The sequence below is a fragment of the Hemitrygon akajei genome, chromosome 4 (genome assembly GCF_048418815.1).
Source record: "Hemitrygon akajei chromosome 4, sHemAka1.3, whole genome shotgun sequence".
In the NCBI taxonomy this organism is placed as follows: domain Eukaryota; kingdom Metazoa; phylum Chordata; class Chondrichthyes; order Myliobatiformes; family Dasyatidae; genus Hemitrygon; species Hemitrygon akajei.
Genome location: NC_133127.1, coordinates 21,478,241 through 21,550,329, shown reverse-complemented (window position 1 = coordinate 21,550,329; position 72,089 = coordinate 21,478,241). Strand labels below are relative to the sequence as shown.

The 72,089-nt window shown below is 43.2% G+C and overlaps 1 protein-coding gene across 1 annotated transcript; it reads right to left on the bottom strand.

The window, feature by feature from the left end:
• Positions 1 to 29,829: 29,829 nt before the first annotated feature.
• LOC140726158 (histamine H2 receptor-like) lies at positions 29,830 to 68,845 on the bottom strand. Its single transcript, XM_073042144.1, has 4 exons — positions 68,651 to 68,845; positions 62,375 to 62,654; positions 37,727 to 37,903; positions 29,830 to 34,451 (listed from the first exon to the last, which is right to left on the bottom strand). Exons 2-4 carry the CDS (start codon positions 62,644 to 62,646, stop codon positions 33,770 to 33,772), a joined length of 1,131 nt encoding a protein of 376 aa, XP_072898245.1. The 5' UTR covers positions 62,647 to 62,654; positions 68,651 to 68,845; the 3' UTR covers positions 29,830 to 33,769.
• Between the last annotated feature and the right edge of the window lie 3,244 nt (positions 68,846 to 72,089).

Genomic DNA, 72,089 nt, shown 5'->3' with positions numbered 1-72,089 from the left:
CTCCCACAAGGTCATACTTATCCTTATCTAAAGCTGTTCTAAAACTTAAGAAGTTGTGGTCACTGTTCCCTAACTTCCCTGACCCATTGAAAGGTCAGTCACCTGGTCAGGCCCGTTACTCAACACTTGGTCCAGTACATTCCCACAGTCCAAAAACGGTACTGCGTAGGTTAATTGGTCATTGCAAAATTGTCCCGTGAATAGGTTAGGGTTAATCAGGGATGTGGGGTTCTAGAGCAGTGTGGCTCAAAGGGCCAGAAGGCCTACTCTGCACTGTACCTCAACACATAAAATAAAATAAAGAATTAAATCAAATCAAGTTTAATTATCATTGAAACCATACACAGATACAACCAAACGAGACAGCATTCCTCTGGGGCCAAGGTGCAAAAGATTCAAAATAACAAGCAATCATTCAAAAATAGTGAGTTTCATAATTCAAAATAGCAAGCAAAGAAACATATTCACTTTAAAAAAAACATATGTATAGTCCAAGACCCTGAACAACAATGTCCAGTAATCAATGGTTTAGTCTCCCGGCTGTGTGCAGACACATGCAATCCAATCTGTCATTCCAAATAAGTAATACACCTGGAACTGAAGTGAGCACACTTCGAACTGTCTATACTGTTGTCTCTATTACTTTGCTCCTGCTTGCTTTTAGTGACCTTGATATCTACTTTCCTCTCCCTCCCTCTACTTTCTGGCCTGGTGGTCTGCTCACATCCCCCTGCCAAATTAGTTTAAGCCCTCCCAAGCAGCACCAGTGACCCTCCCAGCCTGAATATTGGTTCCCCTCTAGTTTAGGTGCAACCTGTTCCTCTTTTGCAGGTCACCCCTGCCTCAGAGAAGGATCCAATAATCCAAGAGCCTGAAACCCTGCCCCTTGCATCAGTTCCTCAGCCACTCATTCATCTGTACTATCATCCTATTCCTGCCCTGACCAGCACATGGCACCAGGAGTAATCCAGAGATTACTACATTGGACACCCCACTCTTCAGCTTCTTTCCTAACTCCCTATACTCTCTGTGCAGGACCACTTACCCTTTCTACCTACAGTGCCTATAAAAAGTATTCACCTACACCTTGGAAGTTTTCATGTTATATTGTTTTACATCATTGAATCACAGTGGATTTAATTTGGCTTTTTTGACAGTGATCAACAGAACAAAACTCTTTCATGTCAAAGTGAAAACAGATCTCTACAAAGTGATCTAAACTAATTACAAATATAAAACACAAAATAAATATTCACCCCCTTTACTATGACACACCAAATCATTACTGGTGCAGCCAATTGGCTTCAGAAGTCATGTAATTAGTTAAATAGAGACCACCATGTGCAGTCAAGGTGTTTCAACTAATTCTATTAAAAATACACCTGCATCTGGAAGTTCCTACTGCTGGTGAGTCAGTCCTGGTGAAAACTACTCCATGAAGACAAAAGAACACTCCAAGCAACTGTGCAAAAAGTTATTGAAAAGCACAAGTCAGGAGATGGATACAACAAAATTTCCAAGTCACTGAGTACAGTTAAGTCAATCATCCAGAAATGGAAAGAATATGGTGCAGCTGTAAATCTGCCGAGAGCAGGCTGTCCTCAAAAACTGAGTGGCCGTGCAAAAAGGGGACGAGTGAGAGAGGACACCAAGTGACCGATGACAACTCTGGAAGAGTTATAAGCTAGTGGCTGAGGTGGGAGAGACTGCACTAACAACTGTTGCCTGGGTGCTTCTTCAGTCGCAGCTTTATGGCAGAGTGGCAAAGAGAAAGCTACTGTTGGGAAAAAAGCACACATGTATTCTTGGCTAGAGTTTTCCAGAGGCATGTAAGAAACTCTGAAGTCAGCTGGAAGAAGATTCTATAGTCTGACAAAACCAAAATTGAGCTTTTTAGCCATCAGACTAAATGCTATGTTTGGCGTAAGCCAAAAACCACACATCATTAAAAACACACCATCCCTACCGTGAAGATTGCTGGTGGCTGCATCATGGCATGGGGTTGCTTTGCTGCAGCAGGCTCTGGAAAGCTTGTGAAGGTGGAGAGTAAATTGAATCCAGCACATTACAGTGAAATCCTGGAGGAAAACCTGATGCAGCCTGCAAGAGAACAGCGACTTGGGAGAGGATTTGTTTTCCAGCAAGACCATCACCTCAAGCATAAAGCCAAAGCTCCACAGGAATGGTCTAAAAACTACAAAAGTTAATATCCTGGAATGGCCAAGTCAGAGTGCAGACCTCAATCCAATTGAAAATTTGTGGCTGGACTTGAAAAGAGCTTTTCGTTCACTGCCCCCATGCAATATGACAGAGCTCGAGCAGTTTTGTAAGAAGAATGGGGAAAAATTGCAGTGTCCAGATGTGCAAAGCAGATAGAGACCTATCCACACAGACTCAAGGCTGTAACTGGTGCCAAAAGTGCATCTGACTTGAAGGAGGGAGTAATTATGCAATCAATTATTTTGTGTTTATTAATTGTAATAAATTTAGATCAATTTGTAGAAATTTGTTTTCACTTTGACATGAAAAAGTCTTTTCTGTTGATCAGTGTCAAAAAAGCCAAATTAAATCCACTTTGATTCAGTGTTGTATGAAGCATGGAAACTTCAAAGGGGGGGGGGAATACTTTTTATAGGCACTGTATGTTGACTTTGATAATAAATTTTTGACTTTAACTTTCTAGCTACCTCAAGATTCGGCACAAAAACAGAAAACACTGTAATCAGTCAACAGATCAGGAGGCACATGTGGAAGGAGAAACAGAACCCAAAATGTTCCCTCCCGATGAATAATAACAGAAGGAAGTAGAAGCAGGTGTAGGCCACTCAGCCCCTCTAGCCTGTCCAGTCTTTCATGGTCTGATCATGGCTGATCTGCTGCAGGTCAATACTCTTGCTCTGTGCTAGTTCCCAAGAGCCCTCTCTCCCCGATCCTTCAGCATTTTACCTACCATTTTAAATATTTATAATAAAACCTTATTGTATCAAAGGAGATAATGTAGCGAGTATGCATGCCACGGTGAATCGATTGAACCTCCTAATCGGGTGGCTCTCTCTTTTCGGATTGGCTTATGAGTGCGCACTTTTTATGTTTCGGCAGGCCTGGTTTGTCGTTCAGCAGGTTCCGTGACGAACACGACCCAGTAAAAACATTTAAACCTACTGCACCATCGGTGCTCTTGCTCATCACGTATGTAATAGTGATTTAGCTTCTACAACATTCCAGGGAAGAGAGTTCCAGAGATTCACTGCTCATTGTGAAAAGAATTACCTTCATATCTTGGTTTCAGTGTCCATCCTTCTCAGGAAACTGTATCTAATTTCACAGATGCTGCCTGAACAGTGACTTCATTGGTCTCTGTTTTTGATTCAGATTTCTAGCATCTGCAGTTTTTTTTTGATAGTTATAGAACACAGAATAATGTACAGCACTGTCCAAGGTCTATGGCCCATGATATGGTGCTGATCTTTTAACCTACTCCAAGATCAATCTAACCCTTCCCTCCCATGTAACCCTTCATTTTTCTTTCACGCACTTGCCTATCTAAGAGTCTCTTAAATGTCCCTAATGTATCTGCCTCTACCACCACCCCCATCGGTGCCTTCCAGGCACCCACCACTCTGTGCTCACCTCAAGGCGAGCTGCTGAGGGTTGTAGTAATTCTGCAACTTCTGTTTAATGTTGCAGAAGCCAACAGGATAAAGAGTGGGACGTGCCATAGGGCATCTTGCTAATTTCAAAATTCTGAACAAAGTAATAAGTGTGGGTGGAGGAAAACCAGAAACCAGAAAACTGTAGATGCTGGAAGTAAGAAGCATAATCTAAAAATGCTGGTAATGTCAGGCAAATGACAGAGTCCTAGAGTTACACAGCACAGAGATAATATTATATAGCATAGTCCTGAAGTCCATCTGTCTTTTAAAACTTGTGATTGTACTTGCCTCAACCACTTGCTCCAGCACCACATTCAACATAGTTATCATCTTTTATGTGTGAAAACCTTGACCCTCAAACTCCTATAACATCTTTCCCCTCTCACCTTATACCTATGTCCTCCAGTTCTTCATTCCCCAACTGTGGGTGAAAGACTGAGTGCATTCACTTTATCTATGCCTTTCATAACTTTATACACTATATAAAATTTTATACACTGTATAATCTGTATAAGTGTATTTTATGCCGTTTTAGAACATATGTTATAGAGACATAGAACACTATAGCAAAGAAACAGGCCTATTCTTCTGTGCCAAATTATTAATATGCCTAGTCCCATCAACCTGCCCCTCGGCCATACCCTTTCCATCTATGTACCTATAAAAATTTCTCTTAAATGTTGAAATTAACCCTGCATCCACCACGTCCACTGGTTGCTCAGTCCACACTCTCACTAACCTCTGAATGAAGAAGCTCCCTCTTATGTTACCCTTCAACACTTCACCTTTCACCCTTAACTCATGACCTCTTGTTGCAATGTCACCCAGCCTCAGAGGAAAAAGCCTGCTTACAATTACCCTATCTATGCCCCTCACAATTTTGTATACCTCTATCAAGTCTCCCCTTATTCTTCTATATTCTAGGGAAAAAATGATCCTAAGCTATTCAACCTTTCTTTACAGTTCAGGTCTACAAGTCCTGACAACATCCCTGTAAAGTTTCTCTGTACTCTTTCAATCTTATTTACATCTTTCATGTAGGTAGGTGACCAAAACTGCCCATACCAAGTTAGGCCTCACCAATGTCTTAAGCAATTTCAACATAACCTCCCAACTCCTGTACTCAATACTTTGATTTACGAAGGCCAATGTACCAAAAGCTTCCTTTACAACCCTATTAAACTGTGACACCACTTGCAAAGATTATGTATCTGTATTCACAGATCACTATGTTCTATCCTGCTCCTCAGTCCCCTACCACTTACCATGTAAAACCTACCTTGTTTGGTTCTCCCAAAATGCAACACCTCACACTTGTCTGCATTAAATTCCATCTGCCATTGTTTAGCCCATTTTTACAGCTGGTCCAGATCCTGCTGCAAGCTTTGTCAGTTTTTCTCACTGTCCATTATACCCCCGATCTTGGTGTCATTTGCAAATTTGCGGGTCCAGTTTACTACATTATCATCCAGATCATTGATACAAGTGACGAACAACAACAGACCTAGATCCCTGTGGCACTCCACTAGTCACAGGCCTCCATTTAGAGAGGCATCTGTACCACTCTCTGGCTTCTCCCGTGTAGCCAATGTCTAATCCAATTTATTACCTCATCCGGAATGCCAAACAACTGAAACTTCTTGACCACTCTCCCACATGGGACCTAGTCAAAGACCTTGCTAAAGTAGAATTGAGCATCATCTGTGAAAGAAATTAATGTCTTGTGTCAGAGACCATTCATCAGTACCGGAAAAGAGAGGAAGTAAGTTTTAATTTGCAGAAGGGGCAGGGAAAGGACAGTTGGACAAAGGGAATATCCTTGATAAGGTGAAGGGACGGTTAGGGTATAAGCTGTAAATGAGGTAATCCAGTAGTAGGTTAATAGGGGCAGTAAGAGAGAAGGAGAAAGACCCTTGAAGCACAGCATAACTAGGATAATGAGCAAAGGGCAGGCAGATCAGTGCAAATGTTAGGGCAAAGGGCTCTGGCTGACCTTAGCTCAATATCCTAGTTATGCTGTACTTCAAGGGTCAGCACAGTAACAGGGCCCCGCTGGCCCAACAAGCTTGCAGCCAGGTGACCAACTAAACTACTAACTCATACGTCTTTGGAAGATGGGAGGAATCTGGAACAGCAGAGGAAAACCACAGAGTCATGAGGGGAATGTCTGCCCTTACAGACAGCGGTAGGAATTGGTGCAGTAATAGCATAATGCCAAACATCTGCCCTGAGTGTTCTTCATATACACCCTCTATCTGAATTTTTGTAGGGCAATTGACCAGAGCCTGTGCAGAAGGGCATCTTCACTCTAATTGCCAGCTGCCATTGACAGAGCAGGATAAGACCACTTCGGCAAGAAGCTTCCAGGCTGGCTTTGGAGATACCTGCAACACTTCACAGGAGGAGAAGTCACTGGTGCCCTTTCTTTTACAAGGAGTGCTGGCTTTGATTCATATGTTCTTGCCAGAATGCAAAGGGAATGTGGCTTTGCAGTGATTGCAGGCATCTGCCTGGTGGGATCTATTGTTCTGGTGCATGTTAACTCTGCCTTGTACTGGAGATTTCATGCCTACAATGTCCAGGTGAACTATGATGCAAGCCAGTGCCCAGAACCTTTGGCTCTAGTTCCAGTCTCTTCATTTCATGGCAGTTGGATGCCACTGACTCATTTGAGTCTCAGAGTCCTATTCATTTACAATGTATTCAGAGATGCAGCAGAATAACAGGCCCTTCTGTACCAAGGGGGCTGTGCCACCCAATCACATCCATGTGTCTGACTAACCATGTACCCTCAGAACGCGGGGGAAACCCACATAGTCCTGGTGAGAATGTACAAAATTCTTACAGACAGTGGGGGAAGTGAACACGGTTTGACGGCACTGTAATAGCATTACACTAACCGTATGCTACCCACACTGCTCAGAAACTGAACCTTTGGCCTGCCCTGCCCATGCTCACCATCGAGGGCCTATCTAGACTAGGGCCACAAGAGACTGCAGATGCTGGGACCTGGAGTAACTGTAAAGCGGAACTCGATGGGTCGAGCAGCATCTGTGGCAGGAATGGAATTGGGTACATTTAAAGCGAGGTTGAAGGGTTTCTGATTAGTAAGGGCATTAAAGGTTAAGGGGAGAAGGCAGGGGAATAGGGTTGAGGGGGATAACAAATTAGCCATGATTGAATGGTGGAGCAGACTCAATGGGCCAAATGGCTTAATTCTGCTTCTATGTGTTATGGTCTTATAGACTTAACCAATACCTTAATGATGAGTGTGTGCAAACAACCAACCAAGCCGGGCATTCTCTTTTCTCCCCTCTTCCATCAGGCAGAAGAAGCAAAAGCCTGGAAGCACATCCCACCAAGTTCAAGGACAGTTTCTACTTCTATTATAAGGATATTAAATGTTAACCTCCCAATCTGCTTTGTTATGATCTTGGAGCTTATCGTTTCCCTGCTCTGTGCTTTCTCTGTAGCTGTTAACACTTCATTCTGCATTGTTACTGTTTTCCCTCGTTGTACCTCAATGTACTGTGTAATGATCTGATCTGTATGGCAAGCTTTTCTCTGTACCGCAACACATGACTATAATAAACCAATTCCATTTCCAGTTTCAACCCATGCACATCATGTACGGAATAGAAACTGCACCATCACAAGGGATTCGAGAGAAATCAAACCCGTCTCTGTTGCGTGGTATTGTAGAGTTACCAAGTCATACATCACAGAGGTAGACCCTTCAACACATTCAGTCCACGCTGATCATCAAGTACTCACCTACACTCACCCTGTTTACAAATACTTGTCTCTAGCTTCCTTTGCCTTGATGTTTCAGCTGCTTCTCCAGGTACTAGATAAGGTGACATGGTATGCAGTGGTTAACACAGTACCTCACAGCACCAGTGACCAGCGATCGGGGCTCAATTCTTGTTGCTGTCTGTAAAGAGTCGGCATATTCTCCCTGTTACCACTTGGGCTTCCTCCGCGTGCTCCGGTTTCCTCGCACATTCCAAAAAAAAAGATGTACAAGTGAGGGTTAGCAAGTTGTGGGCATGCTATGTTGCTGCTGAAAACACGGTGAGACTTCCGGGCTGTCCCCAGCACATCACAAACGGTGATCCATACCTACGCATTTCACTGTATGGTTAGATGTTTTGATGTACTGTACTTGTCACAAATAAAGCTAGTCTTAATCTTAAGCTTCCTGCGTGTTCTGAGAAGACTGTGGTTTGTTCTGGAGGAGTCCTGCACCAAGACTTGTGGCAGCCTGATTATCAAGAAGTGACAGACTTGGCCGTCAGCTAAATAGCAAACAGAGGAGGAACAGGAAGGGAAAGAGGAGGAAATGGATCCAACATCCAGGAGATATCCAAACTGCCCATGATGAAGGTAAACACAAGTAATTCTACAGATGCTGGAAATCCAGAGCAACACACTCAAAATGCTGGAGGAATTCAGCAGGTCAGGCAGCATCTATGGAAAGGAGTAAACAATTGACATTTCAGGCTGAGACCCTTTATCAGGACATTGTGATGAAGGTACCCACATTTCTCTACTTATTAGTACCACCCCCCCAACACTACACATCTCCCCCTGTCTGCCAGACCATTACACAGTCTGCTGGCTCACAATGCAAAAACGTACGCTTTAGATATAGCTTTTCTTAGAAACTAGATTGGATCCATTTGGGTGTACAGTCAGTGGCCACTTTATTAGGTAAATCCGTATACCTGCTCATTAATGCAAATATCTGATCAGCCAATCATATGGCATAAACTGTTCCTGAACTTGGTGGTGTGGGACCTAAAGCTCCTACATCTCCTTCTTGATGGCAGCAGTGGGAAGAGAGCATGGCCTGGCTGGTGGGGTTCTCAGTGATGGATGCTGCTTTCTTGTGGCAGCTCTCCTTATAGACATGCTCAGTAGTAGTGGGCTTTGCCTGCGATGGACTGGGCTGTATCTACCACTTTTTGTAGGCTTTCCTGTTCTTGAACATTGGTGTTCTCTTCTTGGGCTATTGGATGTTTCCAATAGAGAGTGAAAGCCTGGGACCAGAGAGCTCAGCTTCAGAATATGAGAGTGTCCCTTTAGAACAGAGATGAGGAGGAATTCCTTTAGCAAGAGGGTGAATCTGTGGAATTCATTGGCACAAATGGCTGTGGAGGCTAAGCCATTGGGTATGTTTAAAGCAGAGGTTGATTGATTAGTAAGGCTGTCAAAGGTTTATGAGGAGAAGGGTGTTGAGAGGGAAAATAAATCTGCCATTATTGAGTGACAGAGCACACCCAATGGGCTGAATGGCTTACATCTCCTCCTATATCTTATGTTTGTCTTGGTCTGATGAAATCAGGTGCTGAGTCACCTGCATACCACCATGAGTCACAAGATTGCTTAGTGAAGCAGAGACTGCCTGATGTGGCTTATTATAAAACCTGCAGTTGTTGGTGGACCGAACAGTAATGTATTTAAAAATATCCCAAGCAGTTCAGGATGAGTGGGGTAGAAATGTTGGTATTTTGTTTCTATCTTATTTGAGATCTAAGCATTACAAAAAACTGCAGAGTTATGGAGACAGCTCAGCATATTGCGGAAAATAGCCACCCCTCCACGGACCCTGTCCGTACTCCTCGATATCTCAGTAATGCAGCCAGCATAATCAAATACCCACCCACCACCTGACATTCTCTCTTCTTCCCCATTCCATCAAGCAGAAGATACAAAAGCCTGACAACACGCACCAAGGACAAGGACGGCTTCTGCCGCTGTTATAAGACCATTGGATGGTTCCTTAGTTTGACCTCACAATCTACCTTGTAATGATCTTGCATCTCACTGTCTACCTGAACTGCACTTTCTCTGTAACTGTAACACTATATTCTGTGGGTGGCGGGGTGGAGATGCGTCTTTACCAAAGAAGATATAGCCTGTAGGTGAGGCATCTGCTTAGCCCACACCAAACTCCCCCCGATCAGGGTCACATAAAGCCATGGGAGCAGGTGGTGGATGGTCGTATGAGCAGCTGGTGCAGATCACAAGTCCTGGTTACGCGACCACTGACGCCAGGCAGACAATCTCTGAAGAGTATTGATAATGGCTGGCGTCATTCGTCTTGTAAAGACACTGCCCAGAAGAAGGCAATGCCAAAACACTTCTGTAGAAAAACTTGCCAAGAACAATCATTGTCATGGGACCATAATCACTTGTGTCAGACATGGCAATAATGATGATGATATTCTGCATTCTGTTATTGTTTTGGTTTCTGCTGCTTCAATGCAATGTGCAATTAATTGATCTGCATAAACAGTATGCAAGACCTGTTTTTCATTCTGCCTCAGTGTATGTAGTGATAATTAGCCAATTCCAATTCTTCATTGTAACAGTTGTTCCCTCAATTTGTAGGGAATGAGAGGCCAGAAGCTTAACTTCTGGCAAATTACATATTTTTCTGGTGCTGTGTATGCCAGGCACAGTTGTATGTAGCTGGAACAACTACAGTCTAGCAGAGATTATGATTTCACCCAGAAATAATTGCTATTGCTACTAAATCCGGATAAAGTTGCAAGATGTTTAAAAAAAATAAACTACAGTACTGGAGATACTGATCTGAGGAGGGAAATAGACAGTCGCCGTTTCAGGCCGAGACCCTTCATCTGGACTGGAAGGCAAAGGGGAGACAGAAGGGGAAGGGGTGGAACAAGTGATAGGTAGATGCAGGTCAGGATGAGTGATAGGCTGAAGGAGGAAGGATCACAGAGGCTGGTTGGGGATGGTTGGAGGTGAGTACAGTACTGTGCAAAAGTCTTAGGCACGTATTTGTTGTGACCTCCATTTGCCTTTAAGACTGTATCAATTCTCTTAGGTACGCGATTGTGCAGTTTTATAGGAAAATCAGTTGGTAGGGTTTCCAAGCATCTTGGAGAACTTGCCACAGTTCTTCTGCAAACTTTGATGGTCTCACTTGCTTTTGTCTCTCCAGGTAATCCCAGACAGCCTTGATGATGTGATCAAGGCTCTATGGAAGCCATCCCATCTGAAGCCTTTTAAAAAATCTAGGGTGCTGAAGGCTTTTGCATGGGACTGTAGGTGCTGCAGAGGATGGAATCTGATAGGAGAGGAAGATGGAGCATGGGGTCAAGTGAGGAGGTGGGGAGGACAGGTGGGGCAGTGGGAGGAAGGGCCCCAATGTGAGGGGTGTGTAGATAATGGGCAGATGGAGTCAATGGAGGTGAGGAAAGAAACAATGTAAAGGGTGCAGAAGGTACAGGGTAGAACAGGAGGAGAGAGGAAAAGATAGGGAGGGAGCATTCTGCCAGAAATTGAAGACTTCAATGTTCATGCTGTTGGTTTGTAGAATATTATGTGCCTTTCTTTAGCCTATGTTCAGCTTCACCCCGGCAACGGAGAAAGGCAAGGGCAGACAGGTCGGTGTGAGAATGGAGAGGAGAATTTAAAAGGACGTTCTGGCTCCCCTCTTATCCCCTTCTCATCTCCTCATGTCTCTATCACCTCCCTCTACTGCCCCTCATCCTACTCTTTCTCTCATGGTCCACTCTCATCTCCTATCAGTTTTCTTCTTCTTCAGCCCTTTACCTTTTCCACCTATCACCTCCCAGCTTCTTACTTCATCGTCCTACCCCCTCCCATCCACCTTCCTCCTCACCAGGCTTTACCTAACCCCTTCTAGCTTGTACTCCTTCCTGCCCCCCTCCCTCCTCCACCTTCTAGTCTGGCTTCCTCCTCCTTCCTTTCCAGTCCTGATGAAGAGTCTTGGACCAAAATGTTGACTCTATTCCTTTGCTTAGATGCTGCCTCACTTGCTGAGTTCTTCCAGTATTTTCTTGGTGTTAAATGGCTGTCAACCAGTAGCTCCAGAAGACTATGGTGGACAGAGCATATGTACTTGGCAAAGAGCCTGCCCAACAAGTTAAAACACAACCCCAGGTTAAATTTGTGTATTGCGACTTATTCCATAAAGGACAAAATCTACTTTGTATTAACATATTTATTGCTAATATCATTTTTCAGTCTGGGTGTTTCGTGATATGTCTTAAAATCCATCAAAAATCCCCACTGTTTTCCCTTAAGTGCTTTGATATCAGCTTCTCAGACTGATGCGGAGGTGGGTGCTTCGAGTAATGCTTTTGGTGACAGGTGCCAGGAAGATTTCTGCATTTGATGGATCCAGAACATTAAATATATTACAGTGAATGACGGATGAACTTTAATTGACTCGGAAGATGTTTTGGAATGCGTGACAGTATTATGATGACACATTCTAGAACTACTTTGAAAGCCATTGCTTATATCTTTCACATGAAGGGGTTGCCACAAGCATATCCCGACGTCACTTGAAGTCTTACGATTGAGGATTGAGTACAGCTGATGTGGCTCCTGTTTGAGTTAAGAACAGGTTTGTACTAACATGTTTGGAAGATCTTTTGTGAAATGGAAGGATTTTATATTTTTATAACATTTTGCTGCTTTATGATTATAATATCATGATTTGCAGCATCTGAAAAGTGCAAGGCCTTTGGCTGTGTTGCAAATGCTTGTTTCTGGGCAGAGGTCCAGTGAAGAAAACAAACAAAATGCTGGAGGATCTCAGCAGGTTGGGCAGCATCTATGGAGGGAAATAAAAAAGTCAAAGTTTTTGGTTGAGAAACTTCATAAGGGCTGTTTCTACCCCCTTCCTCTAGTCCTGATTGTATCGAGAGGTTACAAAAAGCAATATAACATAATTCATGATTATGCCTCAATGACCCAGCGAGCTATGTTGGCTGAAGTCAGGCCTTGTGTTTTGGTTCTTGATTGGGTCACCCATGGCAAACAGGTCAAAGGGTAGAGGCCAGGCTAAGAGTGGTCCACCAGCCCTCCAGGTTCAGAGGTTCAGCTCAGGGCCAAAAACCCAGACTGATCAAGAAAATTGTTAAGGAAACAGTAATGAAAAATTCATCGTTGCCCTAAACACCAGTAGCGTAACCAGCAGTAAGTAAGCATAAGTAAAGGGAAACATTTCCACCCATCTCATAGTGTGTATTCAGCTCCCTGTTGCCAACTCCATTCATCAAACGTCACAGGCAGACTTCTCTTGAATAAAGTAATTATTGAAATATTCAATGAAAGAGATTTTCTTCCATGACAATCATTCATATTTTTGACAAATACTAATGATTCTACATTGCACTACTAGGCAGTGGGTGTTCTGAGGCAAAGCACAGAATAGTAATTCTGACCATCGAGCTGTCAGCAAACCCAAGTGGAACATGAGATGCTGTTCTTCCGTTTCTGCTTGGCCTCTCCGTAGCAATAGGGAAGGCTGAGGACAGACAGGTCAGTGATAGGAGTATGAAGGAGATTTAAAGTGACATGTTTGCGGAAAGCTTGAGTTAGCCATTGCGGACAGAGCATAAATGTTCTGCAAAGCCGTCATCTGGAGTCCCAGAGTCATACAGGATCTTTGGCTCAGCTCATCCAGACCGATCAAGAAAACCAGCTAAGTTCAAGGTTAATTGTCATTCAACCGTGCACACGTATACAGCTAAATGAAACATAGTTCTTCCAGAACCAAGGTGTAAATTGCAGTACATACAGTCACACACAGCTCACAGCACACAGTCACAAAATAATATTAGCACAAGTCTCTGAGTGGTCCCCGACATTGCCCTGGAGCCACGTTTCTGCAAGAACAAGCACGCAGCAGTCCCTCATCTCACACTGGGTCAGCCACAGACGAAGGCAAATTAGCTTGTCTCATGCTGGACCTATTTCCCCATTTTTCAAAGTCAAAGTAAATTTATTATCAAAGTACATACTGTGCATGTCACCACTTACAGCATGAGATTCATTTTCTGTCGGACAAACACAGTAAGCACACGAAAAACAATAGAATCTGTGAAAGACCACACACAACAAAATGAACAACAACTGATGCGCAAAAATAAAACTGTGCAAATACAAAAAGAAAGAGAAAATAAAAAAAGAATAATTATGAAGAAATAATAATAATTACATAACATGTCCCACAAATTATATTATGACCAATCTATTATTAGAGATAGGACAATCCATAACAGCATCTGGATATAATATTACAGGATACACAAGCAAGAACAATTTATTTAATAGACATAACATTTCAAATGCACACAACATATAGAAATCGCTAAGTAAAAAACACCAGAAATATGCTGAATTAAAAGAGGAAATTGAAAGACTGGAACATGAACAGGGTATACAATGTCCCAATATAATATCTACAACTAGTATCATCCCAAAGGCACTACACAATAGCATTAAAGAATTAGGCCTACACAACAATATTTATCTAAATCTTCAGAAAGCCACAATGCTAAACACCACTAGAATAGTTAGAAAGTTCCTAGCAATTGACAAATGTGCATGCTTGGTTATGTCTGTACCTCAGATTTTACCAGCCTGAGCGGAATAAATAAATAAATAAACAAACAAACAAATAAATAAGCAATAAATATCAAGAACGTGAGATGAAGAGTCTTTGAAAATTTGTCTAGTTCAGTGGGAACAGTTCAGTGATGGGGTGAGTGAAGGTATACCCTCTCATTCAAGGGCCTGATGGTTGAGGGTTAATAACTGTTCCTCAACCTGGCGGCATTGGTCCTGAAGCTCCTGTATCTTCTTTTGGTGGTAGCAGTGAGAAGAGAGCATGGCTTGGATGGTGGGGGCCCTTGACGATGGATGATGCTTTCCTGCGAGAGCACTCTGTGTAGATGTGCTCAGTACTGGGGAGAGATTTACCCTGATGGAGTGGGCCTATCCACTACATTTTGTAGGCTTTTCTGTTCAAGGGCATTGGTGTTTCCATACCAGGCCAGGATGCAAGCAGTCAATATATTCTCCACCACACATCTATAGCAGTTTGTCAAAATTTTAACTGTCATGCCAAATCTTTGCAAACTTCTAATAAAGTAGAGGTGCACCATGCTTTCTTTGAAAAGGAACTTTATCCAGGACGGATCCTCTGAAATGAGAACACTGAGCAATATAAAGTTGCTGACACTCTGGGCCCATATCCTTCTAAACCTTCTCTATTTATGTATCTTTTAAATGTTATTTGTGTACCTGCATCAACCACTTCCTCTAGCAGGTCATACCATATATGCACCATCCTTTGTATGAAAATGTTGCTCCTTAGGTTTCAGTTAAATCTTTTCCCTCTCATCTTAAACCCATGCTCTCTAGTTCGTGATTCCCAATCTTGGGAAAAATACTGTGGAAAGAGAAATGACATTAAAAGTTCATGTTGAAGACCCTTCATGATTTTCTACAGTTCCGTACATTATCTTACAATTGAATGAAAATAGACCCATTCTCAACCTTGCTCCATAACTCAGTCCCTTTAGTCCCAGTAGTATCCTTGTAATTCTCTTTTGCACTCTTTCTGGCTTAATGGCTACATTCCTATACCAGTGTGACCAAAACTAAATTCAAAATTCCAAATGTGTTCCCTCCAACATTTTGTACAACTGCAATATAACATCCAACATCCCAACTGCTGTATTCAAAGCCCTTCCTTTATTTGCCCTGCCCTGTGCATTCCCTCTCCTCACCTGGTTCGATTTGCCCACCGTCATCTCTGTCTGGCTACGGACTGTGATCCACCTACCTGCCCTGCTGTTACACAGGCAACACACACAAAATGCCGCAGGAACTTAGCTGGTCAGAAAGCATCCATGGAAATGAATAAACAGTTGACATTTCAGACCAAACCCCTTCATCAGAATCAAATGAATAGTCCTGATTAAGGATTTCAGCTCCATAGATGCTGCCTGACCTACTGAGTGACTCCAACATTTTGTGAGTGTTACTCTGGATTTCCAGCATCTTCAAAATCTCTTGTGTTTATATACAGGCGATCTTTCCTGTTACTTCTCAGTCCTGATGCCGAGACTCAACCCAAACCATAGACTTACATCTTTGACATCCACAGATACTGTTTGTCCCACTGAATTCCAGCATTTGAAGTCTATTTTCACTCACATTTATGTTTCTGTTTGTGTGTCATTATTGTTCAGACAATTTAGACAATGAATTGTTCACAGGTTCGTATCAACACAGGACAGTGAGACATTATCAAAATATTTTTTTCTCCATCAGTTACCTCAACACAAACTTCCTGACAACGAATCAGACTGAGCAAATGAAACGTCGCCGCCTGGAAGATTAATTGGTGATACATAGAGGCTTGGCCTGGAAAGGACGGCACTTTCATGGCATGAAGGGCATTAGTGAACCAGATGGTTTTAAATAACAAATCTCAGAATCAGAATCAAGTTTAATATCACTGGCATGTGTCATTTAATTTGTTGTTTTGCAGTGGCAACGCAGTGCAATACATAAAAACCTAATAAAGTACAGAAAATGTATTTCTTATTGTCATTTATATTGTTATGTACTGCATAATATATATATATATATATATATATATATATATATATATTTTCTATCTACACTACTTACTTAATTTAATTTATAATACAGTACTGTGCAAAAACCTTAAGCACATATATAACTAGCTAGGGTGCCTAAGACTTTTGCACAGCACTGTAGTAATTTTATGCATTGCATTGTACTGTTACTGCAAAAAAATCCAAATTTCATGACATCTGAGTGATGGCAGACCTGATTCTTATACGGGTCTGTATTATGGACTGAGAGTGGGAAGGGGGCAGGGAGAGGGGAATCATGGTTGGGAAAAGGGGAAGGGAGAGGACAGGAGTGGGAAGTACCAGAGAGACATTCTGTAATGATCAATAAACCAAATGGAATTAACTGACCTTGCCTGGTGTTTCAGGGCTGGGTGTGTCTGCACCCCTCACTCCCCACCACTACTGACACTGCTTCTCTGCCACCTATCTCACACCCCTCCTGCAGTACTCCTTCCTCACCATTCCATTATATATATGATTACATTTAAAAAGTAGTGCAATAAGTGCCAAAAATGGTGAGGAAAAGGAATAAATTCATCCATATCTTTGTTCTAAGGATATCCTTGTATTCTGAGATTATGCCCTCGTGTCCTAGACTATCTCACTATAGGAAACATCCTCTCCACATCTACTCTATCTAGGACTTTCAATATTTGATATGTTTCCTTGAGATCCCTCCTCATTCTTCTAAACTCCATCAAGTACTGGCCCAGAGCCATCAAACACTCCCTGTACATTAACCCTTTCATTACCAGTATCATTCTTGTAAACCTCCTTTGGCTCCTCTCCAATTCCAGCACATCCTTTTTTCAATATGGGTCTTAAAACTGCTCACAATACCTTCCAAATATGCTTTGACCAATGCCTTATAAAGCCTTGCTTTTCCTTGCAAGAGTAAAATATAGTTGTTCTATTGTAAAGCAGAAGTTCGATCTCATTTCACTCACAGAAATGCTGTCTATTTCTGTTTTTGTTTGGGATTTCTTGTCTTTCCATGACTTCACCCTTGTGAAACAAATTACAAACGTTTGTAGCTCCAGGTTGAAAAAAAAACAAGAAAAGAATTCTGCAGATGCTGGAATTCAGAAATAAAAACAGTAAATCATTCAGGAAGCTAGGCAGCATCTGTGGAGCAACAAATTGAGTTAAAAGTTCAGGGTGAAGGTGATTTCTCAATGAAAAGCCTTTAACCTGGGAAGCTAAATTAATGGCAGCCTTGTTGTGCAATATAAAGATTTTGTACTAATTGTTACAGCTTTTTCTGTTTTGGTAACTGGACAAAGAACCAACTGAGCCTCGTGGCACTGCATGTGTAACCAGCGTCTAATATGTCTTTTAATTATTTTTCACCAATTACCTGAGCTGAATGCAACACTTAAAAGCACTGAAGCCAACAATCTACTCAAGGAACTCTGTGGATTGAGGCACAAGGGGTGAGTGCCAATCCATTCAGGGCCCTAATGTAATCCAAAACATTGAAAACTCATTTGCCTCCACAGATACTCTTCAACCTGCTGACTTCATAGAACCTAGATCAGTACAGCACAGTACAGGGCTCTTCAGTCTTCAGTCCCACAAAGGGTACTGACCCTTTAACCTACTCTAAGATCAAGCTAACCCTTCTCTCCCACATAGTCCTTGATGTTTTTTCATCCATGTAGCTACCTAAGAATCATTTAAATACCTCCAATGTATCTGCCTCTACCACCACCCCTGGCAGGGTGTTCCATGCAACTACTACTCTCTATGTAAAAAAACTTATCTCTGACACCCCCTTATACGTTCTTCCAAACACCTTAAAGTTTTGTGTCTTCCCCATTCCTTTCCAGTCCCAAGGAAGAGTCACCATTCAAAATGTTGACTGTTTATCATCTCCATAGATGCGGTCTGACTTGCTGAGTTCCTCCAGCATTTTGTAGGCTCCCCTTGTATTAGTCACTTCTGCCCTGGAAAAAAAGGCGCTGGCTTTCTCCTCAATCTACCACTCTTATCACCTTTTACACCTCTGTCAAGTCACCTCTCACCCTCCTTCGCTCCAAAGAGAAAAGTCCTCGCTTGCTTATCCCATCCTCATAAGTCATACTCTCTAATCCAGGCAGCAAACATGTGAATCTCCTCTGCACTTTCTCTGAATCTTCCACATCCTTCCTATAATGAGGTGACCAGAACCAAGAGCAAAATTCCAGTGGATTGTTTGTTGATCCAGCTTGCAATATCTGCAGTTTCAAGTGTCTACATTTAAAGCGCCGAGATTCCTCATTTGAATTCTCAGCATGGATACAGGCTACTCAGCTTGACTCAAGTTTTTATTTAGAGAGAAATACTGCATGGTAACAGGCCTTTTTTTTGCGTGGGAGGGGTGGGTGATTGTATTGATGCTCTTTTTTGTGTGGGTGGGGGAGTGGGGTTAATGTTTTTCTTTGAATTAATTCTATGATTGTCTTTGCTTCATGGCTATCTGGAAAAGGTGAATCTCAGGGTTGTATGCTGCATACATACTTGGATAATACATGAACATTTGAACTTTTGAACTTTCTGGCCCAACGAACCTGCACTGCCCAATTACACCCATATGACCAAATTAACCTTCTAATCTGTATGTCTTTGGAATGTAGGAGGGAATGGAAACACCCAGAGGAAACCCACATGGTGAATGTACAAACCCCTTACAGACACCAGTGGGAATTGAACCTGGGATAGGGTGTCTGACACAAGCTTCATCCCATCCCTTTTCACACACCTCCATCAACAACTCTTTTTCTTCTGTACTCTGTCATGTACTTATCCTCTGTCCCCTTAAATGCAGCCATGCATTTTAATTTTGAGTTTATTATTATGACGCCGTTCCCAAAAGTCAATTTCACGGCTGAACTCAATCTGTAACAGCATCAGCGACCACGCTGCACAATGCTCTTTTACATAGGTCCCAACAGCAGAGTATAATGACTTCCCAAAGGGCTTCAGCTTGTTTTACTTTCCACACCATGTTTTTAATTAGCTCAAGTAACTGAGCTGACAGCTGGAAAGTAAAATTTCTTCCCTTGACTCTGAGACGTAGTGAGCTAAACAGTCGAGGAGGCAACAGTGTCAGTAATTATTCTGTTTGAAGACTGAATTCTGTAGCCATTGTTAAATTGTTGCATCCATTTTGTTCTCATAGGCACCCCAAATCTACTAGACCATTTCTGTAAAGTATTTCCCTATTAGATAGGTGGGTCTGCATACCACGATCCAGTGATTAAAAGAAACTAAATTCTCATGGGGGAGTTCATCAATGGTGCTAAATATGTGTTAATTATTCTTGAAAGCTTCATTTCTTGAGAGATGTGTGCAGGAATTTAAAAATGACTGCAGTGAAGGATCACATTAAACACATGTAAATGAATATGCACTCACACAAATCCTTCAGTTTGATCATTCTTGGGCAAACATGTTCCTGCTGGCCTAACCACCCTATAACACATGCTCCTGGGGGGAGAACAATAATCCCAGTACAGGAGAAACTTGAATTTCTAGGGATTTTGAAAAATTTGCAATAAAGAAAATGCTGGAAAATCATCAGCGTATCAAGCAGCATCTTTAGGGAAAGATATGGTTAATATTTCTAGTCAATAGCCTTTCACCTGGAACTTCAATTAGGTTTCTCTTGCCACAGATGCTGCCTGACCTGCTGAGTATATACAGCCTAATCTGTTGTTTCTGATCTCCAGCCAGTGAGTCATAGAGTCACAGAAACGGGCCCTTCAGCCCATCCAGTCTATGCCCAAACATCTAAACTGCATGCTCCCATCGACCTCCACAGGGACCATGGTCCTCCATACCCCTACCAACCATGTACCTAGCCAAACCTCCCTTAAATGTTGAAATTGAGCTCACATGCTGGCAGCTCATTCCAAACCCCCAAGACCCTCTGAGTGAAGGAAGTTTCTCCTCACCTTCCCCTTAAAAATGTCACTTTTCACCCTTAACCTCTGGTTCTAGTCCCACCCTACCTCAATGGAAAAAGCCTGGTTGCATTTACCCTATCTATACCCCTCATAATTCTGTATACTTCGATAAAATCTCCTCTCAATCTTCTACATTCTAAGAAATAAAGACCTAATCTATTCAATCTATTCAATGCATTGATCATATGGATAGTCAGAGGCCTTTCCCCAGGGCTGAATTGGCTAGCACAGGAGGGCACAGTTTTAAAGTGCTTGGAAGTATGCACAGAGGAGATGTCAGGGGTAAGTTTTTTTACACAGAGAGTGGTGAGTGCGTGGAATGGGCTGCCGGTGACAGCAGTGGAGCCGGATACGATAGGGTCTTTTAAGAGACTCCTGGATGGATACATGGAGCTCAGAAAAATAGAGGGCTATGGGCAGCCCTAGGTAGTTCTAAGGTAAGGACATGTTCGGCACAGCTTTGTGGGCCGAAGGGCCTGTATTGTGCTGTAGGTTTATCTATGTTTCCTTATAACTTTTATTGCCTTTTGACTGTAGTTTGTTCAATGCTCTGAAATAACTTGGATGGGGTAATTGATGGGACCTCTCAAAAAGTTAAACAAAGATCAGTAGATGTAATTTCTTTAACCACTTGATCATGGACACAAGGGACTCTGCAACACATACACACACACTGTTTGAGCAAATCAGCAGGTCAGGCAGCACTGACATTTCATGCCGAGGCTCTTCATCAGGACTGGAACAGGAAGGGGGCGGAAGCCAGAATAAGAAGGAGGGGGAAGGGAAGCAGCTCAAGCTGGCAGGTGGTAGGTGAAGCCAGGTGAGGGGGAAGGTAGGTGGGTGAGGGAGGGGGTGATGAAGTAGGAAGCTGGGAGGTGGTAGGTGAAGCCAGGTGAGGGGGAAGGTAGGTGGGTGAGGGAGGGGGTGATGAAGTAGGAAGCTGGCAGGTGGTAGGTGAAGCCAGGTGAGGGAGGGGGTGATGAAGTAGGAAGCTGGGAGGTGGTAGGTGAAGCCAGGTGAGGGAGGGGGTGATGAAGTAGGAAGCTGGCAGGTGGAAGAGGAAAAGGGACGAAGGAGGAGGAACCTGATTGGAGAGGAATGTGGAACATTGGAGAAAGGAAAGGAGGAGGGATACCTGAGGGAGGTGAGCACACTATACTTGATCATGGTATGGGGAACGCATAGAACAATTAGCATTTACTGCTCATCCCAAATTGCTCCTTGAATGGAATAGGCTGCTGGGCTTTTGCAGAGAACAATTAAGTGGCATCCACAAAGGAGGTTCTGAAGTCTCAGGAAGGTCAGACAAGGTGGACGTGGAGGCAGTGAGTGTAATTTGGGCGAGCTAATGTGACAGGTACTGAGGGTGCCATTCTAATTCAGATTAATTTATTTATCTCGTGTACATTGAACCATACAGGGAAATACATCATTTATGTTAACAACCAACATAACCTAAGGATGTGCTGGGGGTAGCCTGCAAGCATTGTCAGTGTAGCATGCCCATAATGTTCAGCAGAACAACACAGAACACAACAAACTAGAACACATCAAGCAACAAAACAACAGCAGCAAAATGGGCCCCCTTCCTCCCTCCCACCCACAGCCCTCCAACCCCAGGACAGGCCTCCAGCCTCCAGTAGACTCGTGGGCTCATAGACAAAGGGCCACCAGCTTCCAAGTGCAATCAGACTCGCATGCATGATTTGGAGAGAACTATTTAGCTCATCTTGTTTCAGATTTTCCACAACTATTCCATCTTTTCCACCTCCATCGTTGATGGAGAACCAGATTATGTTGACACTAGCTGAAGCTAGTATCCTGTCAGGATATGCAGGGGAGTATAAACTTTGGTTAGGCCATATTTGGAGCTTGCATCATCACTGTTATGTGTCGTGTTGGAAGATGTGGGTGATCATGGTTTTCCATCTGTCTTCAATCTGAGGAGTTCTAATAAGCACTTCAAGACTTTTGCCTGTTCTTCCCTTGATCTGACACATGAATATCATGTGCTGTTGACCGTGACCTTTTCTTCCATCAGCTTTTCCCGTCACTGCAAGATGTTCCAGCTTCTCTTTCCTCAGTACTTGTCCCAGACACTCCAGCTGCTGCTTCCTGATTGATGATATCAGCTCTCTTCTTATTCTGTTTTCTTTTTGCACATTTCTGGTCACCCGATTACAGGAAGGATGAGGAAGCTTTGGAACGGCTACAAAAGAAATTAACCAAGATGCTGCCTGTATTAGGGGGTATGAGCTATAAGCAGAGGTTGGCCAAACCTGGGCTGCCTTCTCTGCATTGTTGGAGGCTGAGCGGAGAGCTGATAGAAATTTATAATATAATGAGAGGCATGGGCAGTGTGGGGATAATCTGTTTCCCAGGTAGAAATGTCAAGTACTGGAAGAGACGCATTTAAAGTGAGAGGTGGAACATTAAAGGAGATGTGCATGGTAAGTTTTAGATGGAGAGCGGGTGCCTGGAATGCTGGGGGTGGATGGGCAAAGTGGGTGGGGGTTGTAGTGGTAGAAACCGATACGACAGAGGTCTAAGACTGACACATGAATATTCAGAGAATGGAGGGATACATATCAAATACAGGCAGGCAAGATCTAATTTAATCAGGCATCAGAATCAGGTTTAATATCACTGGCAAATGTTGTGAAATTTGCTGTAACAGGGCAGCAGTACATTACCTAATAGTAAAAACTATGAATTACAGTAAAAAAAATACATAAATAAAATAGTTAAATTAACTAAGTAGTGCAAAAGAAGTAGTGAGGTACTGTTCACGGGTTCATTGTCCATTCAGAACTCTGCTGGCAGAGGGGAGGTAGCTGTTCCTGATTGTTGAGTATGTCAGGCTTCTGTACTGCCCTTATTGGGAGCAATGAGAACAGGGCATGTCCCAGTTGTTGGGGTCTTTAACGACGGATGCCACCTTTTTGAGGCATTGCTCCTTCAAGTGTCCTGGTTGCTGGGGAGGCTTGTGCCCCTGATGGAGCTGACTAGGTCCTCAACTTTCTGCAGCTCCTTTTGAACCTGTGGATTACCCCTATTCCCATAGCAGACGGTGATGCAGTCAGTTAGGATGCTCTCCACGGTACATCTGTAGAAAGTGTCTTTGGTAACATGCCAAATCTCCTCAGACTCCCAATGAAATATAGCCACTGTTGTGCCTTCTTTGTAACTGCATTGACATGCTGGGTCCTGGATAGATCCTTAGAGATGTTGACAATCAGGAACTTGAAATTGCTCACTCAAATCCTGTTTGACACAGACATCGTGGGCTGAAGGCTCTGTTCCAATCTTGTATTGTTACGTGTTCTATGAGTACAAAATGTTTTGAAGCTCAAATGCCACACTTTTAAGAGCAGAGCTACACCCCCGTGAACCTCCTAGCGGATCCAGGGCAACGCAGCAGATCAGGCAGCGTCCGTGGAGCGGAATAAGCAGTCGCCGGTAACTTCATTTGTCACGCGCACATTGAAACATACGGTGAAATGCGTCATTTGTATCAGCGACCAACACAGACTAAACGTGTACTGAGAACAGCCCGTAACTGTCACCACCCTTCCAGCACCCGCATTGCATGAAACACAACTTATGAAACAAATACATACAATGTTATGTGGGGCTTTGTTCACTTGTCAGGCGAAAGCTGCTTCCATCGCACCGGTCATCAGTTGGCCCGTTTGAAGTATGGGGCAGCTCTTCCCCATTGGTTGCCTTGTGTGCCACGTCATCAGTGTTCAGCTTCAGGGAACTCAGGGGTATAAGTATAGCACTTCTGGGAGGCTTTTGCCTCCAGGGGCTCTTCACATTGAGGTTGTGACCAGTGCTGAATAATCATTGGGAACGTATTCTCCAGACTTATTCTCTTAGCGAAGTATCTGTTTGTTGAAAATTTAGTTTTGTAGTTTGTGTAACTTGGGGGGGACTTAACATGTTTGGTCAAATCGTTTACTGTTTGTAAGTAAATGAGTAATATGCTTATTTGTAGTCAGTGTCTTCTGTCTATCCCACCAAATCTGTGTACCTGCTTCCACGTTACTTTTGGCGCTGCGAGCAGGGTTTGGCCATGTGAGAGCAAGGTGAATACTTTTAGAAGGTTATTTAAGAGAGGGCATCCCCACACCCCATATGAGCGAAGCCAATTCTCAGGGTGGACTGACAACAGTGCGGGATTTGGGAGTTTCACCAACCTATGGGATGCCTGTAGATTTGTGGGAGCAATTAGATTTTCCCCAGGGTTGAAACTGGACACCACATCACGTCCATTCTTAGCACGTTAGGATTTCCCAGGAGAAAGGATGCTTTCTGGCTGTTTGCAGCCGTCGTAAGGCAGCAGCACAAGATAATCGCGGGCCTTAAGAATGAGGTGGAAGAGCTAAGTCAGCACAGTTCCACCATGGGAGAAGTTCTGCGGCTGGCCCAGAACCAGGCCACAGAGCTAGGAATACGGAGACAGCTTGTCAGCTAATCAAGGTATAGCAATTGGAGACTGTCCGACAGGCTAACTGGTGACTGGATCCATTTAAGGTCTGAGCCTTGATGCGGTGGGGCGATGATCTCACTACATGGGTGGGTTATGGGATGTACCACCGGAAGCTGTAGTACATATTGGTATTACTGATATAGAGAGAAAAAGGGGGGAGGTCCTGAAAAAAGAATACAGGGAGTTAGGAAGGAAGCTGAGAAGCAGGGCCTCAAAGGTAGTAATCTAGGGATTGCTACCTGTGCATTGAGACAGTGAGGATAGGAATAGAATGAGGTGGATAAATGCACGGCTGAAGGATTGGAGCAGGGGGCAGGGATTCAGATTTTTGGATAATTGGGACATTTTCTAGGGCAGGTGGGACCTATACAAAAGGGATGGGTTGCACTTGAATCCAAGGGCATGGTTACTAGAGCTGTTGGAAGTGGGGAAGTTGGTGGGGAATGGGAACCAGAATGATAGAACTGAGGATGTCACGAAGATAGGCAGAGGGGTAGGTCGTGCTGAGGAAGCAATGTGATTGCAGCAGGACTTAGACAAATTGGAAGAATGGGCAAAAAAGTGGCAGATGGAATACAGTGTTGGGAAATGCATGATAATGTATTTTGGTAAAAGAAGTAATAGTGCAGAGCGTTATTTAAATGTGAGAAGGTTCAAACATCAGAGATGCAGAGGGACTTAGGAGTCCTCATACAAGATTACCAGAGGTTAATTTACAGATTAAGTCTGTGGTAAAGAAGGCAAATGCAATGTTGGCATTTATTTCAAGGGGAATAGAATATAAAAGCAAGGAGATAATGCTGAGCCTTTATAAGGACTAGTCAGGCACACTTGGAGTATTGTCAACAGCTTTGGGCCCCATAGCTCAGAAAAGCTTTATTGTCATTGTAGGGAGTCTAGAGGAGGTACACAAGGATAATTCCAGGAATGAAGGGGTTAATATATGAGGAGTGTTTGGCAGCTTTGGGCCTATACTCACTGGAATTTAGAAGAATGCATGGCGGTATCATTGAAACCTACTGAATGATGAAAGGACTTGATAAGGTGGATATGGAGAGGATGTTTCCTATGGTAGGTGCATCCAGAACTAGAGGACACAGCCTCAAAATTGAGAGGCAACCTTTTGAGAGGGAGGGCGGAAACTTTTTAGCCAGAGAGTAGTGAATCTGTGGAATACCCTGCCACAGACTGCAGTGGAGGCCATGTCCGTGGGTATATTTTAACTGGAAGTTGATTGTTTCCTCATTGGTCAGGGCATCAAAGGATGTGACTAGAAGGCAGGAGTATGGGGTTGAGTGGGATCCGGGATCAGCCATAATGGAATGGAAGAGCAGACTCAGTGGGCTAATGGCCTAACTCTGCTCCTATGGTCTTATGCTGGCTGGATGGTGAAAATGAGGAAGAGAGGGTAGAATGGACTCCTGGGATTATCCCTCAAAATGATCATCCTCCCTCCTGTGTACCCAAAACAGTTCAGACCATGTTATTGATCACGTGGTCACATATTCATCAATGGGGGGATTTGGCCCACGGCTTCATCCTCCCAGGAGGGACAAGAGGAAGAGGATCGTGAATGTGTCGGGGTGGTACAATGGGCCCCTATGAGACAACAGGGATCAGGGAGTTCTCTGCTAAAGAATTGGCCAAATTATTGGATAGGTACAGACGGAAGCCTGGAGAGTCTCTGGCCACATGGTTGTTGAGGATATGGGATGGGGAGGTAGTGGAGTGAGTCTATCTAATAGAGAGTTGGGTGCTTTAGGGAGCCTATCATTCTAACACATGATCAATAACGCCTCGAGGTCACTGCTCGCTTCCCCTGAACGTAGTGCATCATTATGGGATTGAGTGGCAGCGGCAGTCAGGTCCAGGTACCCTTCTGTCTTCGATGTTTGGTTGAATCTTTTACTGTTGATAAATAAATGATTAATATGCTTATTGGTAGTCAGTGCCTTCTGACTCACTCACCAAACCTCTGAAGCTGTTTCCACAGTTTGGAACGTGGGAGGAAACCAGAGCACTCGGAGGAAACACAAGCAGTTGGGGGGAGAATGTACAATCTCCTTGCAGACAGTGGTGTGAAATGAACCCCAGTTTTCTGATCAGTGGCAATGGAAACACACAGCAGGTCAGAGAGCATCTGTGGCGAGAGAAACAGTTAAATGTTTCGGGTTGAAGCCATTTTGCCAAAGAGTTTTCAGCCAGGAACATTAACTCACAACCATGCCTTGATGCTGAACAAAACACTGCCCAGATGGCCACACAGTAGAAAGGATGAGGTTGTCACAGAGAGAATGCAGAGGAGATTCACTGGGATGTTCTCTGGAATGGAGGGCTGTAGGTAGAAAGAGTTATTGGGTAGGCTGGCTTTATTCTCACCGGAATTTTTGCGGGCTGAGGGGTGGCCTGAAGGAGGATTACAGAATTATAATGGGTTTAGGTAGCACAGAGAGTCAGAATCTTTTTTCTCAGGGAAGGGGATTCCAAATCTAGAGGGCACAGGGGAAAGGGAAGACAATTAAAGGTTTGATCTGAAGGGTCCGACTTTCACACAGATGATGGTGAATATTTGGAATGAGCTGCCAGAGGTGACAGCAGATTCTGTTGCAACCTTTCAAAGGCATTTGCACCAGCTTCTCTCCTCACCTACCCATCACCTCTGGTGCCTCTCCACCTTCCCTTTCTTCCATAGTTCAGTGTCCTCTTCTATCACATTCTTTCTCCTTTACATCTTTGCCTCTTCCACCCATCACCCGATTGGAAAGGCTGGCTCTGTCACAGGAGTCAAACAGGACACACTGGAAATCCTGACAATTCTGGAGAATTCTGGAGAATCAGCAGTGGCACCCTCTGCTGCCACTTTGGCTGAACAGAGGAACACTTTTATTAAAACTGTACTGCTCCAAAGAGGTCATTCTTACCCTCAGCCATTAGGCTCTATAATGAGCCAGGGAAGTGATGACCCCCTTCTGTCAGACTGCTTGAGGTAACTTATTTTTTGTTCTTTCTCTTCTAATTATTTGTATATCTGTGCACTTGTAATGCTACTGCGACACTGTAATTCCCTTAGCGATCAATAATGTAGCTATCTATCACCTCCCAGCTTCTTACTTCACCCCACCTTCCCACTCACCTGGTCTCACCTATCACCGGCCAGCTTGCACACCTTCCCCTCCCCCTCCTCATTTCCGCTTCTTCCCCCACCCCCGCCCCCTTCCTTCCCAGTCTGATGAAAGGATCTCAACCCCAGACGTGGACTCTCTTTGTTCCCCCCCCCCCCCCCATTGATGCTGCTTGACCAGCTGAGTTCCTCCAGCATTTTGTGTGTTGATAACGACTTCCAGCATCTGCCAGTTCTCTTGAGTTAGTGAGTCCAGGGTGGTTCCTCATCTGAGTAGACAAACCCACTTAGTGTTTGGCTTATTAAATGAGAAGGCTATTAGTTTCATAGAGTAGCCCCATTCATTTAACTGCATCACTGACTTTCATTATAAAGTTAAGTGACCTGGTTTCTTCCCTTTTTAAAATTAATTAGTTTTAGTTAACCCACCTGTTAAGTGAGCTTTTAAATACATGAATTATTTAGTATTGTTTTTTACTGTAATTATTTAAATATATTTCAGGAAGTTCTGAATACCTCTGATCGCACCTGTCAGAGGCTTGAGTGCAGTCAGTGGGGACAGGGATTCGATATCTAGTATACCCATTTCACAGCAGCAAAGCCTCAAGGAGAACGAGAACCATATAAAAATGGAGGCTGAACCCAAACATACTGCAGGAATCGTGGTGGAGATGGAAATTAATTTCCAACCACAATCCCTGTCGAAGAGTTGCTTATGCAAAAATATATATGTTGAACACCACCTAGGCCTTTATCAGAAAAGATTTAGCTCAATGGCCACTTTATTAGGTACACCTGCTCATTAATGCAAATATCTAATCAGCCAATCATGTGATAGCAAATGAATGCATAAGAGCATGCAGACATGGTTAAGAAGTTCAGTTGTTTTTCAGGCAAAACATCAGAATGGGGAAGAAATGTGAACTATGTGACTTTGGTGCCAGATGGGGTGGTTTGCATATCCTCAAAACTGCTGATCTCCCTGGATTTTCATGCACAATATCGCTAGAGCTTACAGAGTGCATAAAACAAAAATCATCCTGCGAGCTGCAGTTTTGTGGATGAAAATGCCTTGTTATTGAGAGAAGTCAGAGGAAAATTGCCAGCTTGGTTCAAGCTGACAGGAAGGAAGTACAAATAACCGTGTGTTACAACAGTGGAGTGCAGAAGAGCTTCACTGAGCTCAAAACACATCGAACCTTGAAGTAGTTGGGCTACAGCTGAAGAAGACCACAAACATACATTCGATGGCCACTTTGTTAGATACAGGATAAAGTGGCCACTGAGTGTATATGCTGAATATCATCTGGGACATTATCTGCAAACTTTTAGCTCCATGTTATATCCAGGATGAAATTAAGCATTAATGCTAACTGGAAGATCCTGTAGTTCATACTCAGTGTCAGTTTATCTTCTCCTTGCTGCACAAGATGATAATTTTAAATATCTATTTATTGTTAAGCATAGAACTAGAGTTATCCAAGAGTGGGAGTGAGTTGCCCTGTTTCAGAGTTGTATTGTTTTTATTGTGTTTATTTATTTATTGAGATACAGTGCGGAATAGTCCCTCACAGCTCTACGAGATACGCCACTCAGCAATCACCTGATTTAGTCCTCACCTAATCATGGAACAACCTACAATGACCAATACCCCACCAACTAGTATGACTTTGGACTGTGGGAGGAAACCAGAGCACCGGGAGGAAACCCATGCAGTCACGCAGGGAATGTACAAACTCCTTATAGGCAGCAGCAGGAATTGAACATGGGACACCCGTACTGTAAAGCGTTGTGCTAACCACTATGCTATCGTGCCGCCGTCTTTGTTATATGAATCCAGAATGTGTTGAACCTCCGATGCCACACAGTGAACAGCAGAGCTACACCCTCCTGAACCTACCTGCGAGTCCAGAGTGACACAAAATGCTAGAGGAAGGCGGCGAATCAGGTAGCATCCATGGAGGGGAACAAACAGTCAATGTTTCAGGCTGAGACCGACCGTCAGTCATAATGATAGATCACCAAGAGCACCACCAAGTGATCGAGTCTTTGGGTTTCAGTAAGCATCATAGTATTGAAGCAGTTATCATAAAAGCCAATACAATTAGTAAGGCAAAATAAATTTAATCTGACAGTACACATTTAGGTCAGAAACAGTACATAAAGGACTTACAATGCAGCAGCAACTAAAGATCTATAATTTCAGTGCTAATTTCACAGCAGTAAAGTGGAAATGTGGTAGGTGGATGGGAGTGAAATTGCTTAGATAGAATTAGCAGCATCAAACTGTTTGATGAATTAAATATATATTGATGACAGGAGGAATAAAAATAACTAAGGGCCCAGTCTGCTCTGGCTAGACCTGGGAAGAGCTCTTGCAGTTTCTGCCTTCACTTCCTTCTACTATCTGAGGGTGTGTACTCACAGGTGTGTGGGAATACACTGCCAGGTGTGGTGGTGTCATCATCATTGTGTGCCATGTCATATGACATTGATGACACAGGCACTCACGGTCTCCATGACCATGATTGTTCTTGGCAAAGTTTTCTACAGAAGTAGTTTGCCATTGCCTTCTTCTGGGCAGTGTCTTTACAAGACGGGTGACCCCAGCCATTATCAATACTCCTCAGAGATTGTCTGCCTAGTGTCAGTGGTTGCATAAGCTGCACCAGCTCCTCATATGACCATCCACCAGCTGCTCCCATGGCTCCATGTGACCCGGTCAGGGAGTGGGACTTAGCAAACACTACACATTGCCCAAGGGTGACCTGCAGGCTAGTGGAGGGAAAGAGCACCTTATGCTTCCTTTGGTAGAGGCATATCTCCATCGTATCACCCTTGGTAGACGCAGCCAATTAAGACATTTTTAGATAGTCATATGGATGAAAGAAATAAATGGAGGCTATGAGGGAGGAAAGGGTTTGAAGGTTGGTACAACCTTTGGGCTGAAGGTACTGTGTTGTGCTGCTCTGTTCTATGTTTACAATTTTATACACCTCTATCAAGTCACATCTCATCCTCCTTTGGTCCAAAGTGGAAAGCCCCAGCCTGTTCAATCTTCGCCTCTAAGACATGTTCTCTATTCCAGGCAGTATCCTGATAAATCTCCTGTGCAATCTCTCTAACACTTCCACATCCTTTCTATAATGAGGTTTTATACAGCTGCAAAGTTACTCAGGGCTCTTGCACTCAATCTCCAGAAGGCAAACATAACACACTCCTTCTTAACCTCCCTAATCATGTACTCTGCTTTCAAGTCTGACCCGCACACTTTCCTGGATTGTACTGTTTCCCTGTACTCAGAAAGACTTGAGACCCTCTACTTGCATGTGGCAGATGGTACAGGATGTGTTAATTCTGTTCACCAATTCAATTTTTCCGACGTGACCATTTTGTGCCCTTGTCTAATTGGTGGTGGGAACTGACTTGACTTCTCAAAGTTAAAATCAAAGTCGAAGTAAATATGTTATTAATTACGTATATGTTACCTCATTTTCTTGCAGGCATTTACAGGAAAATAAATAATTCATGAAAAAATGTATTCATAAACAAGACTGACAAACAGCCTCTGTTGAGATGAAGACAAATCATGTAATTAAAATTAATTAATTAATTAATTAGATAAAAAGGTAGGTATGTAGGAAGATAGATAATTCTGAGACCATGAATTTGCAGAGACCTTGATGGAGTCTGTAGAGAAATAAAAATAAATACAAAATTTTACAGAAAACCACACATAAACAGGCAGGACTGACAAATACCAATGTGCAAAAGACAAAACTGTGCAAATAAAAGTAATACTGAGAACGAGTTGTAAGGAGTCCTTCCCTGTGAGTCCGTAGGCTGTGGAATGAGTTCAGTGTTGAGGTGAATGAAGTTATCCACTCTGGTTCAGGAACCTGATGGTTGGAGGGTAATAATTGTTCTTGAACCTGGTGGCATGGGATCTAAGGCCTCCTGCCACATAGTAGAAGTGAGAAGAGAGCATGGCCTGGATGATGATTGCAGTCCTTCTGTCCCATAATGGTAATGGGTCGGAAGTTCCACGATTCAGACCCTGAGATGGTGAAGGAATGGCGACAGGATTCCAAGCTGGGTTGCTGTGTAATTGGGAGGGGAATCTGCAGGCGGTGGTGTTCCATTTGACTTCCCCCCTTTTCCTCCTTGGTGGAAACTGTCACGAGTAGGGGATTCAACTGGAGAAGTTTCAGATCTAATGAATCTTTTCTTTATTCGATGGAGGGGAAGTGGACCAAGTGGGAGACCAGCCAATGTTGGCAATAGGCTTCTATTCCCAAATTCCTCCACCATCAGATTTCACTCTTTTAGACCATAAGACATAGGAGCAGCTCCATCATTCTATCATGGCTGATTTATTATCCCTCTCAACCTTGCCTTCTCCCTGTAACCTTTCAACACGCTTGCTAATTAATCCCCACTCTAAATATATCAGATGACTTGGCCTCCACAGCAATAAATTCCACAGACTCACCACCCTCTGCTGAAGAAGTTACTCCTCATCTTTGTTCTAAAGGACATCCTTCTATTCTGAGACTGTGCCTCCTGATCCCCACTATAGGAAAAATCCTTTCCATGTCTACTGAATCTAGGCCTTTCAGTATTTCATGTTTCAATGAGATTTCCGGCCCACCTCCCTCCATTCTTCTAAACTCCAGCGGGTACTCTGGAGCGATTACTCCAGAGAGTAATTTATCTCTCTTTTGCTTACTACTATTGTTATATATACTCTATCTATTTTATTGTAATTGATAGCATATTTTATGCCACAAGACAACTTAACCACGTCTGGCAGTGATAAGATTCTGATTCTGCTTTCCACTTGTTCTGTGGTTCCACTCTCCCTGAATCTCTAATTCCCATATTATAATTCTCCAAGTAGCTGCAACCTTCAGGTCTGAACCCCCGATCATTCCTGAATTTACTCCTCTGTTTTTAATCGAGCACATGAGTTCATCCACTTTCTGGACTTCCCTGCCCTTCTGTCATCCCATAAGATCATAAAAAAGGAAGCAGAATTAGGCCTTTCGGCCCATTGAGTCTGCTTCACCATTCCATCATGGCTGATGTATTATTCCTCTCGACTCCATCCTCCTGCCTTCTCCGTGTAACCTCTGATGCCTTCACTAATCAGAAGTTTATCAACCTCCGCTTTAAATATACCCAATGACTTGGCCTCCTCAGCCGTATGTGGTAATGAATTCCGCAGTTTCACCACCCTCTGGTTAAAGAAATTCCTCCCCATCTCTGTTCTGCAGATTCTCCTTAAAACCCACCTTTTAGAATGAGCTTTCATTCACCTCCCCCAAGCATCTCCTGAGTTTTTTCCTTCTGAGCACCCTGTAATGTTTTCACTTGGTTATAGAGCAGGCTCTGTGTATTTGGAAGTGGCTTCTATTTACAGTATCGCTCTAGTTATTCAGCTCCTTCCTTTGCCAGTACCTCTTGTCACATGTACCAGTGGGAAGGTAACATTTAACACCACAAGGAACAGACACGAGGTTATTTTGACAAGTTGACAAGCTATTCAGTATCTTGTAGAGATCGCCATAAGATTCTTTGTGATTTCACTGTTCTAGTGAGAATACAGAATGTTTAACATGTAACAGAGGATGCCTGAATCAAGTTTAGTAGCATTAACAATATTTTCAAAGGATATTAACTCGGGTCAGAAGTTTTTACTTGCCCCATCTTCTCGGCTTTTTTTTAGATTATAGATAAAAATAAATAAGGAAGAGAGAGAGGTCCACAAGACACATCAAATTTGAAGGGGATAGGCTGGTGCAAGAAGCAGCAAAAAAAAAATTGGTTCCATGGCTCATGGATGGAAGGGAAGGCCGAGGGATGAGTAGGGCTCTGTGGTTCTGAAGCACTGTGGAAGTATTGCAGTTAAAGAGCATCTGATCAAGTTCAGCAGAGCAAGGAAGTGGGGCAGTGAAGGAATTGCAGGGAACAAGGAGGAATCGATGAGAGGGCCAGTGCAGAAGGATTGGATACACAGAGTGATGCAGAGTCAGTCAGAGGTCACAACACAAAAATGGGCCATTTGACTCATTGCTCTTCCCAAAATCTTCCTACTGCTTTGACTTGCTCTTGCCTCCATTGGGAATTCCTGTCACCCTGGTGTTGTACTCCACATCCTGGGCAGTCTTTGAGAAGGTCACGATGGAGACCATGTCCTCGCCAATGTCCACTTGTGAGCTCCAACGTTGGCAGATCAGCAGCTTCTTAAGCGCCCGCTGGAAGTCGCGATTGAGGAAGGCATAAAGCATGGGGTTAATGGTGGAGTTACAGTACCCCAGCCAGGTTATCACCTTGAAGACATGCACGATGACTTCACTGGTCTCCTCTGCGCTGTGCACCGCCAGCCAAACATTCAGGACAAAGTACGGCAGCCAGCATAGGACAAAAACAGAGATGATGATACTCATTGTCCGGGTGGCCTTGTTCTCCAGCTGCAGGTTGTTGGGGCGTTTGCTGTTGGGGTGGTAGTGGAGGTCCAGGGTCTGCGACATGATCCTGGTGGCCTTTAGGCGAGAGGCCCGGTAGATGAAGAAGTACATGCTGCACATGATCAGGAAGGGGATGTAGAAGGCTAAGGCAGACGCCACGATGGCAAATGTCCAGTTAGTCACAAAGACACATTCTGTGCCAGCATCAAAGTTAACGCCAGGTATTTCATTCCATCCTTGCATCACTGGCAGGAAGGATATCAGCGAAGAGTAGACCCAAATGGTCACGGCCATGATGATACATCTGCAAAAGCAATAAAGATGTAAGCACTGGCGTCCTGACGACGGGCAAAACTCAAATGGGCAGGAGGAATCATCTGAGGCACACAGAAACCAGCCTCCCCTCCACTTCTCACTGCCTGAGTAAAGCAGCCAGCAGAATCAAATACCCCACACACCCCAGATGTTGTCTTTTCTCCCCCCCCCCCCACCATCGGGCAGAAGATACAAACACCCAAAAGCAGAAATCATCAGGCTCAAGAACAACTTATAAGTATTGAATAGATCCGCCATACAATAAGATGGATTCTTGACCTCACAAGTTATAGTCTGTCTTCACTACACTTCCTCTCTGGCTGTGTTTTGGACTCTGTTATAGTTTTATTTAGTTATTGAATAGCCCTTCCAACCCATTGAGCCATGTCACCCAGCAATCCTGTAAGTTCACCCTAGGGGACAACTTACAATGACCAATTTACCCACCAATCGGTACATCTTTGGCCTGTGAGAGAAAACCAGAGCACCTGGAGAAAGTCTGTGCACTCACGGGGAGAGCGTACAAACTCCTTACAGGCAACAGTGGGAATTGAACCCATGTCGCCTGTACTGTAAAGCGTTGTGCTAACCACTACACTACTGTGCTGCCCTTGTAGTACTGTAATGATTCGATCTGATGAACAGTATGTAAGACAATCTTTTCACTATATCTATCTATATGTGACAATGATAAACCCATTTCAATTGCAACCCAAAGGGATGGGTTTAAACTCTAGAAGATCAAGGCTTACTAAAAGTCACAGAGGTGGTCTGCGATTTTTGGCACATTGCCCTTAAGAAACTAGCATTGACACAGCCATGATAGTTTGACAAATGGAAGATTTTATTGCTGCTGTGAGAATTCCCAGGAAAATCCATCCACTTCCTTACATTGTTAGTTCAGATCAAGCCACCACCTCCTGACATCTCTCCACCTCTCCTGCCTCCAGATACACACTAGATTACTTTTAATGCCCATCAGTCTCAATGGCTGTCAACAGTAACTTGATCCCCAATTCACGCCTTATATTTGCACATAAAGGATCAGCTTTGTCACAGGATCATCGAAACAAACAGTGAAACGAGTCATTTGGTACAATGACCAACACAGTCCAAAGATGTGCTGGAGGCAGCCAGTAAGTATTGCCACGCTTCCGGTGCCAACAAAAACATGTCCTACTCCTACCCGTACTTCTTTTGAAATGTAGGAGGAAAGCGGAGCGCCTGGGGGAGACCCATGCATTATGGGGGAAATGTACAAACTCCTTACGTACGGTGGCGTGAATTGAATGCTGATAGCTGATTGTTGGTGCTGTAAAACGAACACACTAACCACTACGCTACCAGGCTGCCCTGTGCAGAGTCACTGCGCCAGGCAACTTCGGCACAGGTTGAGCAGAGGAGCCATTTGGTGATTGTATCTGTTGGACCATTAAGAGAAGTCAACAGCAGAATGGGAGTTCTCGGTCTTATCCTGCAGCTACAAGGAATCTCTGGACTCTCCCCTGACCTGCAAGTTGGTGATTGGGAAGGTCAGCCATTGAAAATTCTGCCTGGCGTTTTACAGGAAGATCAGATTCAGATGCATTTACTTATCGCGTGTTAACCAAAACGTACTGTAAAATTGCTCAACAACCAATTCAACCTGAGGATGTGTGGGCTCCAGTCCGCAGGTGTCACCACACATTCCGACACCAGCAAAGCACGCCCACAATGTTCAGCAGAACAACACACGTAAAAACAACAGCAAAAACAGAAAAATAATAAGCCCCTTTCCTCTCTCCCGTTCACACACACATATAGTTTTCCAACCTAGGGAAAGATGCCCTAGGCCTCTGGCCTCCAGTGGAATGTATCCAGTCCCATGCTTGTCTCCGGATGACTTTCTACTCATCAGAATGCCCCTTATTATGTTAGATCCTAGGAATTCCCAATACCCGTCTTTCCCCGACCATAAAGCCCTGGGCATCTACCACCCAATTCTTTCTTGTCTTAGAATTTTAACCAAGTAGAGCATCTCATCATTCACCTCAATGTGCAATTGCTTTACAATGCCAGCTTTCACCAATCAGCGTTCAGTTCCTGCTACTCATAAACTCGAGAAACCCCGCAGATGCTGGAAATCCAAAGCAACACACACAAAATGCTGGAGGAACTCAGCAGGTCAGGCACCATCTAAGGAAATGAAAAAAAGACAGTCGACGTTTCAGGCGGTGACCTTTCTTCAGGACTGAGAAGGAAGGGGGAAGATGCCAGAATAAAAAGGTGAGGGGAGGGGAAGGAGGCTAGCTGGTAGGTGAAGCCAGGTGGGTGGGAAAGGTAAAGACTGGAGAGGAAGGAATCTGATAGGAAAGGAGAGTGAACCATAGGAGAAAGGGAAGGAGGAAGTGATCCGGGGGAAATGGTAGGCAGGTGAGAGGAGTGAAAGGTCAGAGTGGGGAAAGAGGAAGGGGAGGAGGAGGGAGGATTTTTTTTACCGGATGGAGAAATCAATGTTCATGCCATCAGGTTGGAGGTTACCCAGATGGAATATAAGGTATTGTTCTTCCACCGTGAGGGTGGCCTCATCTTGGCACAAGAGGAGACCATGGACCAACATGTCAGAACAGGGATGGGATTTGGAATTAAACTGTTTAGCCACCGGGAAGTTCTGCTTGTGGTAGATGGAGAGGGTGAACTCGATGAAGCGGTCCTCCGTATGGGCAGGTGTAGTACTCAGGCTGGTTCCTGTCACAGCCTGTAAGGAGTTTGTACATTCTCCCCGTGACCACGTGTGTTTCCTCCGGGTGCTCCAGTTTCCTCCATTACTCTAAGGACGGAGAGGTTAGGTTAGTAAGTTGTGGGATTGAAATGTAGGACATTTGGGTGACATTTGCAGACTGCCCCCACGCCAATTGACACGAATTTCTTTTGACTGAAATGACGCATTTTACTGCATGTTTCGATGCACCTGTACGCTTGACAAATAAAGCTAATCTTCAAGATATTTAATCATCAAATGGCTCCATTTATCTAGTCTAGCAGTTTACTTCATCCATGCAGAGAAATGTTCAATGCCCTGACAACTCTGATAGTTGAACAATGACAATCAATATTGTGAAGTGTACTATTCAGTAAAATGGGTTGGACATACAACATTACAACTAAAATGGTCTCCAAGCAAGAGTGTCCGTTACTAAGGGCAATTATTATTGAAGATCTGAATTAGCAAAGATGGCTTTTCTCATTGGTAGGGTGAGAACCAGGTACAATGACTTGACTGACCTTTTGCGAGACATCCTCTTTGGGTAGTTGTAAGGCGTAACTACTGAACAGTACCGGTCCAGGCTAATGAAACACAGGGTGACAATGGAGGCTGTGCAGAACATGACATCGAAGGAGATCCAGACTTTGCAGAACTGATGACCAAACATCCACAATCCTGTCACTTCATAGATAATACTGCAAAAGGAAGAGGAGCCCAGACAGTCAATGGAAAAAAAAAATCATACTCTGACCTAAATCTTTCAGCATCTTCACATTTCAACTGCACTTACAGCAAGGCTGAAACTCCTTACTATAAATAAGATAATCATGAATAAATCCAGTCAAATGCCTAACAAAACCAGTTCATTCTCCCAAGACAGTACCCATAACCTTCCAATTGCTGCGCATCCACGTGCCTTTCTAAAAGCTTCTTGAATGCCTCTATCGTATTCGCCTTCACCACCATTGCTCCTTAGAATGCGTACCCTCTAATCCAGGCAGCGTCCTGGTAAGGCTCTTTGCAGCCTCATTGCAGCCTCAAAAGTCCTCCACACCTAGATTGTCAAGATATCGATTCAAGATTGTTTAATGTCATTTCCTGTACACAAGTGTAAGGAGAATGAAATAATTGTCACTCCGGATCCAATGCAGAACAACAAAAGACACAACAAAAGATACAGGACACAAAATGATTTTAAAACAGTAATTATTAATACATAAGATTGCTTATATACCTAGATTGATTATATGTTATAAAGTGAAGCTAGGCTGTACACAAGTTGACTGATCAGAAATAATAAAGTAGTGGTGGGGGTATTGATCGGTCTTACTGCTTGGGGAAAGCAACCGTGTTTTGAGTTTGGTGGTCCTGATATGGATGCATGTAGCCTTCTCCCTGAAGGGAGTGGGATAAACAGTCCATGAGCAGAGTGTGTGGGATCCTTCATGAAGTTACTGGTCCTTTTCCGGCATGTTTCTATATAGATGTCCTTTCCTGATTGTGTAGGATGGGTTCTGGGACGATGAGAGGTTGTGTGAGATGTGCACCGCCAGGAGTTTGAAAGTGCTCACAGTTTCCACTGCTGTGTTGCCGACGTAAAGAGGGGTGTGAGTGCTCCGAGTTCTCTTCAAGTCGATAACAATCTCCTTTGACTTGCTGACATTAAGGAAGAGGTTATTTGTCTGGCCCAAGATGTCAAACTCCTCCACCTCCTCTCTGTAGGCCGTCCCACCATTGTTGGTGATGACTGTCATGTCATTAGCAGACTTGACGGTGCGATTGCTCGGGCATTTGGCCGTGTAGTCATGTATGAGGAGTGCGTACAGTGTTGGGGCACCCGTGTTGGGGAGGGAGCTGCAGTTGTGCATCCTGACTCTCTGTATATTTGTTAGGAAGTCCAGCACCCAGTTGCACAATGGTACTAAGTCATACTCAGACCTAAATCTTTCAGATCTTTACATTTAAACTGCAAAATACCGCAAGGCTGGAACACTCAACTTTGCGCTTGACCCAAAGGAGGTTACCTTCCATTTTTCTGTCATCTTTCTAAGAGTTTCTAAAATACTCCAAATGCATCTCCCCCTGGCAGTGTGTTCCATGTACCCACCACTCTGTGTAAAAAAAAACTTACCTCTGACATGGAAACATGGCGTTCTGTCCAAGCCCATCCAAGCTAGTCCCAGATGCCTCTACTTGGCTCATATCACTCTGAAATTTTCCTATCTATATACCTATTCAGGTGCTACTTAAAAGTTTCCATTGTACCTGCAGTAACTGTTTTTAAAGCAGAGGATGTAAGGGCATCAGTGGTTATGGGGAGAAGGCAGGAGAATGGGGGTTGAGAGGAATAATGCAGCAGACTCGATGGGTGGATTGACCTAATTCTGCACTATGTTTACTGGTCATAACCACTTCCTCCGGCATCTCACTCTCTATGCATACTGTGTGTATCACCCTTTGCATGAAGCAGTTGCCCCTCGTCACTTTAAAGTCCTTCCTCTCTCACCTCCTGCCTATGCCCTCCAGCTTTTGGTTTCCTTTCTCAGGAAGAAGGACAGTGTACATTCACCCTATCTATGCCCACATGATTTTATGCACATCTGTAAGGTCACCTCCCAGTCTCTTACGCTCTGCGGAATAAAACCTTAGCCTTAAATTCAAGTTCAAGTTTGTTGTCATTTAACCGTGCATATGTATACATGTATATGTAAACGAAACATTTCTCAGGGACCAAGGTGCAAAACACAGTGCATGTATCACATACAGTACATAAAATAATGTTAACAGATAATAAAAAATATTCTGTAGATGTGCAGGTACACAGTAACATATAGTTAAATATGCAACTGCATTACTGCTACTGGTCCCATCATAAATAATGTGTACTAGGTAGAAGCAGGTTGTTCAGAAGTCCCACAGCCTGGGGAAGAAGCTGTTACTCAGTCTAACATCCTTGTTCTTATACTGTGGTACCCTCTGCGTGACGGATAGGAGGTCACAGAGTTTGTGGGATGGACGGGAGGAGTTCTTGACAATGCTGAGGGTTCTACAAAAGTAGCGCTTCTGTTATACGTTCTGGGTAGGGTGGAGAGAGACCTTGATGATTCTCTCAGCAGTCCTCACCATTCATTGCATAGTCTTGCAGTCAGATAGCTTGCAATTCCCATACCAGACTGTCATACAACTGGTCAGGACACTCTCAGTGGTACTCTGGTAGAATATGGTTACAATAGGGGTGGGGAGCCTCACTTGCCTCTATCTCCTCAGGATGCCATGCCACACCGCCAGTGGAGTGCCTGGGCCCAACACTGCCCCCTCCCCACCAAGTCCATGCACATACAAGACAACTAGCCCATATAGAATATCAGTAAAAATACAACCGTACAAGATATACATGCATATGTCTAGACCCCCCAGCCCATCAAAATCTTCCGTCAACCAATCTTTTATGAGCTTAAACTCCTCTGAGAGTTTTAAGTCTATGTCAAGAATTATTTGCCTAAATTTACGCTGTAACACTAAAATAAACTGTGTTTAAGACTACTTTGTTAACTGGAAGTATTTCCTGATAATAGTGATTGTTGACAGCTAAACCTCGCCGTGGAGACTAAACAGTGAATTAAACTAATCCTTAGAGCGTGGTTGATACAATGTAATCTCCCTAAAGTGAGGGTACTCACAGACGCTTGCATCGGATAGAACTTGAAGTCTTCTCTTAAGTTCTGAATTAGTGAACAGTAGTGTCATCACACACCCCATAATTTATGGAACTGGAGTGGAAACAGAACATCCTCAAACCCAAGGAGCTGCCTAAGAAGTGAGGCTGATCAATAGCAGAAATCTTTACTGCAGCTGCATTCATCCATCACTGGCACCAGCCTACCTGCCATCAAGGACAAACATACAGAAAGGTGCCGGAAAAAGACCACCAATATGATGAAGCATACCATCCACTCTATTTATGGACCATCTGTCGCACTCCAGGACCACCAAACAATTACTTCCCCAAGCCATCAGGCTGATAAACACCACCCATTAAACCACTCCATCCCGCCCCTCCAACACCACTACATACAATTATTATCAAAGTATTTAAAAATGTATACAACCTTGTGATTTGTCTGCTTACAGGCACCACAAACCAAAAAGTACCCAATTAAAAAAAGACCAGCACCCAATGCACAGAAAAAGAGGGGAAAAACACAAATCATGCAAAACAATTAAAGCAAGCAACAGATATTCGAACAAAACATCACCTGGCATCACTTTTTGCACATACAACCAGTCTATGTATATAACAGTTATACGTACATTGTGTTTTATAGAACTGCTTTTATATTTATGTTTCTTGTGGTCTTTAAGCTTGTTGTGTTTTTTCATGCTGCATCTAATCTGGAGGAACAATTACTTTGTTCTCCTTTACAGTTGTGTACTGAAGAATGGCAGTAAGATGAAATTCTGAAGGCATGGCAGTGTGCCTGAGAGGGTGGTAGAAGCAGAGTGGCTGACAACATTTCAGAAGTGTATAGACAAGCACTTGGATCAGCTGGGCATAGAGAACCTTGGGCCAAGAGCTGGGAGATGGCTTCCCACTGGTTGGCATGGATATGGTGTACTGAATGGATCAATGTAAACTGCCAAAAAAAAACTGGCACTAAAAATGTAATTTTACAGCTGGGAGTTCTTCTCCTTTACTGGAGATTATTTAAAATTTAAGATTATTTTTATTCTAACTCTTTTGTCTCTCGCTCTCAACATATTGTTTTAGATCCCTTTATTTTGCTTTGTATACGTGATTAAACAATGAACATTTCAGTTTAGTAAAACATACGAAAAGTGCTGGAGGAACTCATCAAGCCAGGCAAGTCCATGGAGGGGAACACACAGTTGACATTTCAGGCCGAGACCCTTTATCAGGTCTGCAAAGGAGGCGAAAGCCAGGATAAGAGGGGGACAGGTGAAGGGGGTAATATCCTCTACTGCCATGATGGGGGCGAACTCCTGATGAAGGACCTCAGCCCAAAACGCCAACTCTTTATTCATTGTAATAGGTGCTGCCTGATCTCCTGCATTTAGTATGTTACTTTAGAGGAGCTGCACCTCATACTCTGTCTGGGTAGCCACCAACCTGATGAGACACATATTGATTTCTCTAACTTCTGCTGATTTCTCTCCCCTCCCCCTGTTCTCTTTTTCCATTCACTATTCCGATTCCCCTTTTACCCCTTCCCTGTTCCTCACCTGCCTATTGCCTCTCTGTGGTTCCCTTTCCTCTTCTTCTCCATTCTTATCATATTCATTTTTCTTCAGCCCTTTACCTCTCACACCCATCACCATCCAGCTTCTTATTTCATTCCCCCTACTCTACTCACCTTCCCCTTCAACTGGCCTCACCCGTCACCTGCCAGCTTGTACTCCTCCCCTATGACTGAATGTAAAAGGAATAATTGACTCGTTCGTTTGCTATGTGCCATGTTGCATGACATTGGCAATCATGGTCTTTCCATAAGCATGACTGTTCTTGGCAAATGTTTCTACAAAAGTGGCTTTCCATTGCCTTCTTTGGGGCAGTACCTTGACAAGATGGGTGATCCCCGTCAATACTCTTCGGAGATGGTCTGCCTGGTGTCAGTGGCCACATAACTAGGACTCGTAATAAGAACCAGCTTCTCATATGACCATCCTCCACTTGCTCCCATGGCTTCATGTGATCCTGATCAGGGTGAGGAGAAGCTAAGCAGGTGTTACACTTTGCCCAAGGATGACTCGCAGACTAGCAGAGGGAAGGAGCACCTTACACCTCCTTTAGGAGAGACATAGCTCCACCGTGCTGCCCAATAATTGACAAATGCCATTAAAACCCCCGCACACCTTTATCCCAGGTATGAGCCAGTAACAAGACTGGCAGATTGGCCTTTGGCATCCTTACCATCTATCAATAATTTTAAACCCCAACCCACACAGTTGTTTTCCATGCCTGCTCTATTTCAATAAGCATAAGGCCTCCATACGAAAACAACCACTTTCAGACGTTAGTGGAAGAGAATAGGTATTTTTGTTTTAACAGATTTACTCAGGGTGTATGTGACCATTCCTAGCTGCCTGGACAATTTGTTTGCTTGCTGGGTGAATTTGTTGCAGAATGCAGTAGACAGGAAAAGGCAGGGTCTATTTTTGCTGATAGGCATTAGTGAGTCAACAGGACAGATCTTCCAACAACAATATATTAAGTGACTTTTCTAACAGATAACATTCTGTGCTACGCTGATCTGCTGCTTCAGCCTTTGGATAGCTCCTTTCCCCAGAAATTCCACCCACCACAGACCTGAAGCATTAACTTACCAAAACGTAACAATAAGATAAGACCATAAGAACATAAGACCATAAGACACAGGAGAAGAATCAGGCCACTCAGCCTATCAAGTCTGCTCTGTCATTTCATCATGGCCGATCCTGGGTCCTATTCAACCCCATACACCTGCCTTCTCACCATATCCCCTGATGTACTGACCAATCAGGAAACTATCAACCTCTGCCTTAAATATACCCACGGACATGGCCGCAGTCTGTGGCCGAGCATTCACCACTCTCTGCCTAAAAAAATTCCTCCTCACCTCTAGTCTTAAAGGTTGCCCCTCAATTTTGAGGTTGCGCCTTCTGGTTCTGGAAACCCCCACCGGAGAAAACATCCTCCCCACATCCACCATATCTAGTCCTTTCAACATTTGGTCAGTTTCAATGAGATCCTGACACAATCTTCTAAATTCCAGTCAGTACAGGCCCAAAGCTGCCAAAGGCTCCTTATATGTTTAACCCTTCATACCCAGAATCATCCTCGTGAACCTCCTCTGGACTCTCTCCAATGACAACACATCCTTTCTGAGATATGGGGCCCAAAACTATCAATAATAGTCCAAGTGCAGCCTGATTAGTGTCTTATAAAGCTTCAGCACTATCTTCTTGTTTTGATACTCGATTCCCCTTGAAATAAATGCCAACATTGCACTTGCCTTCTTTACCACAGACTCAACCTGTAAATTAATCTTCTGGAGTCTTGCTCGAGAACTCCCAAGTCCCGCTGCACCCCAATGTGTGAATTTTCTCCCCATTGAGATAATAGTTTGCACTATAGTTCCTTTTACCAAAGTGCATTGTCATATATTTCCCAACACTGTATTCCATCTGCCACTTTTTTGCCCATTCTTCCGATTTAAGTCCTGCTGCAAAGAGTGTAGAGAAAATTTATAAGAATGCTGCCAGGACTTACTTGAGGACCTGAGTTAGAGAAAAGTTGAATAAGTTAGGACTTTACTCCCTGGAGCATAGGAGAATGAGGGGAGATAGAGGTATACAAAATAATGAGGGGTATAGATAGGGTAAACACAAACAGGCTTTTTCCAATGAGGGTGGGTGAGAATAGAACTTGAGGTCATAGTTTAAGGGTGTAAGGTGAAATATTTAAGGGAATATGAGAGGAAACATCTTCACTCAGAGGGTGGTGAGAGTGTGGAACGAGCTGCCCGTGGAAGTGGTGGATGTAGATTTGATTTCAACACTTAAGAGAAATTTGGATAGATACATGAATGGGAAGGGTATTGTCCAAGTACAGATTAATGAGACTAGCCAGATTAATAGCTTGGCACAGACTAAATGGGCCAAAGAGCCTGTTTCTGTGCTGTAGTGGTCTATAATTCTCTATGGTTCACTCTGTTTCTCTCTTCACAGCTACTGCCTGATTTGCTGTGTTTCTTGTATATTCTGCTTTATCTTAGAACTCCAGCATCTGCTGGATTGTTGCAGGACATAGAACATGGACAGGCCATATGCACATCATGTGAGCACCTAGTGTCTGTGAGTGTGCTATGTTGGCACTGGAGCATTGGCAAAACTTGAGGGCTGCTCCCAACACATCCTTCGGTTGATTGGTTGTTAACACAAACGACACATCTCACTGAATGTTTCGATATACATGTGATAAATAAATCTGAATCTGAAGCAATAAACTAAATCTCTTCTGTCTGTACATGATCAATATCCCTCCAGCCCTTCCATACTCATACGTCTATCTAAACTCCACTGTTGTGTCAACTCCCACCACTACCCCAGGCAGCCCGTTCCAGGCACCTATCACTTACTGTGTGAAGAAAACTTGCCCTGCATATCGTTTAAACTTCAAAGTAAACTTATTATCCATACATGTCACTATATGCATACAACCCTGCGATTCATTTTCTTGTGTGAATAACTCAGGAAGTCAACAGAATAATAACCACAGCAGAATCAATGAAAGGTCGCACAAAATTGGGCTTTCAACCAGAGTATAGAAGACAAGAAACTGTGCAAATACAAAAAGAAAGAAATAATTATAATAAATAAGCAATAAATATAAAAATCATGAGAAGCAGAGTATTCAAAAGTACGGTAAGTCTATTGGTTGTGGGAACATTTCAATGAAGAGGCAAGTGGGCTTCTCACTTTATCTACATATTCTGAAGTATTTGACATTCTACCCTAGGAGTTTCTGACAGCTTTGTCTACTTATGCTGCTCATGATTTTATAAACTTACATCAGGTCTCCCCTCAGCATCCAATGCCCTAGAGAAAAATAAATCAAAATAGATTTCTGCAGCTTGTATAGGATCCATAAACCTTAATTTCCTGAATATTCATATGCCAGTAGAAGACCTCTAAAACCCTTCTGTAGTATCTGCTTTGGCCACTTCCTCAGCTTTCCAACCATCTTCAGTCTCTGTGTAAAAACTTGCCCTGCACACCTCCGATAAACTTTCCTCCTCTTACCTTACTTGACATTCCAACGTGGGGAATAAAAGATTCTGTCCACCCTGAGCTTTTGTTCGTTTTGCGCTATTCCACCACCATGAAGGTGCTTGGCGATTTTCTCGGAAGTGGTTTGCCACTGTCTTTTTCTCAGCAGTGTCTTTATAAGATGGGTGACCCCAGCCGTTATCAATACTCTTCCAAGTCTGTCCGCCTGGCATCAGTGGTTGCATAACCAGGATCTGCACTGGCTGCTCATACGACCATCCACCACTTGCTCCCGTGGCTTCACGTGACCCTGACTGGGGGCTAAGCAGGTGCTACACTTTTCCTGAGGGTGACCTGCAGGCTAGCAGAGGGAAGGAGTGCCTTACACCTCCTTTGGAAGAGACATATCTCCACCTCCTCACCCCTTACCCTGTCTATGCCTCTTGTGCTTTTACAAACCTATCAAGTCTCCCCTTAGCATTCGATGGGCCAGAGAAAACAACCCAAGTTTGACCAACATCTCTTTATAGCTCATAATGTCTAATCTGACAGCATCCTGCTAAACCTCTTCGCACCCATTCCAAAGCCTCCATATTCTTCCTGTAATGAGGTAAACAGAACTGCACTGCAATTAATTGTGGTGCTTTTTATAATAACCTGGCACTTTTCATCTTCACTTTACAGTGCCGGTCTATAACCTTATGTATCTATTGATGCTAGTGCCCAGGGGATGATAGAACTTAGAACAGTACAGAACAAGAGTAGAACCTTCAGCCCATGATATCGACCTGAATTAATGAAGACAATGATGATTAATTATCTAATCCCTTCCATCCACTCATGAGATATGATCATGAGTTCTCTCTCTGTAAGATCACGTTATTCCAGTGTCCTCATCCCAATAGTTCATGGACGGCAGGACTGGGCTGGCTCTCATAATGGCGGAGGGTTACAGGCCTAAAATACGGGTACACCAAAGGTAAGCGTGCGTGTCTGGTTAATCATCATGGCAAGGAACGTGAGTTCAACAGCATTATCAACACCCAGTAAAAATAAAAACATTCAAGCAATGCAATGAACTAAAATAAAGGTGAATTCATCATTTGCCTGCAGTGGAGAACTAAATCAGCTGCAAAATACAGGTGACTTTTCCATTCCCTTTCTTCTTTCACTGTAGAATTGCTCCCAGCATAAACATCCTAACATTGTGGCAGAGCATTTGATGAAACACTAAACAAGCTCCAACAGCTGAAAGGCTTTTTCAAGGATTCAGTTAGTCATAATGGCCAGTCATCAATTTCCAATAGAGACAAGGCACATTAAGTAGCGTACAACACCTGCTGCTGAAGTCTGTGCTAAGGAGCAGAACCACACTCAGTGGTTACTTCATCAGGTACCTTATGTACCTCATAAAGTGACCATTAAGTGTATGTTCACGGTTTTCTGCTGCTGTAGCCCATCCACTTTAATGTTCAGAGATGCACATCAGCATCCCACTGTTGAAATGAGTGGTTATTCAGGTTACTGTCGCCTTCCAGTCTGGTCAATTCTCCTCTGACCTCTCTCATTAACGAAGTGTTTTTGCCCTCAGAACTGCTGCTCACCGGATGCTTTATGTTTTTCGCACCATTCTCTGTAAGCCCTGGAGACAGTTGTGCTTGAAATTCCCAGGAAATCAGCAGTTTCTGAGATACTCAGGGCACCCCATCTGGCACCAACAATCACTCCACAGTCAAAGTCACTTCGATCATATTTCTTCCCCATTCCAATGTTTAGACTGAACAACAACTTAACCTCTTGAGCATATCTGCATGCTTTTATGAGTTATTCCCATGACTGACTGATTAAATATTTTCATTAACAAGCAGGTGTACAGATAGATAGATAGATAGATAGATAGATAGATACTTTATTCATCCCCATGGGGAAATTCAACTTTTTTTTTCCAATGTCCCATACACTTGTTGTAGCAAAACTAATTACATACAATACTTAACTCAGTAAAAAATATGATATGCATCTAAATCACTATCTCAAAAAGCATTAATAATAGCTTTTAAAAAGTTCTTAAGTCCTGGCGGTAGAATTGTAAAGCCTAATGGCATTGGGGAGTATTGACCTCTTCATCCTGTCTGAGGAGCATTGTATCGATAGTAACCTGTCGCTGAAACTGCTTCTCTGTCTCTGGATGGTGCTATGTAGAGGATGTTCAGAGTTATCCATAATTGACCGTAGCCTACTCAGCGCCCTTCGCTCAGCTACCAAAGTTAAACTCTCCAGTACTTTGCCCACGACAGAGCCCGCCTTCCTTACCAGCTTATTAAGACGTGAGGCGTCCCTCTTCTTAATGCTTCCTCCCCAACACGCCACCACAAAGAAGAGGGCGCTCTCCACAACTGACCTATAGAACATCTTCAGCATCTCACTACAGACATTGAATGACGCCAACCTTCTTAGGAAGTACAGTCGACTCTGTGCCTTCCTGCACAAGGCATCTGTGTTGGCAGTCCAGTCTAGCTTCTCGTCTAACTGTACTCCCAGATACTTGTAGGTCTTAACCTGCTCCACACATTCTCCATTAATGATCACTGGCTCCATATGAGGCCTAGATCTCCTAAAGTCCACCACCATCTCCTTGGTCTTGGTGATATTGAGACGCAGGTAGTTTGAGTTGCACCATATCACAAAGTCCTGTATCTAATGTACCTAATAAAGTGGCCACAAAGTGTATGCACTTCCCATGTTAAGTGGCAACTAAATTTATGGATTTCCCCATCCTTAAGATTCATTATTTTGTAATGCCCTGGACTTGTGCCATTACCTCCAGATGTGCCAACACCAAAAGTGCAGAGCTGGATTTAATAATAATTTAACATATACTGTACATCTCAAGATGAGTGGATTTTGCAGCTTTTGGTGTGGGATTAAAGAGGATAGCCCATTGTAAGGAGAATGGTGGGGATTGGGAGGGGGAGAGATAGAGAGAGAGAATGGAGAAGGAGGGAAACGGGTTAAGGGAGAGGTAGAAGGAGAATGAGACAAAGTAGTATTGGATGAGGAGTGTAGGAGGGAGAGAGGGAGAGTTTGTGACGGAAGCACTGAGTCAAGTGAGGGGGGGGAGACAGGTGTAAAGGAAAGGGAAAAAGGAGAGTAAGGGGAAGGAAGACCAAGTGAAGAGGGAAGAGAGTGAGGGAGAAATAGTCTGAGGAGGGGTAGAGTGAGGGAGGCAAAGCCAAGGAATGAATGAGGTGGTGAAAATGAGGGGTAGAAGGGAACAATGAGAGAAGGCAGAGTGAAGGGGAAGAACTGAGCAAGAATGGCTTTGGATTTGGTCTGATTCACCCTGGGCAGTTCCTCTCACAGGCAGGGTCTAATATGCTCTTATATGGACAGCACACCATGGGGCATGAAAGAACAGAAGCAGCTGGAGACTATTCTGCTCTTCAAGTGTGCTCTACTATTCAATTTCAGGGCTGTTCTTTTACATCACTATGGTTTTGTAAACTAGTTTTGAGACAGAGTTGCACAGCACAGGGACAAGCCCTTCGGCCCATCTACACCAATTCTATTCATCTGTATTAGGACTGTGGTGCCAACGGCATCAGTAAGACCGAGAAATTTTCTGTGGACTTCAGGAAGGGGAATTCAAGGGAACACACAGCAGTCCTCTTTGAGGGATCAGAAGTGGAAAGGGTTTTCAACTTTCTGGATGTCAACATCTCTGAGGAAAAATAGAGGGCTATGGGTAACACTAGGTAATTTCTAAAGTAAGTACATGTTCGACACAGCATTGTGGGCTGAAGGGTCTGTATTGTGCTGTAGGTTTTCTGTGTTTCCATATTCCTGTCTATGCTGGGCCCAACGTATTAATGCAGTTCCAAAGAAGACATGCCAGAGGCTATATTTCATTAGGAATTTGGGGAGAATTGGTATGTTTCCAAAGACACACTCAAATTTCTACAGATGTATGGCAGAGGGCATTTGAACTGGTTGCATCAATGTCTGGTGTGGAGGGGCCACTGGACAGGATCAGAAAATGCTGCAGGAAGTTGTAAATTCAGCCAGGTCCATCGTGGGCACTAGCCTCCCCAGCTGCCAGGACACCTTCAAATGGCAATGTCTCAAAAATGTGGCATCCATCAGCAAGGATCACTATCACCCATGATCGAAGAGGAGGTTCAGGAGCCTGAAGACACACATTGAATGATTCAGGAACAGCTTCCTCCCTTCTGCCATCAGGTTTCTGAGTGGACAATGAACCCATGAACACACTTCAGTATTTACTTTCCCTTTTTTCTACATTACTGACGTAGTTATATGTATGTGCATTGTTTTTATTCTTATGAATTGCAGTGTACTGCTGTGCAACACAACAAATTTCACGACATTTGCCCGTGACGTTAAACCTGATTCTGATAAATCCTTCTATGCTTTTCTTATTTAAATGTTGATCTAAATACCTCTTAAATGTGGCAACTGTATCTGATTCCATCCTCTCCCCCTAGCTGTGAGTCAGGGAATCAACCACTCTCTGAATTTGTTTTAATGTTCCCTTACGAATCCCTCCTCTCACCTTAGACCTGTGCCATCTTGTTTTTGAAACCTCTATCATGGAAAAGATAGGTGTTGATTATCTATAGCTTTTATGATCTTATGTACTTTGATCAGCTCATCTCTCAGCCTCCTTTGGTCCAGGGAAAACAAGCCCAACCTATCCAGTCTCTTCCCCATTACAAAAGTCCTCCAATCCCGGCAGCATCCTGAAGAACCTCCTTTGTACCCTTTCCTTCAGTGAAACCACATCCTTCCTGTCCTGTGCCAGCCAGAACCACACACAGTACTCCATGTGTGACCTATCTATGGATTTTTACATTGGCTTAAAAAATCACAAGTTCTTCCCCAGACAATGATGATTCGAGGGTGCTCGTACAACCTTGCATCTTGAATTACACAGCCTTTACCTACTATCTGATGAGCTCCATCAGCTTCTGAACTGCACTCTATTTATCTACGAAGACCTCAATAACATTTTAGCAGAGCTTTGCCTTCGCACATTCGAAAGAGGTTAAGTGACTCGCAGCATTCTGCCCATAATTGATGTTACACTCTGTGCATCAACCGTAGCTAAAAATATGCTGAAATAATAAATTATGTTTTGCTGTGTTGGGCGTTTCTGTTTCTTTGATCTATCCTGACAGAACAACGCCAACTTATCTGCTTCACCCATCACCCACTTTGCTCAAAATCACAAACAGCCTTAAATATTTAAGCCTTCTTAACTCACGGAATTTGCTCAAGGGATTATGATGATTTAGTGATAAGTCTGAATAAAACCACTCGCCAGCAGGAGATGAACCCAGATGTGTAGTTTCACCAGAATTAAATGTTGTACATGTTGGAAATCTGAAATCTGCTACACAGCAGCACTGTAGTTAGTTAACACTTTACAGCGCCAACTACTGTGATCGGGGTTCAATTCCCACGGTTGTCTGCTAGGAGTTTGTACGTTCCCCCCACAACCATGTGGGTTTCCTCTGGGTGCTTCAGTTTCCTTCCACATCCCAAAAGACAAACAGGTTAGGGTTAGTGAGTTCTGATCATGCTACGTTGGCACCAGAAATGTGGTGACACCACATTCTTGGACTGTGTTGGTCATTGATGCAAACAACGCATTTCACTGTATGTTTTAATGTGCAAGTGACAAATGCTCATTTTTAAGGGAAAAACGATAAATCTTTATACAGGAAATGTTGGGTACATTCAGGAGGTCAGGCAGCATCTGCAGAGAGAGAAAGAGAGACACACAGAGGCGGTGTTTCAAGCCAAGGACCGCTCATCAGAATTGGGGAAAAATTGGAAAAGATACAGGTTTTAATCTGCAGAGGTACTTGGGGGAGGCAGGGGCGGAAAGGGGGAAGGGACTTAAGAATATCAGATCCAGATAAATGATGAGCTGGAGAAGAGCTCATGGACTGCTGGAAAATGATTCCAGAGAGGCAGCAAAGGTTGCAGACAATATGAAGATAGGTGGAGAGGCAGGTAGCTTTGAGGAAGTAGAGAGGCTACAGAAGGACTGTGACAGATTATGAGAATGGGCAAGGAAAAGGCAGATGGAATACAGTGTCGGGAAGTGTACGGTCATTCACTTTGATAGAAGAAATGAAAGGGTTGACTATTTTCTAAATGGTCTTATGGTGGTTTTGCCTGAAAGAAGCTGATGAGTAACAAAAGTTGCATCTGTGAGGTGTTATTCAAATGAGATGAATGAAACTCTGAAGCACTACGAGTCAAAAATAAACTGAATGCTGGAAATGTCAATGACTGGATATTCAGACATTGTAAAGTTCATTGCTAAACCCCAAGGGCTGAACATGCCAAATGGGAAGATGAGGGAGCTGAACCATTGAGCTTCCAAAGAGCTGTGTTTCATGTCCAACTTTTTCTAGTTCTAATTAAGTGTCACACACAAAATGCTGGTGGAACACAGCAGGCCAGACAGCATCTATAGGGAGAAGCACTGTCGACGTTTCGGGCCGAGACCCTTCGTCAGAACAGAGCTTCTCTAATTAAGTGTCATTGACCTGAATCGTTTGTCCTTCCACAGATACTGCCTGACGCACTAAGTGTTTACAGCAATTTCTATTTTTATTTCCGATTTCCCACTTTAGCTTATGTTCTACCTGAGTGATAATGATTGTGGGTGTAATGTAATTAAGATAATGAATGGATTAAAGATTAGAACATCATTAAGGGATTCCCAAGGAGAATCTGAACACATCAAAATTTGAATTAAGCCACTTAAATGGCCAATTTGAAAGCTGTAATAGAAATCACTTGTTTCATTAGATTGGTGATTCTGGCAATCAAGTGAAAATTTCCCAGAGATCATTAGACTTTTGTTTAGATGGGGGTTTATCAGCATGTGTGGAATTAAGGGCAAGTGATGGCATAGATATGACAATGACATGACTAAATGGCATTTAGCCTATTATGCAACATAAACTGACAACTGCTCTCAGCCAATTCCCATTGCCTTACTCTTGACCTGCAGGTTTGGGGGCATTAACTCCCAGCTGGATACTTTTCCAATGGGATTCAGTTTGTTGTCTCCACCATTCTGATGCTGATATCCAAACTCCCATCCGGATGTGATTAATTTTCTTTAAATTTGTTCTAATCCTACCAACTTTCCAAGACACCAACTGTTGCTTATTGAGTACAGCTTCAACTTCAATACTGTACTCCCAAACAAACTTACCTTCAAGATCCTGGACCTGGAACTCCTCAAGATCACCCTTTGCAACTGGATCCTTGATCTTTTGACCAACAGACCATAATTAGCAAGGGTAGGCAGTAATAACTATTGTTATCAACACCATGGAGGGCTATGGTCCAGGTGCAGGTTGATAGAACTCAAATTAACTCAGAATAATAGTTTAGCACGGTCTAGATGGGCTGAAGAGTCTGTTTCTGTGCAGTACTGCTCTATGATTCTGAGGCTTTTACTTGTGCTCAACAACCTACATCCTCAGCCCCCTAAACTATTCCCTATACAATCACAACTATGCGGTCATCTACAAGTTTTCAGATGATACCACTGTAATGGGGCATAACTCAAGTAACAGTGGATCAGAGTACATACAGGAAGCAGAAAGAGAGCCTAGTGACACGGTGCCATGACACCAATATTTCATTCAATGTCAGCAAAACAAAAGAATTGGTCATTGAAGGGAACAGTGCACAAGCTCTTGTCTATGTCAATGGTACTAGGTTGATCTGGGGTTGAGAGGGTAAACAGCTTTAAGTTCCTCAGCATCCACATCACCGAGAAACTCACATGATCTGTATACACCAGCTGTGTGGTGAAAAAGGCACAACAGCACCTCTTTCACTTCAGACGGTTGAGAAAGTTTGGTATGGGCCCCCAAATCATAAGAACTTTCTACAGTGGCACAATTGAGAGCAACCTGACTGGCTGCATCACTGCCTGGTATGGGAACTGTGCTTCCTTTACTCGCAGGATTCTGAACAGGTGCGGACAGCCCAGCACATCTGTAGTTGTGAACTTCCCGATTCAGGACATTTACAAAGACAGGTGTAAAAAAAAGGGTCTGAAGGATCATTGGGGACCTGAGTCACCCCAACCACAAACTGTTCCAGCTGCTACCATCTGGGAAATGGTACCGCAGCACAAAAGCCAGGACCAACAGGCTCTGGGACAGCTTCTTCCACCAGGCCATCAGACTGATTAACTCACGCTGATTTGAGTGTATTTCTATGTTACATTTACAGTTCTATTTATAAATAAATTACTATGATTTCACATTGCACACTTAGATGGAGATGTAATGTAAAGATTTTTACTCCTCATGTATGTGAAGGATGTAAGAAATAAAGTCAATTCAATTCAATGCTGAAATCAAGAGGGTTGAGAACTTCAAGTAACGAGGGGTAAACATCACCAATAGCCTGTCCTGGTCCAACTACACTAATACCCCAGCCACAAAAACTCACCATTGTCACTACTTCCCCAGGAGGCTGGAGAAATGTGGTATGTCTCCTTTGACCCTCACCAATTTTTATTGAATGCACCATAGACAACATAACTTGGTATGGTAACTGCTCTGCTCATGACTGCAAGAAACTGTAGGGAGTGGTGGACACAGCTCAGCACATCGTAGAAACCATCCTCCCCTCCATGGACTCCGTCCACATTTCTCACTGCCTCAGTAAAGTAGCCGACATAAAGATTCCACCCACAGTGCAATGGACTTCTGCCCCATGTCATCGACAAAAGATAAAAAAGTCTGAAAAGACTCATGGACAACTTCTATGCTGCTGTTATAAGACAATTGAATGGGGCCTTAGTACGAATAGATGTGCTCATTGCCCTCAGTCTACCTCATTATGGCTTTATTGTCCATCTGCAGTGCACCTTCTCGGTAACTGACACTTTATTCTTAATTTTATTATTCTTTTAGCTTGTACTATCTTATTGGACTGTTGTAATGAATCAATCTGTTTTCAAGACAAGTTTTCCAATGTATCTCAGTACGTGACAAAAATAAACCAATAAACCAAGTGACATACACCTGCATTTACTTTGAACTTTGATTTATGGGTGTCAGGTCAGTAAAAAATATTCCTTCCCAGCCCTGCGTTACCAAGATTTCCTTTAATTTTATGTTCCTTCAGTCTGCACCATTCCAACAAACCCAGGTTAATCAATGGAAATTAAAAAAACACAGATGCTGGATGTTTGATGTGAAAACAATGCTGGAAATACTCAGGAAATCAAGTAGCATCTAGATCCACAAAATCACAGAAATTGGCCACTACAGCTTACCTCATCCATGCCAACTGTTATGCAGAGTTACGCTACTCCCATTTGCCCATATTAGACCCTTATTCTTCTACTCCTTTATAATCCAAGTATCCGTCTTAATGCTGAACACGAGACTCTGAAATGTCAATAGTAGTCTCTGTACTATTTTAAATGTTTTCAGCATTGCCACTGTATTCTTTTAGTTTATCCCTCATCGCAAAAAGGTATTAAATCTTATGTCTTTATTGCTGCCTTATCTACTTGCATATTGTTTCTTTCAGGAATCTGTGCTGTCCACACCACAATGGTACAGCTCCTTTGGCATTTCTTGTCGTGTCAAAGTAACTATCACTAATTGTGTATTCCTCAGCTATGTTCGTTTACCAAACCTTGTTGATCGAGATCCATCTGGGTAAAATGCAAATTAAATGCTAATCTATTGTTATCATTTCTAATCTGGAAAAGCAAAATAACATTCATTCATTATGGAGGCAAGATAATTGGGTAAGATGGCCTAATTGTTTCTTAAATACCATGTTAACCTGCATCCAAATAGGTTTGCGCTCCAACTTTATATTTTATAGTCTTATACTCATTCTCCAACAATTTTATTTATTCCTCTTCATGAGAAAACTGCTTGGTAATTTTTCTTTGAAATTGACAAAGCCTTGATAAGGTGAAATTTAATGATTCTGGATTTATGCACTAAGTTTCTGAAGGGATGATTGATGTTTTGAATAGACAGCCTGAGCTCCCTCATTGTACATCACTGCTAATTTGAGGTTACTCTTTTACAGTTTTGATAGTTTGGCTCAATTAAAGTCTATTTTATAGCAGTTTTGAGCAAGATAACTGTACAGTGAGAAGGGACATTACAGAATGAATTCAGACAATGCAGACAGCAGTATTAAAGTGAATTAGTGGTGCAGAAGGGGATACAGTATGTTTTTCTGCATAGATTCTGTTTCACTGCTGATCTACCCTCCATCAGAAGGTCAGGCAGAGGCACGATTTCCAACAATTATCTAATATTCACTTCCATTTTCTGTTAAGGAAGTAGTCAAGCATATTATACAAAACATGGATTACACTGCACTTATTCACTCAGTAGCAACTTTGTTAGGTACACTTGCGTCATTAATGCAAACATCTAATCAGCCAATCACGTGGCAGCAACTCAATGCATAAAAGCATGCAGACATGGACAAGGGGTTCAGTTGTTTTTCAGACCAAGCACCAGAATAGGGAAGAAATGTGATCTAAGTGACCTTGACTGTGGGGTGAATGTTGGTGCCAGACAAAGTTGTTCGGGTATCCACTGATCTCCTATGGTTTTAATACACAAACTTCTCTAAAACTTAAAAAGAATGGTGCAAAAAAATATTCAGTGTGCCACAGTTCTGTGAGTGAAAAAGCCTTGTTAGTGAGATTGACTGGGTTCAAACTGACAGGAAGGTGACAGTAACTCAAATAATAATGTGCAGAATAGTATGCCTGAATGCACATATCGGAACTTGAAGTGGATGGGCTTCAGCACCAGAAGATCACGAACATACTCTCCGTGACCACTTTATTAGGTACAGGAGGTTCCTGAGTGTAAGCAACAAGTAAAATTCATCCATGCAAAGCCCTTCCAGTTGTACTATTTTGAGTGGAGAGTAACACACTGGTGGTGGAATTTGGATCCTGTCATTCAACTGGATAGCTTTGTTTAGTCTCTTACAATCGTGGTCAGTAAGTTTGCAGATGACACGGAAATAGGGAATGTCATTAACATTGAAGATGTCTATCAGGATCTACAGAACTATCTTGATTAACTGGGTAAGTGGGCCAAGAAATGGCAGATGGAGTTTATTGCATATATTCACAAAGTGTTGTACTTTAGGAAGACAAAGGAGGGTAGGATTTTCATCGAAAGCATTAGGGTCCAGGAGAATGCTTTAGAACAATGGGACCTATGGGTACAGTTACATGGTTCCCTGAAAGTGGCATCACAGATAGGGTAGTGAAGAAGGATTTTGGCACATTGGCCTTTGTCAGGGCATTCATTATAGAAGCTGTGATGATTTCTTGCAGTTGTACAAGATGTTGGTGAGGCTGCATTTGGAGGATTGTGTTCAATTCTGGTTAACCTACTCTAGGAAGGATGTCATGAAGATGGAAAGAGTGCATAAAAATTATATGAGGATGTTGACAAGGCCCAAGGGACTGCACTATAGAGAGAGGATAGACAAGCGAAGACCATATAGAATTGCATTAAATCATGTGGTGTATAGATAGGTGAATGCACGCAGTCTTTTTTTTCCCCAGTATTGGGAAATGAAGAACCAGAACTCAAGACAAGAGGGGAAAGACTCAATAAAGATACAAGGGCATTTTTTCTTCCACCCAGAAGGTAATCCATACATGGAGCAGGCTGTCAGAGTAAGTGATAGAGGTAGGTACAGTTACAATATGTAAAAGACATTTAGAAAGATACATAGCGAGGACCATATTCGAGTTATTTTCAAAACCTTTGATTTGTTGTAAAAGTGCAGATGGTGGCTAATAATATATTTTATTATATGATAAGGATTTTTTCCCCTTTTTCTTGCTTTTCCTAACAGCTCTGACTTTGGTAGTGGGTTTAGATATTTTTTCTGTTTAACAAATTATTATATTTCAATATTACAATTTAATTTAATTTTTATGAATACAGGGTTTTGTGATTGTAACTGTATTTTTAATACAATGTATTTGGTACTATTTTATTTTATTTTTTTGACTTATAATATCTATCTTCTTGTACTCTGTATTCCTTTATGCAGAAACTAATAAAAATATTGAAAGAGAAAGATACATGGCACAGAAAGATTTAGAGCAGGCATTTCCCAACCTGGGGTCCATGGACCCCTTGCTTACTGGTATTTGTCCATGACATATAAAAAGGTTGGGAATCCAAGCTCATCTCTAAACCTTAGAGAGAACCATATTCTGGCAAATTTGATGAGCTTGGATGGGCATCTTGGTTAGCATGGACCAGATGGGCTGAAGGGCCAGTTTCTGTGCTGTATGACTGTATGATTATGTATCTTGTTGGGTATGCATATCAATTTTAAGGCCTATGCCGACCTGCCCTTGAGAAAAGGTGGTAATCTGTCTTCCTGCGAAATTGCAATGCTTACAGGGTACAAAGTCCTTTGCAATTGTGATCTTCCGGAAATGATTCTCCTGAAGTGGTGTTAAACTGGGGGTGCCAGGATGTAAACCCAATAATTCTATAGAAAAGGTGTGTTTGGAAGGAAATTTGTACGTGAGGGTGTCCCACATGAGAGTTCAGATTAAGGCCAACTTTGGCCTTGCAGAAGCCCAAACATGCTAGAGCTGTCAAAGGATACAAGGATGAGGGAGGAGGGCTCATGGAATGACTAGAGTCGAGGAAGAATGGACCATGGTGGTAAGGGCAAGGTTGGGGAGGAGGGGTTACTGGCATTGATAGAATTGAGATGTGGATAGGAGTGCAGAGTTCTTGTTATGATCAGATCAGTTATGATCTTATCAGATGGGTGAGCAGATCGAAAGATGGAGTACCCTGCTCTTGCTCTAATCCAGTATCTATTTTTATGATGGGGATTACTAAAAGCCATCAGACACAATGCCACCTTTGTATAAACAATTCATTGATATGTAAGATTTGTGATGTTATACCACACACTTTGGCTCAGCCTTCTGTGCATAAAATCAAAACCAGGTTTAATATCACTGGCATATATCATGAAATTTGTTGTTTTGCAACAGCAGTACAATGCAATAGGTTAAATAATGATAAATTACAATTTTTTACATACACACACACAAAAAAGTCTTGGGCAATACTGTATACATTGCCAAGGCTGATTTTTGCACAGTATTTGTCAATGTGATGCGGAGAGCAAGTTTATAAATCTGGTGGGATTCAAGGATGTAGGGAATGGCAAGGGTAGAGTGCTGCAGATGGTGTGTTGGGCAGGTGGCAGAGAAGGAGTGCCAGGGTGGGAGGGTGGTGTGGGTGCAGTCATACCCAGCCTTGAGACATGAGGCAAGGTCATGTGATTCCAAACAATAGGTTTATTGATCATTACAGAATATCTCACTGGTGTTTCTCCCTCCCTCCCTCTACCCCTTTCCACTTTTCCTAACCATGATTCCCCTCTCTGTGCCCCTTTCCCAATGTCATTCCACAATAGAGACCCATATCAGAATCAGGCTTATCATCGCTCTCATGTCACAAAATTTGTTTTTTTTTTGCGGTAGCAGTACAGTGCAATATATAAAATGGCTACAGTATTGTGCAAAAGTCTTAGGCACCCTAGAGATATATATGTGCCTAAGACTTTTGCACAGAACTGTATATTTAAAATTAAATTATATAAGTGGTGAAAACAGAGAGCAAAAGTAGAGAGGAAGTGTACATGTTCATTGTCCAATGTCCATTCAGGTATCTGATGGCAGAGGAGAAAAAGCTGTTCTTAAAACATTGAGTATGTATCTTCAGGCTTCTGTACCTCCTCCCTATTGGTAGCAATGAGAGGAGGGTATGTCCTGGGTGCTGGAATTCTTTAAATGATGGATACTGAGGCATTGCATTTTGAAGGCGTCCCGATGTTGGGAAGGCTAGGGTCCATGAGCACTAGCCTCCCCTGAGCGACCAACTTCTCGCTATGTTAAATGCCTATACCTTAACTCTCACTGGAGATTACAGCTGTCCCCACCAGGGAATCTCAGATTTCCTCAGGACATGTTGCTGTTCAGTAAAAGGAAATGGTGATATTCTGTTGGCACTGGAGCTTATATTGTAGCAATAAATCACTCTTTCACCACACATTACTGAATGTTGAAGTTCACTGCTTTCCTGCTTTGCTCTCAATTCTGCATTCCGTTACCGCTTTCCCACTTGCACTATCTAGGCCGACCTACTTTCTGGAATGACCTGCATGCAAAGTGATGTCTTTCACTGTAATTCAGCGCATGTGACAATAATTAAGCAATCAGCAGTTATCAATGATCATCTGAAGAAGATCAACTTCAGCTTCATTTGTCACATGTCCATTGAAACAAGAGTTGTTTTGCATCAATGGCGGTCCGAGATGCACTGGGGTAGTGGAGCAGAAGGCGGCCTTTACCATCACGCCCATCTGCTCCAGGGCGTTGCCAGGTGATAAGAGCTACTTTGAGGAAATTATCACCCCGGACTTGAATGGCAGCAGACTGAGAAGGAGGTGAAGGCCCTACAGAGGATGTGGAACAGATGGAGTAGTGTAATTCCAGGGATGTGAGATCTCAGCCACACTACTGGACTGGAAAAGCTCGAATGATTAACTTGACTTAGAGCACAGAATTTAGAGGAAATTTGATATAATACCATAAGACATAGAGGCAGATGTAGGCCAATCAACCCAGCAAATATGCTCCACCATGGCTGATTTATTATCCCTCTCAACCCCATTCTCCTGCCTTTGACACTCCTACTAATCAAGAAGCTATTGACCTCCATTTTAAATATTGCCAATGACTTGGCCTCCACAGCCATCTGTGGCAATGAATTCCATAGATTCACTACCCACTGCCTAAAGAAATTCCTCCCCGTTTTTCTGCTCTAAAGCAATTGCTTTGTGTTTGGAGGCTGTGCTCTCTGGTTCTAGACTCTCCCACAAATGGAAGCATACTCTCTGTGTCACTATTTAAGCCTTTCAATATTAGCTAGGTTTTCAAAAACATAGAACAGTCCCCCGCAGGAACAGTCCCTTCAGCCCATAACGTTGTCTGAACCAGATAAAAAGTAAATCAATGAGACCCACCCCCCACCATTCTTCTAAACTCCAGCAACTATAGGCCCAGAGCCATCAAATACCTCTCACGTGTTCAATCCTGGGATACTTTCTCTAAACCTCTGGACCCCTCCAATGCCAGCACTTCCTCATACAAGATTGCAGGGGATTTCGACGGAATGAATGGAGGGACGCTCAGCCCTTTCTCTGTACATAATAGTTTTATGTTCATACTGATCACAGTGAAAATTCGATGCCATCACATTGGAGATCATTTACAGAGGGTTAGCTCACAATGGCCAAAATTTTCTGACCTTGATCTGAAAAGAATTGGATATCTGACTGGCAGTAAGAACCACATTACTGTTACAAGACCCTGCCAGATTAGAGTTTCTTCTTAGACCACAGCGTCAGAAAGTTACCTGAGGTGACTAGTGCGAATGGATGCTCATGATACCGACAATTTGCTGCTCAGACATCAACAGCAATAAACTGCAATCCAATGCTCTTTTGCAACAGTACAAAGAGATGGAATTGAAACCAAATCACAAAGGACAACAGATCATAAAGTTTATACTACACATTTATACTACTGCTTGCTTTATTATAATAGTGCTAATTGCATTATACTTAGGTGATGGGGTGGAGAAATGTCTCTACTAAAGGAGGTGTAAGCCACTCCTTCCCTCTGCTAGCCTGCAGGTCACCCTGGGGCAAGGTGTGGCACCTGCTTAGCCCCCGATCAGGGTCACCTGAAGTCATGAGAGCAGGTGGTCAATGGTCGTACGAGCAGCTGGTGCAGATCACAAGTCCTGGTTGTGCGACCACTGATGCCAGGCAGACAATCGCTGAAGAGTATTGATAACGGCTGGGCTCACCCGTCTTGTAAAGACACTGCCCAGAAGGCACCAATGGCAAACCACTTCAGTGGAAACATTTGCCAAGAATGATCATAGTCATGGAAAGACCATGATTGCCTAAGTCATATGACAAAGCACATAACGAACAAACAGGAGAAAAATTCAAAGTTCAAAGTATTTTTATTATCAGAGTACATGTTACTACATACAACCCTGTGGACATACTTGGCAAATCGATAGAACAGTAACTGTAAACAGGATCAATGAACAACAAACTGTGCAAATGCAAATATAAATAAATCGCAATAAAGAACAAAGGAATAGGATAACTGGAATACTGGAACAGCCACATGGACTTGATGGGCCAAATGGCCTGTTTCTATCTTGCTAAAACATAATGAATCTATGATTATACAGTCAATTCCTTACCTGAAAGGCATAACAAGGCAAGCAAGCAGTAAATCTGCCAAGGCCAAGGACATGATGAACATATAGGTGACTGTCCTCAGTCTCTTCTCCACGGCTGGGCAGATGAAGACGATGGTATTGCCCAGGAAGGTGACAAGATCGATGAGAGTGAGCAGAATGCCCACCATCACATCCTGGGGAGCCAGCCAGCTGCTACTGTTGCCCACTCCCGTTCCCAGATCCCAGGGCACTGAATCGTTAGGCAGCACCGACAGGTTGGCTTCTAGCCCCATCTTCAACCCTGCAAAAAAGTGTTGCAAAGAAAGCCTTGTATTTACACGACTGTGGAAAAGGTGATTGATCAGGTCCTCGACCAGGAGGAACTGAGCAAGTCAGCTAGCATCTACAGAGGGGTATAAACAGTCGACGGATTGGGCCAAGACCCTTCACCGAGACCTGATGAAGGGTCTCGACCTGGAACGCTGACTGTTCACTCTCATCAATGCTGGCTGACCTGCTGCGTTCCTCCAACACTTTGCGTTGCTCAGGATTTCCAGTATTTGCAGAATCTCAAGGGTTTATGATTACCAGGTGAAACCAAGCGGCATAGGTGACAACAAGGTTTCAATCCCAGATGAGATCAATGCATTTTATGCTTGCTTTGACCATCAAAACATGGTGGAACCTTCACGAACTCCCACAGCCCCAGACGTGAGAACATCCTTCAGCAAGGATACCCATTTGACCCAGATGGAGTACCTGGCCGAGTACTAAATACCTGTCCGAGTACTAAATACCTGTCCTCTCAACTGGCTGGAGCATTTAATGAGATCTTTAACCTCTCACTTTGACAGTCTGAGGTACCCACTTGTTTCAAGCAGGCTTTAATTAATTAGTTAATTAATTAATTAACAGGCCTGAGAAGAACATTGTGACCTGCCACAACAACCATTGTCCAGTAGCGCTTGCATCCTCTGTGATGAAGTGCATTGAGAGGTTGGTGATTAAACATATCAACTCTTGCCTGAGAAGTGACTTGGATCCACTCCAATTTTCCTACAAGCACAACAGGCCCAAAGCAGATCCCATTTCATTAGCTCGTCACTCGACCCTGGAATATGTGGACAGTGAAGATGCATATACCATGACGTTCTTTATCGACTACAGCTTAGCATTCAGCACCATCATTCCCTCAAAACTAAGCAATAAGCTACAAGACCTTGGCCTTAAAACTTCCTTGAGTAACTGGATCCTTGATTTCCTCACTTGTAGACCCCAGTCACTTTGGATTGGCAACAACATCTCCTCCACAATCTCCACCAGCGTAGGTACACCACAAGGCTGTGTGCTTAGTCCCCTGTCCTTCTACTTATGACTGTGAGGCTAAGCACAGCTCCAATGCCATATATACGTTTACTGATAACACTATTGTTGTTGGCCAAATCGAAAGTGCTGAAGAATCAATATCTAGAAGGGTAGATTGAAAATTTGCTTGAGTGGTGCCACAGCAACCTCTTACTCAATGGCAGCAAGACCAAGAAGCTGATTACTGACTTCAGGAGGGGGAAACCAGAAGTCCATGAGGAAGTCCACATTGGGAGATCAGAGGTGGAGAGGGTCAGGAACTTTAAATTCCTGGGTGTTATCATTTCAGAGGATCTGTTCTGGGTCCCACACTCAAGTGCCGTTATGAAGAAAGCACAGCAGCGCCTGTGCTTTCTTGGAAGTTTACGAAGATTTGGCATGACATCTAACTTCTATAGATGTGTGGTGGAGAGTATATTGACTGGTTGTATCATGGCTTGGTATGAAAACACCAATACCCTTGAATGGAAATGCCAGTCCACATGGGTAACACCCTCCCCACCATTGAACATATTTACGTGGAGTACTTTTGCAGGAAAGCCGCATCGATCATCAAGGACCTCCACCACCCAGGCCATGCTTTCTTCTCACTGCTGCCATCAAGGTGGTACAGGGGCCTCAGGAACCGCACAACTAGGCTCAGGAATAATTATTACCCACCAACCATCAGGCTTTTGAACCAGCGGGGATAATTTCACTCAACTTCACCCACTCCATCACTAAACTGTTCCCACAAACTATGGACTCACTTTCAAGGACTCTTCTTCTCAATTTCTCTATATTTATTGCTTATTTATTATTAGTGGTAGTATTTTTTTCTTTTTTTTGTATTTGCACATTGGTTGTTTGTCTGTTCTGCTGGGTGCAGTTTTTCCACTGATTTTATTGAGTTTCTTGTATGTACTGTGAATGTCCAGAGAAAATGAATCTCAGGGTTGTATATGGTGTCATATATGTGCTTAGATAATAAATGTACTTTGAACTTTGATTAGCTCCACAACCTGATCTGCCATCCAACAATGTCATGGTTGTTCTGTACCTTGTCTCCAAAGGATTGGTCAGACAGGGATTGTTTTCCCTGGAGTGCGGGGAGCTGAGGGGTAACCTGCTAGAAATATGCAAATTTATGAGTGAGATAGATAGCAAGACACACAGATAAGAAGATAACAAATAGAACAATAACGCACAGTACAAGCCCTTTGGCCTACAATGTTCTGGTACGAACTTCTGGTAAGATGGCAGCATGTTTGAACACAGCAACCTCTTGGTGGCCAACTAAGGCTGCACTTTTCTTATTAAAATGTGTTTTTGTGATCATAGGACTATGCTGGACACCACGAACAATGAGTACCGCAGGTCTGCCGCATCAGTGATCCCTTTATGTTCACAGCCGCCAGCCAAGATGTCGAAGGAGCTGATGCTCAGGTCAGAGAAGGAGAAGCTTGCACTTGGCTCGGAGAAGGGGACAGGACGGATTGGGTTGGGAGGAGCTGACCTGGGTGCAGACTGTGTTGCTGTCTGCTGCGCGAAGGCATCGGAGTTGGTGCGCAAAAGCAGCGTGCAGTGTTACCATGAGTGACTGTCTCGGATGTCTCTCTTGCAGTCGCAAGGACATTGATATTGTGAGATGCCGCAGGCCTGTTTCCATTGTTTGGTGACAAGACAGGCGATGAGGTGGCAGCGTGGCCTTGCTTGTAGTGAGGACTAGGCCTCAAGCGGGGCTTGCCTGCCGCGGCAGTCCAGGTGAGACAATGCTGGAGCTGGTGTAGCGTGGAGTCCGTGTTCAGTTATGAGCTGGCCTCTCCCATCAGTGCTGCCCTCCAGTGTTTGACTGGTGGAATGACAGGCTGGATTGCCTGGTGCTGTACTATCAATTTGCATGGCACTCAGGAACTTGGACTATGCATGTGTTGCCTTGCTAATGATGTGTGTTTTAGAATGCACGTTATGCACACTGTGGCCATTTTATTAGATATACCCTGTATACCTGCTCATTAATACAAATAGCCAGCCAATTACGTGGCAGCACATCAATGCATAAAAGCATGCAGACATGGTCAAGAGATTCAGTTTATGTTCTGAAAGGAAGAACTTTTGATTGAACTAAGGAAATTAGGAGTCAGGGACAGATTGTATAAATTTTTTGAGTTTTTTTATTTGGACAGTCTATGCAGGTTAGTGTGGGTACAGTATTTTTGAGTTTCTATGAAATACAGAATGGGATCCGACAAGGCAGTGTTTGTAGCCATTTATTATTTGATATTATGATTAATAATATTTTCTCTGAGAAAGGTGGGTGAATTACTATGTTCAGATGATGAAGCTCTATGGATTAGAGATAGAAATTTCAATTTTACTGTATATGGAATGCACTTAGCAATGAATAAGGTTGAACAGTGGACAAATAGATGGAGATTTAAGATTTCAGTAGCTAAAACAGTTATGTGTTTTACAAAGAGGATTTAAAGATCTGCACTTGATTTGAAATTATATGGTCAAGTTCTTGAAGAAGTGTCGGTGGTAAGATTTCTCAGCATGTGGATCGGTAATAAGCTGACATGGAAGCATCTTATCAGTAAACTAATTGATAAATGTAAAGGAGCATTAAATATTTCTCAGGTGCCTATGGGGGTGTTTTTCGGGTGTTACATGAAAATCTTTGTTGGCCATTTATATTTGTTTAATTAGATCTGTTCTTGATTATGGCTTCATGGCTTATGGGTCAGCTGCAAATTCAGCTTTATAGTGTTTGGATGTGATACAAGCACAGCCTTTAAGATTATGTTGTGGTGCAATACATTTGTCCCCTGTTTTGGCTTTACTGGTTGAAATGGGACAATTATCCTTCCAGGTGCAATGGAGGACAGTTGGGAATATTACAAGAAGAGTGTTTACAGTTTGTGGTGGCTTAGTTCTTATCATGCAGGGAATATGGGTTTGCTGGATTATGCCCTACTGTAGTTTTCTCGGTAACTCCACCTTGTTTTATTCTAATGACTTTAATTGATTTTAGATTACAGGATTTAATAAAGTCTACGGATTCTGTTTTGCCTGTTTTGGATCTGTTGGCTCATTAATATATTAAGGAAAATTCTTATGGTACGTTAACCATTTTTACAGATGGATCAAAAGATGATTTAACTGGGAATGTTGGTGTGGCTGTTTTTGGGCTGGAATTACAGGTAACAATAAAGGAATGACTTACTAACCATTTATCAGTACATACAGCAGAATTGGTTGCCATCATTTTAGGCTTACCGTGGGTGGAGGGAATTTTGTCCATGTAAAGTTGTAACTTGTTCAGATTCCTTTTCGGTTTTGATGAGTTTTAAAACAGGTCGTTCCAGCAGTAGATCAGATTCACTGTTGGAAGCTCATCAAACTTTATTTCGTATACAAAATATTGGTTACACGTTTTCTTCTTATGGGTCCGTGATAGTCTAGCTACGAAAGCTGTTAAAAGTTCAGGTGGATATAGACCTTCCACTTAGCAAATCAGAATTAAGGGGTCAGTAAAGTTAAGAATTAGGGGGTTATGGCAAATCTTGTGGGATAATGGGCATTTGGGGAGACACCTTTATAGAATACAAGAAACTGTTGGGTAGATGGGAGAAGGGGGTAGAACAAGGAGGGAAGGAATTATTTTGACACAACTTAGAAATGGGCACACTATGTTTAATTATTCCTCATATCTTGTTGGAAAACATCATTTTGGGTAATGTAGGTTTCCTTATCATTATGAAACAGGTCATTCCAGCAGGAGGTCAGTGCATAGAAGGTTGAAAGAATTCAAATACTGGCTTCTTTACAACCTTTGGGGGTTAAAAGCTTTCATTTAAAAACTTGGTTAAGTAATGGGAGTGACTTTAATTCAGAGTATCATCTCTCAGTACCTACAATCTATAGGGCTTTAGGGGGCAATTCAGCTTTCATTTGAAAAGAGAAGTAGTCAGGGCTTTTGCCTGATTCCCTACCCCACACTCCAGTCCAGTTGGTGGTAGTAATGCCCCTTTAAGCTGGATTGCCAAGTGCCATAGAAAGTCAGAAGATGATTAGAATCAGGAAGAAATTACTTTGACCTTAGAATGATTATTGATGCCAGATGGGGTGGTTCAGGTATCTTAGAAAAAACTGATCTCCTTGGATTTACACGCACAATAGCCTTTAAAATTTACAGTGAATGATGTGAAATACAAAAATACTTGCAGTGAGCATAAATTTCTGTGAGTGAAAACGCCTTGTTAATGAGAGGTCAGAAGAGAACGGCCAGGTTGGTTCAAACTGAGAGCAACAGTAACTCAAATAACCTCACGTAACAACAGCGATGTGCAGAAGAGCATATTTGAACGCACAACACACCTCGAACCTTCAAGTAGATGGGCTACAGGAGCAGAAGACCATGAACATATACTCGGTGGCCACTTTATTACCTACAGGAGATACCACGGGGTGTACATGTGGCCCCTCGCAGATCTGAATTGTCCCCAGAAACTCCATCTCCTCTCCCGAACTTGTGCAATTAAGGGGTTACTGCCGAGTCAATTTTCACCGTCTAAGTTAGGCAACTCCTTGAAGCTGCGCTATTTTCGCCGGTTCGTTTACTGATGTAATCCGCCACATGCAAAATTTAAATTACCAAAACCCACGTCCAATTCTGTTTGTAAAACCAGGGGCAATGACACCCATTCCGTACAAGTCAATCCATAACCATTTTAAATCCGATTGATTCACTTTATACTAATCCAAATCGTGTTTTTTTTGTCCAAATCAGAAGTTCGGTATTTGCAGAACCGCTATGATAAAGACCGGTCAGTGTATGAGTGTGAGGTCTCACCAACATGACCTGGCACGGACAACAAAAGTGAGTTGAAGGCTATGTTACTCCTCAGTGAGAGAGAAGCGAGGTGAAATAACGAAAGAGGCTGTACCTACCACAGGGTTAAACAAGCTGCCTTTCGCGAGTTCAGTACCGCACCGTCCCCTCTCCTTCTCCAGAGGGTCCCCCGGTCATAGTTCGGAAAGCGAATCGCCGGATTCAGGAGCAGGGCTCTCTCTCTCTCTCGCCTTGTCCCAGCAAAGCTGGACTCTCATTTCTTGCTGCTGCCTCCGAATACATCGAGGGGTGGGCTGTGCATCCGCTAACTTGTCTCTTCACACGGCAACGCCACACGCAGCGCTATTTCACTGCATTCAGCAGCGGTCCGGGGGGGAGGTGGGTGGAAGGTGGCGGTGGGCGGGGGAATTGTCCTCGAACCTTAAATTTACTTTAAAAGGAACCTGATCCTGAATTAGGGAAGTATTGTTACTGTGTGCAGGGTGCTGGCGAGGCTACACCTGGAGTCACGCTGTACATTTTTAAATTCCCCTTACGTGAGAAGGGATGTACAGTACTCAAACCGAAGTCACTCCAAAAGAGATTCTCATTGTTAATTCCTGGATGAGGGGCTTTTCCTATCACTAGCTGTTAAAGAAATTCGTAGGTGGACAGAGATATACAGCACGAGAATCAGGACCTGCGGCCCAACTGGTCGATGCCGGATCAAAATGTTTATCCAAACACCATTTGCCTCAATTCCCTCCCGATCCTCCTAACTGTCTTTTAACCATTATCATTGTACCCGCCTCTGCCACTACTTTTGTCAGCTCTTTCCGTGTACCCAGCACTCTGTGTATATTAAAAAAAACTTTTCTCCTCAGATCACTTTAAACTATTTCTTCTCTCGCCTTAAATTAATTAGCATCGGGGTTACCTATCTATCGATCTACTTACTCATTTCTGTGTTTATTATTGAGGTACAGCGCGGAGTAGGCTTCTCCCGCTCTTCAAACCACCACGTCGCTCAGCAATCTCCCCCCCCCCTCCCAATTTAAAGCTAGCCTAATCACAGGACAATTTACAATGACCAACCAACCTACCAGCCTCTAGACTGTGGGAGCAAACTGGAGCATCCGGAGGAAACCCAGGCGGTCACACGGAGATGGTACAAACTCCTTACAGGCAGTGGCAGGAATCGAACACAGGTCGCCCATACTGTGAGGTGTTGTGCTACTATGCTGCCCTGCGGCCCCCAAGAATAATACATGTAGAGTCGCTGTCATGAAATCTGCTGTTTTGTGGCAGCAGGACAGTGTAGGACATAAAAATTACCATAAGATATAATCAGTCAATCAATTGATCAGTTAAAAAACAGTACACAGGAGCAATAGCGAGTTTTCCATCAGGAAATCTGATGACAGAGGGGAAGAAGGCGTTCCTAAAACGTCTTCAGGCTCCTGTACCTCATCCCCGACGGTAGTGATGAGAAGAGGGCCTGGCCCAGATGATGAAGATTCTTAATGATGGATGTGACTTTCCTGAGGCACAAGCTTTTGATGGTGTCCACAATGGTTGGGAGGGTTGTACCCATGATGGAGCTGGTGGAATCTACAACCCTCTGCAGCTTCTTGAGATCCTGTGCATTGGAGCTTCCATATCATTCTTTGGAACTTAGAGAAGTAGGAGATGGGCTGAGTGAAATGTACCAGAACCTGAGAGGATGTGACAGACATTGGGATGTTTCTACTAGTGGCAGAATCCTGGGCACACTGTCACAGGTTAGGAATACCCGATCATAGACATCTTTACATATAAATGAGTTCCCATAACATTATATGATGTCTGACGTACACAGATGTATTTATTCCAATGAAAAACCAAACTCGTTTTCTCTACAGCCCCACTTGTAATTGCTCCTTCTTGTTAGTCTCATGTGCTTTTGGTGCCTTTCTGTGGAGGTATGGTTACCAAAAACTGAGTGACTTAGGTGCATTTTCTGACTTCCGGGCAAAAGCAACTTCTCGCTACTACCATCGGGCAGGAGGTGCAGGAACCTTAGATCCCACACCACCAGGTTCAGGAACAGTTATTACCATCAGCTTCCTGGACCAGCGCAGTGAACTTCACTCACCGATGCTCTGAGCTGATTCTACAGCCTACGGAGTCACTTTCAATTACACTTTCCAGCTCACATTCCCAGGATTATTTTTATTTGCAGTTTTTCTTCCTCTGCTCATTGGTTGTTTGTCAGTCTTTGGTTATGTATGGTTTTCTGTGAAATTCTATCTGTATTTCTTCCCCCCTCGTAAATGCCTGCAAGAAAAGGAATCTCAAGGCTGCACTAAAGATTAAAGATTATCTTTATTTGTCACGTGAAACATACAGTGAAATGCGTTGGATGCGTCAACAACCAACACAGTCCAAGCATCGTGCCGGGAGCGTTTTCGTTCTTCCGGTGCCAATGTAGCATGCCCACAACTCACTAATCCTAACCGTATGTCTTTGGAATGTGGAAGGAAACCAGATCACCCGCAGGGAGCCCCACCAGTCACGGGGAGAAATGTATAAACTTTCCTCAGACTGAGGTGGGAATTGGACCCCAATTGGTTATCACATACATGCGTATATACCGCAAATATCCCAATGTACATATATGGTAACATAGGTACTTTGATAATTGATTTACTTTGAACACCTCTAAAAAGAGAATCTGTGTGTTACCTTGGGACAGCCTGTAGTTTTGAGATAATGGACCAGCTATTTAAAACTGAAGTGTGTAGGAGGGTAGTGTACCTATTAACTGACTTGCTTCAGTTAATTGCCTGTAAGACGCACGGGGATTCAACTCTTGACTTTATCAGGAGTCAGCATATGCAAAAGCGGTTGTTTTAAAAAGACCTTTCAACGAGGAGGTTGAGAATTGGCAATGGATCCCCACAGGGTAAGTGGGGGGGGGGCACGCACAACGTGCTGGAGGCACTCAGCAGGGCAGACAACTATGGAGTGAAATAAACCTTCGTCAGGACTGGAAAAGAAAGGAAGAAAGGGAAGGAAGCCAGAGTAAGAAGGTGGGGTGGGGGGCGGGGGGTAGTACAAGCTGGCATGAAGCCAGGTGAAGGGGATGGGTGGTAGGTGGGACAGGGAGAGAGGACGAAGTGAGAAGCTGGGAGGTGATAGGTGGAAAAATGTGAAGGGCTTTCTTTCCAGTCTTGATGAAGGATATTGGCCCAAATCATTGACTGTTTATTCTTCTCCATAGATGCTGCCCCTGAGTCCCTCCAAGGGGGTTGTCTGTGTTGCTCTGGATTTCCAGCATCTGCAGAATCTCATGTGTTTATGAAAAATAATAGTGGATATACATAGTTGCCAGAACGATTTGCCTTGTGTGCAGGATCCTTTAGAGAAATTTAAACCTGACTGCTATTGGCGCAGCTAAGAATTGTATTGTGCATGTACAGTGCTCTATGTTATGCTCTGTGTTTTATTGTTCTATGACCCTATGACTTCATGTACGTGGTAACGAAAGTGCCTTTAATGTAATTAATAATACTGGGA

What these genes read in the sequence shown, in the direction of transcription:
- LOC140726158 (XM_073042144.1), bottom strand. Translation starts at nt 62,646, where the DNA reads ATGGGGCTAGAAGCCAACCTGTCGGTGCTGCCTAACGATTCAGTGCCC. An exon ending in TGCCTTGTTATGCCTTTCAG is followed by an intron (nt 37,904 to 62,374) that starts GTAAGGAATTGA and finishes TTCCTTTTGCAG; the next exon opens with TATTATCTATGAAGTGACAG. An exon ending in AAGAGGATGTCTCGCAAAAG is followed by an intron (nt 34,452 to 37,726) that starts GTCAGTCAAGTC and finishes TTGCTTTTGCAG; the next exon opens with ATGTATCATCATGGCCGTGA.